At 55.0% G+C, this 68,228-nt stretch overlaps 3 protein-coding genes and 1 long non-coding RNA gene across 5 annotated transcripts; 1 reads left to right on the top strand and 3 right to left on the bottom strand.

Moving 5' to 3' along the window:
• Nucleotides 1-23,506: 23,506 nt before the first annotated feature.
• On the bottom strand, nt 23,507-25,998 carry TMEM270 (transmembrane protein 270). Its single transcript, XM_012742180.3, has 3 exons — nt 25,870-25,998; nt 23,919-24,347; nt 23,507-23,822 (listed from the first exon to the last, which is right to left on the bottom strand). Exons 1-3 carry the CDS (start codon nt 25,939-25,941, stop codon nt 23,550-23,552), a joined length of 774 nt encoding a protein of 257 aa, XP_012597634.2. The 5' UTR covers nt 25,942-25,998; the 3' UTR covers nt 23,507-23,549.
• Nucleotides 25,999-36,164: 10,166 nt separating this feature from the next.
• Nucleotides 36,165-40,636, top strand: METTL27 (methyltransferase like 27). Its single transcript, XM_012742265.3, is given in 7 exon segments — nt 36,165-36,246; nt 36,555-36,681; nt 37,166-37,294; nt 37,499-37,634; nt 37,889-37,981; nt 39,868-39,988; nt 39,990-40,636. Coding segments are annotated over 6 exon segments (867 nt in total). The 5' UTR covers nt 36,165-36,246; nt 36,555-36,558; the 3' UTR covers nt 40,255-40,636.
• A 1,229-nt stretch (nt 40,637-41,865) lies between these two features.
• On the bottom strand, nt 41,866-47,461 carry CLDN4 (claudin 4). Of its 2 annotated transcripts, XM_075995378.1 has the most exons (5): nt 47,187-47,461; nt 46,824-46,873; nt 46,290-46,355; nt 45,803-45,922; nt 41,866-43,607 (listed from the first exon to the last, which is right to left on the bottom strand). In XM_075995378.1, exon 5 carries the CDS (start codon nt 43,364-43,366, stop codon nt 42,737-42,739), a length of 630 nt encoding a protein of 209 aa, XP_075851493.1. In that variant the 5' UTR covers nt 43,367-43,607; nt 45,803-45,922; nt 46,290-46,355; nt 46,824-46,873; nt 47,187-47,461; the 3' UTR covers nt 41,866-42,736. The 2 variants fall into 2 exon arrangements, with proteins under 2 accessions (XP_075851493.1, XP_075851494.1); XM_075995379.1 differs by lacking the exon at nt 45,803-45,922.
• An 11,786-nt stretch (nt 47,462-59,247) lies between these two features.
• LOC105858815 (uncharacterized) lies at nt 59,248-64,133 on the bottom strand. The gene is made up of 2 exons (XR_001148273.2): nt 63,936-64,133; nt 59,248-59,532 (listed from the first exon to the last, which is right to left on the bottom strand). It is a non-coding gene; the product is annotated as an uncharacterized LOC105858815 (long non-coding RNA).
• Between the last annotated feature and the right edge of the window lie 4,095 nt (nt 64,134-68,228).

The raw sequence follows: 68,228 nt of genomic DNA, 5'->3' as shown, positions 1-68,228 counted from the left end.
TTCTCATGGCCCAAAGGGTAACAAGGGGTGGAAGGAAGAGTGACAGCCAAGGAGAGCCCTGGACCAGAGCCCCAAGGCCGGGACTCTCCAACCCAGCTCTGGACCTCGGTTTCCCCATCTGTACAATGGACAGGTTGTCACATGGCTCCATTGATGGGTATTTCAGCTTTCAAGCTCTCTACCGCTGTCCAGGCTTCCCGTGGGTGCAGGGGGGTCTGGAGGCTCTGCCTGCTCAGCCCCTCCACGAAGCCCCTCTCACCACCCCCTTCCATACTCCACATGTCCCATGAGGTGGGTACACGGGGTGCCGCTGGGGGGCCGGAGCTGGGGTTATATCCTGGAAGGACAGGGTGGGGAGGAATTTGGAAATTTTTAGAACCTTGACAGCCCCGTGAGTCAGTGGGGCAGATGGAAGCGATTAGGCGCTGGCAGGAGGCACCACGGGGCGGAGACAGGAACCCAGCGTGGGGAGCTCAGATCCACGTCGAGTGGCTTCCTCCAAGCCCGTGGAGCCGCCAGCAGCCCGGGGCTGCTGTGCGTGTTGGAGGCACCAAGCCAGGCTGCACAGATGGGCTCATGCGTGTGCTGAGGGACCCAGGAGGCTGAGGGTGGGACCCCCAGGCAATGAGAAAGGGACAGGACCCGGGACAGGGGGCCTCCTGCTCTTGCCCAGAGAAAGACAGTCCCATGGCCTGTCACCCCACTCGTATCTACTTCCAGGAAGGTCCTAGGACCTACCCTGCTGATAGTACAAACTCCGCCCCAACAGTCCAAGCCTATCCTCCCCGCCCCCCAGGAGGCGGCCTGTGTCCCTCGGAGACTATTGCATCTCTGGGGAGAGGACAGCAAAGAGTAAGTCACTTTCCAAAGAATTCCATTTTAAAACCTTAGGCCAGGCTGGGTGCTGAGGACTCTAAGAAAGGCCAAGGGGCTGCCTAGGGGAGAACCCCTCGAGGGGTCCCAAGCTAGCCGGGGACAGTGGCTGCTGCACAGGGCCCTTAAGAATCACCACCTTGTGTGCTGCAGAACCTGCGGGGGCCGGCGCCTGTGTGGCAGCGTGCTGGACCGGCGGACTCGGGAGGCAGGAGGAGGAAGGTGTGGGGGAGAGGGAGCCCGAGGGAGCCTAGGAGGAGGCAGGAGTGCTCCACGGTGCTGCTCAGCTGTGCAGAAGGGCCAGCAAGGAGTGTGGGGAGGGAGGCGAAGGGGAGAGAGCAGAGGGGTGAGGGTGGGAGAGGGAGAGGAGGTGATGGGAGGTGAGTGTTAAGGGAAGTATGTCGGGGACACTCACACAGCCTCTCCCAGGGCGCAGGGCTTTCCTGGCACAGCTGGAGCTGCATTGGCCATCCACAGACCCCTCCCTCCCCCCAGACCCACCTGTGACTCCTACCTATGGAGCCATCAGGGGGCCTGTGCCTCAGATCCCCACACGCCCAAATGGGAAGCCCACGTGAGGCTCCGAGCCAGCCTCTCCCCAGAGTCTCTCATGGCTCCATCCCTCCCCCAACCACCCACCCCATCCACTTGGCATTCAGCAAACACTGCTCTGTTCCAGGCCCTGCCAGGCTCTGTGATCCCAGCTAAGGAGAGACACAAACAGGGTGTCCCAGGTGCCATAGTTGACATCCGGAAGGAGGGGTCATCTGCTTGGGCTGGGGGTGGGCACGCCGACACAAAGAGGGGCTCTGGGGGCAAGTCTGCTACAAGCAGCAGGAGTGGCCAGGCAGGCCCCAGGTGAGGACACTGTCATGAGTGTGTACATCCCGGGCTCTGCAGGGTCCTCACAGAGAGTGCAAGGCAGGCCCAAGGAGAGGACGGACAAGGTCAGAACCCCGGCACCCGGGACCTGCCCCCGTATCGAAGGGGGGTTAGGAAAAGGTTTAAAGCAAGGAGGGTCTATGTCATAGAAAGATCACTCCTGCTGTCAGGACAGGATAACCCCTAAACTAAGTGGCAGTGGGTAAGAAAGAAGGCACAGGCGCAAGAGGGGCTTAGGAGGTAAAAATCTATGGGATTTGATACCAGCGTATGGGGAGGTGAGGTGGGAGAAGGAGGATGAAGGTGCTGCAGGTGGAGATGGAGACAGTGTAGGTGGAGCTGGCCTGGGGCAGTCGCTGAGTCTCCGTTGAGCCTGACTTTGCAACACCTGGGACATCTCAGTGGAGAAGGCCCACAAGGGTCATAGGCACAGAGCTGGCAACTGAAGCCTTTAATAAGGCTTAAATACAAGGCCAAAGAGCTCACAATTTTCTCATGGATATGATGCGGAGCCTCTGGGGGCTTTATGTAGGGAAGTGACATAATCAGATGTAGAAGAATTGTTTGGGCAGTAGGGAGGAGCCTGGCTCAGGCAGAGAGACACTGGGGGCAGGGGCACCGAGGATAAGGAATTGAAATGCTCCCCTAGAGGCCAGGACACCAGCAGTGGCCAGGGCAGGAAAGGCGGTCATAGGGCAAGTTCTGGATGGCAACTGACCGAGGCAGGCTCAGTGTCATAGGTGGGTCTCATTTTATGCAAGTGGGGTCTTGACAAGTGGGGTCATAAATAATGTTTATGGTTTGGTTTTTTTTTTCTTTTTGAGACAGAGTCTCGCTTTGTTGCCCAGGCTAGAGTGAGTGCCGTGGCATCAGCCTAGCTCACAGCAATCTCAAACTCCTGGGCTCAAGCAATCCTCCTGCCTCAGCTTCCCGAGTAGCTGGGACTACAGGCATGCGCCACCATGCCCAGCTAATTTTTTCTATATATATTAGTTGGCCAATTAATTTCTTTCTATTTATAGAGTAGAGACGGGATCTCACTCTTGCTTAGGCTGGTTTTGAACTCCCAACCTTGAGCTATCCGCCTGCCTCGGCCTCCCAGAGAGCTAGGATTACAGGCGTGAGCCACCACGCCCGGCCAATAATGTTTATGTTGATGCTTTATCCCCAGTCTTGTTTTAAATGGCCAATCCAAAAAATAAACTTAAAGATTCCATTTATAGTAGCATTGAAAAGAATGAAATACTTAGGAAAAAACTTTTTTTAAAGAAGCACAAGGCTTGTACACTGATAGCTACAAAACATCATTGAAAGAAACTAAAGATCTACATACATGGAAAGACATCCCATGTTCATGGATTGGAAGGCTTAATATTATTAAGATGACAATTCTACCCAAAGTTGATGACAATACTACCAAAAACAGATTCAATGCAATCTCTTATCAAAATCCCAGTGGTGTACTTTGCATAAATGGAAAAACCCATCCTAAAAATCAGATGGAATTCCAAAGAACCCTAGACAGCCAAACAGTCTTTAAAAAGAACAAAATCGGAGGACCCACACTTCCTAATTTCAAAACTTACTACAAAGCTACAGTAATTAAGACAATATGTTTCTGGCATAAGGATAGACATATAGAGTGATAAAATAGAATTGAGAAATAACATTATGTTTATGATCAATTGATTTTTGACAACAGTGCCAAGACCATTTCAATGGGGAAAAAATAGTCTTTTCAACAGATGGTGCTGGGACAACTGGATATCCACATGCAGAAGAATGAAATTGGATCCCTACCTCATACCATATACAAAATTAATTCCAAATGGATTGAAGATCTAAATGTAAAACTATAAAACTCTTAGAAGAAAACATAGTGGTAAATCTTCATGACCTTGGGGTTGGCAATGGTTTCTTAAATATGATGCCAAAGCACAAGCAACAGAAGAAAAAAAATAGATAAATTGGACTACAGCAAAATTAAAAACATTTGCGCTTCAAGGGACACTATGAAGAAAATGAAAAGACGACCCAGAGAATGAGAGAAAATATTCGCAAATCCTATCTTAAATGACTTAAGAGACTATGTTGTGTAAAAGACTCTTGGAAACTTCTCCAAGGTGGGGGCAGAGGGGAAAGACCCTCCCCCAATGTGCAGAGTGCAAGCGTCCTGCCTTGCCCTCCATGGAGTGGTTTGCCCAAAAAGGCTCTGCCCATATGGGATATTAGGGAATGAGATGCAGGAGAGGTGGAAGGAAGGAGGGACACTTGCCCCCAGGACAGTCACAATTATCTGGGAACTTGCTCACGAATTCCCTGAATTCCCCCATATTAATTTTAGAACGAGTCCTCGAAACCCGAGGCGGCCGAGGACGGCCCGGCGCCAGTGCGGGCAGCTCTCAGAAAGGGGACAGCACGAGGGAGGCTGTCTGGCCTGGCCTCATATCCCGGCCAGGCCCTGTCCGTCCATGGGAAGGTCACGAGAGGCGCGAGCCGCGGCCAAGCCCCGTGCAGGGCGCGGACCCAGGCAGCAGGCCAGAAGGTCCCGGGGCTTCGGGCCTCGGTTCCCACTGACATCAGTGCAAGGTGTCAGGGGGCCTGAATCATCGGGGCTGGGGCCAGCCCCCTCCCGGGGGAAGAGCATAGCAGAGGCATGAGGGCAGCCGGGCCAGGCAGGCGGCCCGGTGCTGGGCTGGGCCCGGTGACTGTTTTATAGAATTAGTGAGTGGGACCCGCCACAGGGGGAGGTGGATGTCATCGTCCTGGTTTCCAGCAGGCTGCGCTCCCCCCCCCCTCTGATTCACAAAATTAATTCCAATGGCTCTAGAGAGGAGCCTGTCAGCAAGGCCAAGGGTCATAAACACGGAGAATATTAATAGCTCCAGCCAGGCCGCCTAGGGGGCTGGTGGGCCTTCCAGAAGGACTGATTTATTTAGTCTTCTCATTAATGATGTGGAGAGAGGCGAGTTTGCCCGAGCCTGGGGCGGGTGCTGACCTACATCAGGGCAGGGCTTGCCCACGCTGAGGACAGGCCACAGGGGACCTTCTGGGGCTCTGTCTCCCCCAGAGAGGATTCCTCCTTGCATGACCCTGGTGCGCCTGGCCCCACATCCCAGCCAGGTGGGCCCCAAGTGGCAGGTGTTGTGGGCTAGGTACACTGGGTGTATACACTGGCTGGCTGAGGATGGAGCTCCTTCCAGAACTGGAGGCTCAGGACCACCCTCACATGTGCACCTAAACACACATACACAACCCTTCCACATTTGTGACAGCAAGACCAGTCTCTCTCCAGCCAGGTGGGCCCCAACCTGGGCATGTGGGACCAGGCTGGGGTACAAAGTGCCCAGCCAGCCCAGACAGGATGAGGGAGGGGGCTAGGCACACCAGAGGTGTGTACCGACCAGGTGAGGGTGGGCTCTTTTGGGAACAGGGACCCTAGTCTCCCTAGCCCTTCCCCCAGCCTCAGCCTGCAATCGATCAGCCTTATTTGTCACTCTCAAGTCTAGGGATATTTAAAGCTGGAAGATCAGGAAGAACCCATGCACATGTGCATACCTGCGCCCGCACATACACACGTCTTTCTATGTCTCTGACGCCTGCTGCCCCGCACTTAGCAGGGGCCCTGCTCCGTGCATAGCCTGCCCCACGAAGGGGAATAGAAATCAGGGCAGCTGGCATGCTCTGGCCCTTCCCAAGTCCCCAGGTCCTGAGAACATCATTCCAAACCACTCTCGGGGCCCCAGATCAGGGGTCACAGGCAAAGGAGTCTGAGAAGAGAGACAGCTGGCAGAGGCTTGAGGAGATCCAGCTCGGAAGCATGCCCGGGGCCCACGCAGACGGGCCGGGGGAGCCCCCCCGGGAAGCCCTCCGCTCCCAGCTGCACAGCTCCTGGCTGCCAGCGCTGGGACAGACACAGACGGACGGGCCCTGGCAGTGGCTAGGGCTGGGAGCCTGCCGAGTCCCAAGCTGGAATGAAGGAGAAACCTGTCCAGCGATGAGATCAAGGCGATGGCACCAGTGTCCCCCCCAGGGAGCCGAGCTCCGCGTCCCAGGACATTCCAAACTCTGTGAACAAAACATGGGGGTGGGAGGCTGGCCAGGCTGGGCCACTGCCAGGTGGCCCCCCCACCCCTCCCAGCAGCCTCCTGCGGGGGCTGTCCCGGCCCAGCAGTGGGACCGGCTGGGAACGTAGAGCGCGCTGCCGGGAACGCTGCCCGCACAAGTCGCCTGGGGACGCCGCATCCAGACACCTGCCACGTTCCCTCGGCAGGGCGCCCGGTGTGGTCATCTGCCTGAGCCTGGCGCTGTGTGGGGTGCCCCGGGTGAGTGATTCTGCACATCCACCTGCACGGTGCTGTTCCACTTAGCAAACACCTTCAAAGCCTCGGTCACGTTTAATAACCTGTGGAGGAAGCCAGGTCTGGCCGGTTTCCACCATTTTATAGGAAACCAAGGCCCAGCGTGGAGTTTGCTTGAGGCTACGCAGTTACTGCGAACCGTGCAGGATTCTCACTCAGGGCTGTGCCCTCATTCTTGAGTTCCTCCAGCCACGCTTCGTACTAACAGCAGGCGGTCACCAAGGCCCTGGACTCAGCCCCCAAACAAACCTGATTCCACACCAGTGCCTCTAAAATCAGCAGAGTCAAGGCCTTCGTTCTATAAACAGGTAAATGGGCACAAAGATGCAAGGGCTTGCCGGAGGTCACAGGGCATCGGAGGTGAAAGTGGGGTTCAACGTCAGACCTCTGGCGATGATGGCGTGATGCCAGGACAGCTGGGAAGCAGCCAGTGTCTGCGGCTCGGAGGCCGAGGAGAAGAGGGGCAGTCATGGTGGCTTCCTGGAGGGGGTATTCTCCCCACGGGCAAGTCCTCTGGGAAGCCCACTCAGGTGACCCCAGGTAGAGACAGCGATAGGTCAACAAAAGGAAAATCGCAAAGAAGAATCAGAAGCCACCAGGGTAAGCTGCAACTGCCCCTGTGACCTCTGAACTGTCCCCTCCCCTCTCCAGGCCTCAGAGATCTCATCGATAGAAGGACAAAGGATGCCAGCTCCTGCGAGATCGCAGCGACGGCCACCGGCTCAGACGCTCATGGAGCAGCGGCCCAAGGACCAGCTCAGGGCTGTCCAGATGCCGACCATCCCTTAGGAGACCCCAAGTCCTAGTGGGGTAGGGCGCAGGTTGCTGCCAGCTGAGCTGGGACGTGAGGCCCAGGGAGAAGCCGAGAAAAGACTAGAAACACAAACAGTGGGGCAGGAGCTGGAAGAGCAACAAGTGGACGGGGACAGGAAGCGTGGGCCAGGCGGCCGGTGTCAGCCGCTTGGACCGCATTCCATGCACCATAGGAAACGGAGGGGATTAAGTAGGTCACGGTCAGATTGACATCGCGTGGGAGACACCGGCCCGGGGAGAGAGCATCTGCACGGTCCGGGCAGGCGACGGTGGAGCTGGAGATGGTCGGTGGCCATGAGGTTGCAGCAGGAGCTGAGAAGTCTCCGGTGGGAGGCAGAGACCGAGTCTTTCTTGCCCGTCCGCCCTGGGCTGTGGGCCCCTCGGGGGCGAGCGAGGGGCTCGGGTCCCCAGGGCGGGCATCAGAGGGGGAGCGGCTGGTGACTGTGAGTGCGGGGCTCGCACGACGGCCCACCCTCGGGCTGCACCAGGTCGTGCTGATCAAGGGCACAACTGACAGGCAGCCTCTTCCTCGGAACAGCGCCGTCTGGCTCCCAGAAATGGTTCCCAGAAATCAGTGGTTCAAACACCCACATTGCAGTGGGGACAAAGCATGCCCAAAGACAGAAATTCCAGAAGGAATTCATCCATCCTGACCCCCGGCAGGGGCTCACGGAGCTCTCACTACGGGCCAGGCCTGGGCTGGAGTGGGGGCCGCAGAGGTGGGGGAGTCAGGGCCCGAGACTCCGGAGATGCGTGAGCCTCAAGACAGGGGCCTGGGCAGGGGGGTGCCAGCACAGGGAAGGATCCAGAAGACCTGGGCCTTGGTCAGTGGCGAGCAGAGGGGTCAGGAGCTACGGGAGACTGCGGGCAGAGCTCGGGAGGGCAGCAGAGACCCCGTCCCTGTCTAGGACCAAGGCCCCCAGTGCTCACCTCCGCCAAGCTAGGTTTCAGTGGAGACACAGAAGCAGACCGTGGGCCATTTTCACCTTTTAAAAACCACAGACATCCGCAAGGCGCTGGAGCCAAATTTCTGGGAGAGACAGAGGCCCTGTGGGCGCTTCCCCTGACGTCAATCGGGGTTCTCCTTTGTGTCTGCGGCTTTGACGGCAGGAGGCCCCATCAGGGGCTGAGCTGAGAGGAGGACCCGAGGCCAAGCGTCGCTCTGGTTCCTCCCACCCGCCTTCCCCCCGTGTCGGGGCGGCCTGGGGACCCTGTTGGTGAGCAGGGTGGGTGTCGGTCACTGGACAGGAGCTGGGGGCATCTGGAATCCGGTGCACGATCCAGCCCCAGCCCGGCCCACGCCTGAGCCCGGACGCGAAGGCCACACCCGTGCCGACCGGGAGGCTCCCTGCCAGGGAAGCCCTTTGAATACAGAGGTGGCACCATCAGCCACTAAGGGACGGTAGATGCCTCTCTGGCTAAGACCCTCACCTCAGGGCTCCCAGAAAGGTGTGTCCTACCTGCCTTTCCTCCCTGCCCCCGCCTGGTTCAGCCACCTCCCTCCAGGCCAGCACTGCGGTGGCCCCGACGGCCCTCCTCACGCCATCCTCCTGACACAGCTGCCCACGCTGCCGGGCCAGGGTTCTGGAGCATAGCCCAGCTCTCAAACGCTGAGCTTCTCAGATGGGGAAAGTGAGGCCCAGAGAGGGCCAAGGTGCTGTCTGGTACACCCTGTGTCCCCAGGCCCAGCACAGGCATCACGGCACATTTTGCTGGAGAGAGAACTTGACCTCTCCACCCACCGAGCCCAGTCCCGGCCTCGTTCTGCCTCCAGGCCACTTACAAGGCCGAGTCAGGGACCAGCTGGTTGTGGGGGCTGGGGGCAGAGGGCACAGACCCAGTGGGGAGGGGACAGGGATCGCCCTCCACACATGCCTGCCTCCTTCCACTCCACACGGGGGCCTGTCCCAACACACACCGAGGCCCTAGTCTGACACCAGGACAAGCCTTGACCCCAAAGCCAGAGTGACCCAACACCCCCGGCAGAACCGCAGACTGAGCACCAGCCGTGGCCCGCCGACCCCAGGCTAAAGGCTAACGAACCTCTAACCTGGACGGAACCCTGGCTCCAAAGCCACTCTGAGCCCATCACCTGCCACAGACTGAACTCCAGCCGTGGCCCCAGCCTGCGTGCCGACCCGACCCAGCCTAAGCCCTGACCCCTTCCCCGACTGAACTGTGACCCTTCTCGACCCAGACTGAGCTCTGACTCTGACTCAACCCAGCCCTGATCCCAACCGAGACTGAACCCTGAGCCCAACACCAAGCTGAACCCCAACTCTACCCCTGGCCTGAGCTCCAGCCTGGAAGTACAGTCTGATTCCTGAACCCGGCGCAGACTGAGCTCTGGCCCCAATCCCAGTCCCAGACTAAGCCCTGGTCCTGCCCCGGCCCCACGCAGCCTGACCCCAAGCAGAGCCCTGGCCCAGCACAAGCAGCCCAGGACAGGCTCTGAGGACAGCAGGACACGAGCCCCAGCCCCTTTGCTGCTGGGCAGGGCAGCAGGGTCTCCTGGACCCTGGCGCCACCCAGGCACTAGGGAGGGAGAAAGAATACAGGCCACGGACACACTGTGCCATCCTGGCCAGCACTGTCCCTCTGCCTCTGGGGTATCAAACAGGGAGGCGGGGTTTTATAGCCCTGTGTGGACAAAAGAAGGGTGAGCAGCACTGTCCTGGAGGGGACATGGACCCTTACACCCCCTGCACACAGGTCTCTCAGGGAAGGGAGACTGACCCAGGGGAGTCCGGTCCCAGACGGGACCAAGGAAAGTCTGGACTTGGGCCAGCACCCCCATGAGGAGCAGACCAGGCCCAGAGCCAGCTGGACAGACGCCACGCTCTGCAGGGACGCAGACGACATGGCCATATGTGGGGACAGGGGCTTGGTAGAGCAGGAGCCCCCAGTCTCTGGGCCTCCCCTAATAGCAGGAGATGCAGGATCGGGAAGAACACGGTCCAGGTCCTCAGGGCCGGCTGGCCCTGAGGGAGCCCCAGGCTGCGGGGCTACTCCTCCCTACCCCAGGTGCCCTCTGGTCTCCGGATGCTGCAGGGCCAGGGCCCCAGGAAGGCCGCCTGAGCCCCCCTTCCGTGTGGCCCAGGTCCCTGGCCCCACTTCCCGCCTCACTGTGAGAACGTGCGCTCGCAGCCGCCGGGAAGAGATCAGCACGAAGGAATGTGCTGTCCAGGGGCCAGCGGACGGGATGGGCCGCCGGAGAGGGAGCGAGCGAGGCGAGCTCGGGGAAGATCGGGCTGGGAAGGAAAACAGAGATGTGCCGAGGCAGCGAGCCAGGCCGCGCCGGCCCGGCCATTGTTCCCGGCCCCATGGGTCAGGTGCACTGGGCCCGAGGCCCAGCCCCAGACTTCCCCGGGCCTGCCTGCCTCCCTCTCGTCCCAGACCTGAACCTCTGGGGTCCGGCCCAGCCTGGGATGAAGACAAAGCTTGTCCTCCGTGCCCCCCGAGCAGCCCGATGGGCCTCTGTCTGCTCTTGGCAACACCTCCCCTCTCAGCCCCGAGGCCCAGGTCCTTCCACAAGCCTTCCTCTGCAGACCTCCCTCGCGGGAGGAAGCTGCCGGTTCAGTGGTCTGATCAGCCAGTCCACACACGGTGCTAATAGCTGGTGGCTGCTCAGATCAGCTGCTCTCAGAGTGTGGCCCCCGACCAGTAGCATCAGCATCACCTGGACGCTTGTTAGAGAGCCCTACTGCATCAGGCAGCCTGGGGATGGGACCCAGCGCTCTGGTTTGACAAGCCGTCTCGGGGATTCTGATGCACAGTCAAGTTTGAGAACTAAGGACTTCGAACGTGATTGTGGTCAGCTCAACACGTTGATAGAAATAATAATTGAATGAACAGGTGAGTGAATGAGTTTTAAGAAGGCCCAGTCTTGTCCCAGACTGGAGTAGAATGGTTCCTTCTTGCCCTTCTGGTGGCCAAGCCCTAGGGGTAGGTAAGAGCTGCAGGTGCAGATGGGAGCAGAGAAGGTTGACAGCTGATTGATTCTCTTGGAGATGGAGCAGGTCTCAGACACCTTCACCTACAAGGATCAGCCAGCAGGTGGGGCCTGGGGCCCAGCCAGACTCAAAGATAACTGGCTGATGCTGATGACGGAGGGGGTCCAGTGGGCAAATGGGGTGTCATGACGAGGGCCTGGGACCAGGGAACCAGGCAGGAGGGCAGAGTTGGAGAAGTCTTGCGGCAGGAAGGAGGGCCTCTAGCACACAACTGGGGGGTCCACAGTAACACTTGCACTCAGGAAAAACTGACAAGAGGGCCCTAGGAGCAAAGCTGAACCTCCACTGTTGAAACTGGGATCCCAGCCTGGAGCCCAGTCACCTGAACGTTGAACTTGGCTCCTTCAGAAATGCCCTAACTAAGGCCAGGCTGGGCCCCACAGTCTGGGGCAGAGCTAACAGTCTGGGGCAGAGCCGAGTCTGCTAGTGGGGTCCAGGGACTTCAGCTGTTGGGAGGGGACAGGAAGCTGCAGGGTGAGAACCCATCATGCTCTGAATCTTGTTAACTCATCCCCAAATCCGGGTCGTGGGACCAGATCACTCCTGAAGCTGGGACTGCCCTTTCCAGAACCTCAGACCAACTTGATGACTCAAATCCTCTCCGCCTCCCCAGCTGCCTGGGTCCTGCCCAGCCTTAGCCACAGGTGACCTACTGTGGCTCATGTTTCCAGGACAAGTTAGAGAGAGGGACAAAGTGTACCCTGACCTCCTTGCTCTGTCCACCTGCTGGCTCATGTCCTTTCAGGGCCAAGGAAGAGAGGACAAATCATGTGGCCAGATACCCACACTAGCCCAACACCAGGGGACCTCATGTGGCCAATTCTGTCCAATATTGAAAGGGTAATTTTTCATTCAACATACAAAGAGAAGCATCGTCACCCACAGCTGGGTGACTTGACATTTCAAGTCCAGTCATCCCCAAAGTGTCCTCTTTTTTTTTTTTTTTTTTTTTTTGAGACAGAGTCTCGCTTTGTTGCCCAGGCTAGAGTGAGTGCCATGGCATCAGCCTAGCTCACAGCAACCTCAAACTCCTGGGCTCAGGCAATCCTTCTGCCTCAGCCTCACAAGTATCTGGGACTACAGGCATGTGCCACCATGCCCGGCTAAATTTTTCTATATATATTAGTTGGCCAATTAATTTCTTTCTATTTATAGTAGAGACGGGGTCTCACTCTTGCTCAGGCTGGTTTTGAACTCCTGACATCCAGCAATCCGCCCGCCTCGGCCTCCCAGAGTGCTAGAATTACAGGCGTGAGCCACCGTGCCCGGCCCAAAGTGTCCTCTTGACCTGCATGGCCCAGAATATGTCCCACTTTTTCTGAAAAAGATCCTATGGGGAAAAATGACTCTGATGTCAAATAAATGGGCTCACCATACACCAGGTCCTTCTTAGAAAGTCAAAATCCCTATGAACAAATCAAGGCTCTGAGAAGTTCTGCAAGAGAGAAGCCTGTTGGACTTTGTCCAACCTAGTGTTTCCCAGGCTTATTGGATCCAGAAGATTTTTCCTCTCCCAAAACCACAGCCCATGGAGCATCTTTTGGGAAACTCATTCAAGATACAAAGAGCATCTTTCTAGAGTTCCGGGGAGGGAAGGCAGGAACACCTTGTTAAAAGGCTCGAGGCAGAGAACACAGGGGGCTCTGGAGACCCCCAAAGGCTCAGCATGGACGTCCCTCTCTCAACCTCCAGGGGCCCTCATCTCTGGAGCCACTGTCCCCAGAAAAGCTGTCACTGAGCAGAAGCCTCAGAGGAGGGGTGAGGTTCCTTAGCTGAGACAGGAGGTCGGCTTTCTGCGGCAACATGGAAGAGAGTGACACTGGAGGCTGCGGTGCCCGGCCAGCAGGGAAAGAGGGGCACGTCCCAGCCCAGGTACAGCCACATCCTTTGGCTGGACTTGAATTCTCTGACCAACTCGTGTCTATACCTGCCCAGCCGGACCCCTTCACTCTGTCCTCCCTCAGTTCCTCTGAAGCCACCAGGGTCTGGGATGACCCCCTAACTCCCACGTGTGGGCTCAGAGCCTCCTGTCCTCTTCGGGGTGGAGGGGAAAGTCCTGCCTTGGCTCCCTCCCTCCTGCTCAGACCCTTGGCTGCCTTCTGCCGCTGGACAATACAGGGAAATGTTTGCACCCAAACAACTCCGCTGCTTCAGGAACTGCCTGCCCCTGCCCAGGAAAGCAAACTCCTGGGCTCCACCCTGCTGCTCCCTCGGTCTGTGGAGGGCAGCCCAGCAGCGGGTCAGCAGAGCGAAAGGGTCACAGGCACCCCAGGGTGGGCAAGAGGGGAGCCCAGGGGTCGCCTCTGTCTGGGGATCCGGGCTTGCCTTCCCGGCTGGTTCAGAAAGCGAGTTCTGTCCCTCGCTGTGAAATATGCAAAGCCACATCACTAGTGTTTATCCAAGAGCCACAGCTCGGGACGAAATGTGGCCTACAGATAATGAAAATAGCACTTAGACTTGATTGGGAAAGTGTATTAATTCATTCAGCAAGCATGTGCTGCCCTTGGGTTCCGTGCCAAGCCCAGTGCTGGGCACTGGCGTGAGCCCCCCCCTGCCCTGGAGAGGCCCACAGTCTCTCGGGAGAGATGGACACACGAGTGGATGCTCCCCCGAGAAATGCCAGCCTCGTGTTGACTACACTAAGGGCCCGGGGGAGTGTCACACCCCTGGTGGGAGCAGGCTGGGGGAGCCCATCACCGAATGCACCCACCCCCGTGGCCAGCCTACCACGGAAGCCACAGGGTCAGTGTGCAGTTTGTCACACCGGAGGGCCATCTCCATGTGTGACAGAGACTCGAGTACCCTCGGGGGCTCCCCTCCCAGCATCCCTGCCCATGCTCTCTGACCTTGCCCGTGCCAGCCTCAACACAGCCCTGGGGTGATGGAGACCAGGTGGAAGCCAACAAACGTGAAAAGGGACAAGAAGCAAAAGAAGATTGGCTTTGTCCCGCTGGTTGGCACAAACACGTGCCAACGCTCCCATGGGTGACCTCTGGGCATTCCTGTGCAGAGACCTTTGGGTATGTCAGCTTCCTCTTTCCAGCAGCAGGGGTGGAGAGGAGAGAGCGGTGACCCCTCAGGCTCCCGAGTGGACCCCAGTGGGGCTTGGACGGCCGCCCCTCTTCTTAGCCTTGAGGACAGTGGGGCTGAGGCAGAAGGAGCTGGAAGACGGACAGGGGCTGCCGGGGCGGCTGAGGTCAACGCAGCCAGCCTGCTTGTCACAGCCCCTCACGCCCACCTCGTCCCCGTGCCAGAGACTGCGTGTTTTTGTCTTTCTCTCGGAGGGGGAGGGGTGCGGCTCAGAGCCTTGAGTGATGAGTTAAGTGACAATGAATTTGAACCACATGGAGCCTGGGCTGGAGGGGAAAGTGTTTTGGTGAAACACGGCTGGGATTTCATCAGCCCCCACCCCCCAGACAGTACAAAAATAGTCCGGGCCAGGCAGGCTCTGACCCACAGGCCTGGCCCAGTTTCGCGGCCCCCTGTCCTGGAGAGAGGCTCCGAGTAGCCTCTTTCCCTGGATCTGGGTTGCGTAACCTTTCCTTGTTGTTTTGGTCGCCTGTGCTGTTGACTGGCCTGGTTCGTCTGGGAGAATTCGCTCCCTAACACGCACCCCTCTGCCCGGGCTTGAGGAGGGGGTGAGGCAGGGAGACCCTCACTCTGTTTGTAAGGAGTCTCCTGGGACTCAAGGAGGGACAGGCGCGGTCCTGGGTGCGGCCCAGTCCAGGTGGGGGGCCAGCCGCTGTTGGGGCGTGGGTGGCTCACGGGCACTGGGGCAGGAAGTGGGTGTCACACAAGCGAGAGCCAGAAGGTCCAGCACCATCTCGATCCAACTCCACTCCTGGGGGGAAACTGAGGCAGAGGCAGGACTTGAGCTGATAGCACGGGACTCAACCCCGGGTCTTCTGCCTCCCTGCCACAGCCCAGCAGGAAGGAAGCATCCGGAAGTGTCAGTAGGTTGAGAAAAGGGCCAAAGCCCTCTGCCCCCAGTCCTGCTCAGCTCAGAGGAAGGAAACGGAGGGGGAGCTGCCCCCCAGCCCGGCACACCTAGAAGGCAGACGGGCCCCACCTCACTGAGGCCTGCCACTAACCGTCCCCCCTCTTTCCCGCAGATGCGAGTGGTGCAAGCTGCTCCTGGGGGCACCCCCGGGCCAGGACGGAGGTAGGGGACACTCACAGTGACCCTGGCAGGCCCGCAGCAGCTCTCAGAGGGAAAGAGACGTGTAGACAGTGAAGCCAGGGGCTGTCGGCCCGAGGCAGAGCCCTCAGGCTCGGCTCCCCTCGGACCAGCTGCCTGACACAGGAGCCACCAACGTCACAGTCCAGAGTCATATCCAGAAACTGCAGCCCAGCCTGGAGCCTGAAGCAAGGCTGGCCCCGGGGCCTCCTCTTGGGCGGGTCTGTGAGTGACACCCTGAGTGTGTGGGGCTGCGGGGACACAGGTGTTCAAGGCTGCTTTGACAACCAGTCTCCTGTCCTGGGACTCCAGGCAGGACACACCCTCCAGGTTACCGACCAGCGGCGCATGCGGGGGACCAGGGATGAACACAGAGCTGAGGCCACAGATACCAGTGGACATGTGCTTTGGGACCATGGCAAGGGCAGCAGGCAGGCCCTGGACGCAGACTGCCCTGGCTGGCCCGGCTGCACTCGGGCGTTTGTGAGACCCAGGCATGTCCAAGGACAGTGTCCCAGGGTGGGGGTGAGGGACATAGTGGGGTTAGCCAGGCTGGCTGGGGGGAAGCCAGAGCCTCTGTCCAGACCTAGGCAGGAGCCCCGAGACCCCGACCCGGTCGCTTGCCACTCGAAGCCTGCCCAGGGGCTGAACCGGCAGCTCCCTCCTCTTAGGGAACAGAGCAGCGTGGAGTCAGGTTATCTCGGCCTTCCCAGGCCCCAGGAGGGTCGGACCCTAGGACCCCAGGCCAGGCCCCGCGTGGGTCTCCCCATGCAGTGCCCGGAGGCCAGGACACCTCAAACACACACAGGAAGCCCGGCCTGGGCACCCCTTGCCCCCGCCACTGCCCCAGGGACCCCGGCACCCAGCCTGTCTGGAAAGCCCTACTGGCCTCCTTCTCCACTCCCGCTTCTGAGCGGTTTCCGCTCCTTTCGCCCCATTGTTCTCCCGGCACTGCCCACTCCCTCCCCGTCCTCGGCCCTGGGCCAGCCCATCGGGGCACAGGGGCATGGTGCTGGGCTCTGGGAAGGCTGGCCCGGGCTGGCAGGCCGGGGAGTGGGGAGGCCGCCTCCCAGCCCTCTTGGCAGGAGTGGGGATTAAGGGCTGGGGGACTAGCCCAGACTAGAATCCTGGCTCTGCCACTTGTCAGCTGTGTGGACGACGATCTACCCTCTCTGAGCCTCAGTTTCCTCATCCGTCGAATGGGGATGATCATGGGACCTCTGGCCAAGGGTGTTGTGGGGAGTGAGTGGGCTCTTACAGCATGGGGAAGTCCTCTGTGCTAGAGAGGGGCGGGGCTCCGGGAGGTGGGAGAGTTGCTAGAGGGTACCTGTGGGACGGGAACACAAAGCCCGTCTCTATCTGACTTTGGAAGGCTTGACACGGAGAAAGGCTGCCCTTCCATGCCTAGACACCTCAACTGAAGGCGAGATAGGACAGGATAGCCCCTGTCCCTTCAGGGCTGGGTCCAGTGGCACCACCTCTCGGGGCCTGAGAACCATCCCTCCCCCTTCCGGCCATATCCACCTCTCTCTCTGCCTTCTCTGCCTCCCTCTCCCCACCCCGGCTTGCAGAGAGACAAGGAGCAGCAGTGGTCAGGGACACAGGCTTTGGAGCCAAGCTGGTTTGAATCCCAGCTCTGCCAGCCAAGAGCTGAGAAAACCTTAAGCCTCAGGTTCCCCATCTGTAAAATGGGTTAATGATGACCGCGGTGCCTCCCTCCCGGGGAGATTGGAACGAGTTAAAGCAAGTAAAGCGCTCAGAACGGTATCTGGCCCATGCTGAATATTTAGTAAATGCTAGCTCTCATTATTTTTTATTTGTGTCTCCTTCGTGCATGTTTATTGACTCAAATTTTCCGTGGGTAAGGAGGTACAGAGGAAGGCATGAAGCTCTGTGGTTTGAATCGCCTGTTGCTCCGGGGCCGCAGGCTGGAGGCTACAGCAATAAAGGGTTCCTTTCATTTGGGGCCAGTGATGCTCCGATAAAGCTTGACCACAGGACGTGCAATCGCCAAGCTCTGCAAACACAGCCCAGGCCTCGGAGGCCGGGCCAGCACCAGAGCTGACAACGGTCCGAGCCAGCAGGCGGCAAGGCCTCCAGCCCCGGGCCCCCGGGCTGTGGCATGTCTTCGGGTGCTCAGTGCCACTCTCCCCTGTTTCCCTCCTTCCCCCCAGATCTCTGGCCTCCCCCCCAGGGCTGTTCTCACCTCCTATCATGGGAGGCTCAGTATCTGAGAAGGGGGCATCGCAGAATCCTAGAATCGTGGAGTCACAGGGCTCTAGCATAGTGCTAGGAGGTGGTCTAACACAGCCTTGGGCTCCTTATGAGAATAACCTCATGTTCCTGACAGACAACAGCCCCACCAGCTTGGATCCCTCTGTGACGGGGAGCTCACTACCACAATGGCAGTGACTTAAGACTCCCTCATGCCTAATGAGGGTCACATGTCCCTAATGAGGTCAGGCCTACAGCCCCATAAAAGAGGAAGCAGTCGAGGCCACCACCAGGCAGTTCCCATGATGTGTCTCTGCCAAAGCAGCCCCTGGACCCTGAGATGGTCTTTTGTCCAGGTGCCAGCCCCGGCTCCCTCAGTGACCTGCTTTCCTAGGCTCTCTTCTGAGAGTTTGGGGCCTCTGGGGACACATGCAGCCCCCACCCTTCCTGCCAAGGCGGGTGTTGACAGGGAAGTGGGCAGGAGAAGGGAGCATGCCTGGGAAGCAGCGGCAGGGCTGGTTGTGCAAGGTGGGCTCTGTGACAGGGGCGCAGTGCTGTCACCCCACAGTTGGTGGCACCCCCTGCAGCGCCTGAGGCATCCCAGGAAGGCGAGAGCAAGCAGGCACTCCAGGGGCCCCCAGAGGCTCTTTCAAGTACTGCCAAGGAGCTGCCGGGTGAGTTGGTGCAGAGTGGCAGCTGTCACCACTCCTGGCCGGGGACATGTGTCCAGATTATGTCAAAACTAAGCTATTCCCAAGGCAAACCCCACGAGAAGCCCTGTGAGCCCTCTGCACACAGGACCCCCACCTCAGAGCAGGGACCCCTGGCCCCCCTGGCTCCAGACCCAGCCACGGGCCGAGTTCTGCTGTGGAGACGGGTGGAGCTGCAGCGAGGGGCCCAGATGGGCTGCGTTAACCTGGGAACGGGCTCTTCGGGGCCCAGATGCTCTGTGTCTCGACGGCTAGCTGGTTTTGGGCTCCAGATGTGGGCCTGGAGTGGGGGCGGGACACAGCTCCAGATGTGCGCGCCGAGTGCAGGCGTGGCTGGGGGCCCAGCTGCAGGGCTGGGGGCCCAGCTGCAGCGCTTGGGCCCAGGGGCTCCCGCTCTCGTCCTCTCCAGCACCCCAACCCGGGCCCGCTGGCCTCTGAGCCGAGAGGGGTTCAAGGCTCACAAAACCGCAGTCTTGGAAGCTGGCAGAACCCAGAGGTACTGTCATCTTGGCAGCAGGGACAGAACCCTAGGGCCTGCCCAGGGTCACACAAGGCACAGATAGCAGGACCCCCAATAGGAGCAGAGCATCAGGGGCCCCTCTAGACCACAGGTAGCTCCAGGGTGGGGGCTTTGGGGCCAGATGCCTTCCTATCCCCACACCCTGCTGGACCATCTGGACGGCCCTGGCCACACAATGGGAGGAGACACTGCCCTGACCTTGGGGGGGTCACAGGGGACACAGTCCTGCTCCAGGGGGATCTCAAAGGATACAGCCTTGTCCTGAGGGCCCCCCTCAGCCCCCTCCTGCTCCACTTAGCAAGTACAAGGGCAGGGGCCCCACTCCCGGGGGAGGCCTCAGGGCTGACCCCGACCCCCAATCCCAGGTGCTCAGTGGCCAAGCTGAGGGGCTCAAAGAGGACAACAAGAGGCAGAAGAAGGAAAGGCACTGCCACCCACTGAGTGGGCACCACGAGGGGTTGGGAAGAGCCTCCCAAGGGAGCCAGAGGAGGTGGCTGGCCTGCCTCTCCCCACATGGCACATCTGCCCCAGATGTGGAGGGCTTCAGGGGGAATCCAGAGACCCCTGCATTGGCCCCTGGTGGAGTCCTGAGACCCTGCAGCAGCACCTCCCACCACCCAGAGGGCCTCAGCCTGGACCCGCCCAGGGTCAGCCACGCCCCCCAGCCTGCTCCCCCAGCCCCTAGAAGTGCAGCCCAGAAGGCGGGGGACAAGGACAAAGCGCAGGACTGCAGGGAGGCCCCTGTGCTCTAAGCTTCAGTCCCCACAGCTATACAGTGGCCCGAGCTCTGGGCGCTGAGACAGGAGGGCATGGTGGCCACGGTGGGAAGAAGTCAGAGGTCAACCCCACCAGACCACAGGGCAGCCCCGCAGAGGCCCCTGGGTGGACAGTGGCCCCTAGACCCCACTGAGGGGAGGGGCGGCAGGTACAGCCACCCTGGGGCCACCGTGTGCCGGAGGCTCCTTCTCGCCCTGTCCAGCGGAGCGGCCGCCTGGAGAGGACAGCAGGACGCGCAGTCTGGCCAGGGCGGGGCGTCTGGCTAGGGGAGCCGCGCTGAGGCGAGAATCGCTAATAGGTTATGTCAGGCGAGTGCCCTGGGGAGGGGGCCGCGCCTCAGCCCTGGCAGCCCCACCTGCAGCCCAGCCCAAGAGCGGGGGCCTGGACGCAGCCGCTGGCTTGGTTCTGAGCGCAAGCAGCAGGAGGGCCGGGAGCGGCAGGCAGGCAAGGGTGAGCCCCCCACTCCCTGGCGGGCCTGGGGCAGCGTGGGGGATGGTGGTAAACATGGAGACCCCTCTGGTGGGCTGAGGGGACAGTCCTCTGTAGAAAAGGTGGCCGGGCTTGCTCGGGAGCAGGGCCCCCAGGACACTCCACCCTCAGAAGGACCCTTGCCCACCCCTCACTTCCTCCTCTGCCCAGACCCCCACCAAGGCACCAGAATCCCACCCCCAGATCAGAGCCCCTGCTCCCTTTCCCGCTCTGCTGGGCTCCCAGGTCCTCTCCCGCAGCCTCCCCCCACCCCAGTCTGCACCTTGACAGTCCCCAACACCACCCCCCTGCTTTCCTTGGGTCAGGATGGGGTCTGGAGCTTGGGGGGCAGGGAGAGGCCTGAAAACGAGCCCCTCTCCCAGGGCAGCGGGCTCAGAGCCTGAGCCGGAGACTCGGACCAGGGGGGTCAATGAAGGGCCAGGGACTCGGGCCTGGGCCCACAGGCAGACTGAGGAGGGGGCCCTCGAGATTGTGGAGGGGCAGCCAGGGCCCTGTGTGTCTTGGCGAAGCGGGACCCCTGGGCCGCCAGGTATGTAACAATTCCAGCCATTTCCTGCCCTATTAATGAGAAAGGGTTTGATATAAATACACGCTCAGCATAAATAAATACAGGCCAGGCCCGGGGCTGCATAGCAGACAGATTGCGTGGAGCCGCTGGCCGGCCCTGCAGCCGCTCCCCCCGCCCTGCCCCAGGCCCCCCCACCAGCCCCACTTGTCTTCTCCCAGCAGGCCAGGGCCCCTCCGCACTCTCGGGCCTGAGGGAGAGGGACCAACCGCCCTCACCCCAGACCTCAGAACTGGGTCCTGCAGCCCCTTTTCCCAGGTCCTGGGGAAGCAGCAGGTCTGGACGAGAGAGCTCAGGAGCCAGGGTCCCCAAGCCCCCAGGGCCAGCCCTGAGCAGGTACTACACCCGCACAGTGCAAGCCACAGACCTGCAAGGGTTGGGATGCTGGGATTATGCCCTGTTCCCGGGAGGGGAAACTGAGGCTCGCAGGGTTAAGCAACTTGCCCAGAGTCACACAGCCAAGAGATTGTGGATCCAGGACCCAAATCCCCAGCATCTGCTCTGCCTAGAGTTGTGAGGGAGGTCAAGGGCAGGTTCTGGCCCTTCTCCCTTCCTCCCAAGCCCTGGCCCCAGGTTGTCAGGGTCCTTGGAGAGCATGAAGGACTTTGCATAATCACTCAAGGGACAGAGAGTCCAGGGAGCCCGACCTAAGCTAGTGCAGGGCCCTGTCGACAGGGCCGCACAGCCCCCCAGCCTCCACCACCTCCCACCTGGGCGTTCCAGAACAGTCCTGGCCTAAGGTCCCCCAAATGCTGACTCGCTCACCAGGGTCACCCTGCCCACCCCACATTCCACAGACAAGGAAACTGAGGCCCAGAGCAAGCAGAGCCTCATCCAAAGTCACACCCTGGCCCTGGGCAGGGGCAGAACCGTGGAGTCCAAACATCTGTCCTCTAGCCCAGGCTTAGGCTCGGGTTGAGGATGGCCATCTCCTCCCGATAGGCTGCCCAGCATGGGGTTTCCAGCGATGGGCTCCAGGGGCAGAAGGAAAACCAGCCTGGGCACCTGTCCAGGGCACAGGTCAGCAATGGCTGGGAACCCTGCGTCCAGAGAGGCTGCTGGGAACCTGACCCTCCTACAGCGAGAGTCAGAACATTCCTGTCTTCCTGGCCCAGTGCAGACGCCCCCTCCTCCAGGAAGCCCTCCCAGCCTGCCCTCCCAGCTGACTCCCAGTCTGCTCCCAGCCCATGTGCAAGGCTGTACACAGAAGCAGGGCTGTACTCCATCTTCAAGGCACCGTCATCCTCTATCACCAGTGCGTCTTGCAAGCGGACACGGAGCCCAAAGCATGGGCACACCGGCCACTCCCCCTGCAGAACCCCGGCATGGAAAATAGGGACTAGGCGTTCACAAAGCTGCATTCCCAGCACCGCCAGCTGCCAGTGGTTTGGGAGCCAACTGGTTGGGGGGTCGGGCAGGCAGGTGGGCACTCTCAGGGCAGCAGGCTACAAGCCTCAGCTGGTCTACTAGCTCCACCCTGCCCCAGGTCTAGCACCCAGGTTAGGCCTTCTCCCTCTGGCAGGTGGGGCCGGTGACCTCTGTGTCCCCCAACCCCTGCCCCAGCCTAGAGCCCCACCCAGCCCTGATCCCAGCTCATTCCACCCGTGTGAGGTCTCAGCCCCAGCACCCAGGGATGTGGCAGGAGCTGTGGGAACACAGCGCATGGAGGGTCAGAGAAGAGTTCCCCAGGGCAGGGACCAGCTCCCAGCCTGTGCCCCTAAATCCCCTCCCCTGGCAGCTGCGCATCCCTGCCGTGCGTCAGAGCTCCACTGTGGCACATAGGTGGCAGGACTGGGAGCTGGCCTGATCAGCCCCCATGCAGCTATTAAGGAAGGACAGGACAACCCATGTGGATTGACCTGGTTGAGGGTGGGTGGCATATTGTCAAATGCAAAAAAGCAATTGGCCTGAGGATCCCATCAGAGTTTCACCAGCCTGATCTGCGGGTGTCATGTGAGCATGGGTACAGGTTCGCATACATAGGTACAGGTTCGCATACATGCAGAGAGTCACGTTGGAAAGATAGATACACGGCACACGCTTGACACCGTTTCAGAGTTTACAACCAGAGAAGGGGAGACATTAAGATAACACCTCTGTATTTTGGTGTTTTTTTTTTAAGTTGGTAGATGGGAAAAAATACCAGTCACAGACTCAGTCTCATGTCCAGCCCACCGCCCAGCTCCACTGGGGCTCCCATCCTCCCTCCCCATTCCCCTCTTGGCCTTTGACCCCTTTCTCCACTTGTCCCTTCCCTCTCCCCCTCCCATCACTCCAGTCCTTCTCCTGTCCAACCCCCCCTGGACCCCAGGCCGTGGGGTGCTCAGCCGTCCCGTCCATCCCCACCCCTGCTCTGGGGCTGCCTGCTCTGGGACTGCCTGCCCGTTCTTCCACTCACACGCTCCTGCACTCAGGTTTCCCTGCAGGTTGTGTGAATGTTCTAGAATCCCAGTTGAGTTGCCCCTTTGACCAGGATGGTTCTGTGGGTGGGTGGGTGGGTGGATGGATGGTCCTGTGGATGGATTCGTGGATGGGTGGGTGGGTGAATGGATGACTGGCCGAGTGTGTGATGAATGAGGGGTCTGGCTGCAGCCTGGCTCAGGAGTAGCCACTTCTCAAAGGGAGCGTCTAACTCTCTGAAATGTGGGGCCCTGGCGCCCCCCAGAGGCTAGAGTCTCTAACTGCCCATCTCCCCTACCCTGAGCACCAATAGTCTTGAGAACCCAGGCAGAGACCTAGAGAAAGTTAAAGGTTCTGGGAAATAAAACATCTAGATACCAGTGCTCTGCCCTTGACTGACTCTGTGGCCTTGGGGAAGTTCAACCTTCTGAGGCTCAATCTTCTCACCTGGAAATGGTGCTAATGAGACCTGATTCTGGTTTGCTAAGATTTAAACCAAATTACGTGTAAAGCGTCTGAGATGGTTGCTATCTGGCACATGAAAGGTGCTCACTGAATGTGATTTCCTTCCCAGAGGCAGCCATGGGCACACACACACACACACACACATGCACACACATGCACACTCATACACATACACACACACACACACACTGAACATCCCTGCAGCCCAACAGGGAAGAGGGACAGTGAGACCCTAGGCCAGGCCAGACCAGGAGAGGCAGATGGGGCCATGTTTATTCCCCAGGGGTTCCTTACTCCGGCAGGACTGGCCCAGCTGCAGGGGCTGAGGACTCAGGGAGTTGGGGCTCCAACAAGGGCCCTGAGGGCTCCTGGGGTTCAGCCTCCTGAGCCAGCTGGGCCGTGTGCTCGAAGGCAGCCTGCAGCAGGTGGGAGGCGAGGCAGGTGATCCAGGTGACGAGATAGGCCAGGTGCCAGGAGGTGAGTGCTGTCGTGCTCTCCACCCACCAGTACAGACGCATCAGCAGTGCCAGGAGCCCCTGCACCACACGGTTCTCCTGCAGGGCCTGGAGCAGAGAGGTGGTCAGGCAGGTGGCTCCCCAGAGCTGCCCCAGTGCAACCCTGGCTGTGCCCAGCGCCCCGGGAAACCCCAGGCCACCCACCTTGCTGGGCAGCCAGCCTAGGCTGAAGTGCTGGACCTTCTGGCACAGCCTCCAGGTCAGCAGCAGCAGCAGCAAGGCCACCAGCATCAGGCCATGCAGACACGACAGAAGCAGGTCCGTCCAGATGGCCACAGACAGGCCCAGCCGCTCCCAGGCACCCAGCAGGACCAGGCCCGAGGCCCGGGAGCAGCCCAGCACACCCGCCCACACCAGCCTGGGTCCCCACAGCGCCAGCCACACAGGGGCCTGTATCAGGGCCAGCCCAGCCCCGAGAGCCTGGCGCAGGGGGCAGGCTGCAACTCCCGGGGCTGGGTGGGGCTGCCTGCCGCGGGACCCCCGGGCCTCCTGCGCCAGCCCCAACACCCAGTGGTTGAAGACGATGATCTTGAGGAGCAGGAAATTGTAGAGGTGAACCCGGTTCTGGACCAACTGTTGGAGGAGGGAGAGGCCATCGTCACCTGTGGTCACCTGCCTGGGGCAGGAGTCCCAATTTTGCTATGGAGGTGGAGCTGCTGGGCCACCATGGGCCACCATGGGTCCTCCCCCTCTCAAGGCCTCAGTTCCCCAGTGCACAAGGATGACCTCTGTCCACGTTCGATCTGACGAGGATGCCTTAGAAGATGTTTCATATTATATATGGGTTCCTTTCCATTGGATTTAAATGATTGTTTATAACACTCCAGACTGAAGAAGGTCACATTATTATTATCCTTATTATTATCATCATTATAGAAGGAGTGACCTTCCCCCGCCCCAACCCTGCAGGACTTGAACTGGGGCAGTTGGGCTGGCCTCCGCACCAGTCACCTCCTGGCATCAAGAGGCCAGCTGGGGACGAAGGGCAGTGCCATCAGAGGTCGAGAGGTATGAGAGACGTGGGGAGGGGTGACAAAACCGTCCTACTTGGAGAGGTGAGGGACAAGGGGGGTTCCGGTTTCTGATCTGGTGACAGGTTGAACAAGGGTGTCCACCATGCACTGAGATGGGCACATGGGGGCGGGGTCTGGGCAGGGAGAGAGGCTGTGCTGGAGTCTTGTGGCCCAAAGATCCTGCACCCCCAACCCTTGAGTGACACCAGTCTGCCAGTCTGGACCCCCCATGCCTGTGTCCGCAGGACCAGGAGAGCTTGGGTCCTGAAGAAGGTCACATTATTATTATCCTTATTATTATCATCATCATAGGAGTGACCTTCCCCCGCCCCAACCCTGCAGGACTTGAACTGGGACAGTTGGGCTGGCCTCTGCACCTGGGCGGAGGCAGTCCTCTGCGGTTGGCTGGGTGCCCACCCAGGGGCTGGATCAGCAGAGCTGAGGGGGTGCAGCTATGCCGGGAAAGGAAGATGACCAAGGGGTCCAGCAAGAAGGATCAGGGTGGAGGAAGGAAAGGACCTCCCAGACTATGAAGCTGAGACCAGGGAGGAGGGAAACCTATTATGTCCCACATGGTCCCACAAAATCAGTTTTATAGGAGAGGAAACAGAGGCTCAGAGAGGTGAAGTGACTTGCCCAACGTCACACAGCTAGAGAATGGAATGGCCGAGATTGAAATGTAATGGTGTGTTGCTGTGTGTCTCTCTCTACCACATGGTGTTCTCTGCCCTTTCTAAGCCACAGCAGGAGACCCAGGGGACCCTCTCTGGACAATTGAGCCCACCGAGGGGCTGTGATGTGCAGGTGTGGCCCCAACTGCAAGCATGTGCATGTTTGAAAAAGATGGATGGGAAGGAAGAAGCTTAACATACAGGAGTGACTCCCCACAGGGAAAATTCCGGCACTGGGGTTTAGGGGTGGAGCTTCTGGGAGCTGCCAGGTTGTTCCCAAAGAAAGGCAGTCACCTAGTTCCATGGGGCAGGCCAGATAGGACTTGGGTTCAGCAGCACAGAGGTGGCCGTGAAGGGCTGGGTATGTGCCCACCCCCCGCCAGGCTTTGCCCCCCCCAGCCCCCCACTCACCAGCGACGACAGCCTCACCACCTGCAGCAGAATCTCCCAGAGGCTGGATCTGACGGGAGGGACAGCCTCCATGCCTGGTGTCCCTCCCCTCCTCCAGCCGGGAGAAGCTGCGTGACCTCACAGATGCCACAGGGTGGGGGCCGAGTTACCGTGGGGACCCAGTTGTCACAAGAGATCCCCCCTTTACCTGGCTCCTGCCCTCCACAGCTCCCTCTAAGACCTCAGGCCCAGTCTGGCCACATCGCACTCGGGAGGCTTTTCTGGCCTCTTGAGCAAGGTTTCCTTGGGGTTTGTGTCCCCAGGACACCCTAGAACAAGAAATTGAGTGCAAGCAGTTTACCTGGGGGGTGGTCCCTGCAAGCATCCATAGGAGAGGAAGAACGTGAGGCAGGCTTTGACCTTGGGCAACTGGGAGCTCAGTCTGGCTGCAAACCCCTGGAAAGGGGTGCAGAACCCACCTCAGAGTCAGTCCACTGAAGGATCATGAAAACTAGGGTGTGGGCTGGGCGCCATGGCTCATGCCTATAATCCCAGCACTCTGGGATTCCGAAGCAGGAGGATCACTCGAGGCTAGGAGTTCGAGACCAGCCTGGGCAATAGTGAGACCCCATCTCTACAAAAAAAAAAAAAAAAAAAACCAGAAAAATCAGCCAGGTATGGTGGCGTGTACCTGTATAGTCCCAGCTACTCGGGAGGCTGAGGCAAGAGGATCACTCGAACCCAGGAGTTTGAGGTTGCTGTGAGCTGCAATGACACCCCCACACTCTAGCCTGGGTGACAGAGTGAGACTCTGTCGAAAGAAAGAAAGAGAGAAAGAGAGAAAGAGAGAGAGAGAGAGAATGAAGGACTAGCATGTCTTCCATGTTCTGTCTACTTCCTGTTGGACATTAACTCCCCCCCCAAGCTCCAGCCTGCCCAGCATGAGCACCGGAGAGAGCCCTCAAGAAACTGAGGAGGAGGGGTCTGGGGGAGGAAGGCCAGAAAGGAATCTAGAGCAATAAGCCCCCAGGCATGAGATAGTGGAAGCCCGGACCTCGGATGTGACTCTAGGAATGGGGACAACATAACATATTTTATAACGGGCGGTGAGACACTCTATCTTCCAAGGTTGTTTGATGTGCAGACATCGTTGAAAAGAAAATCCAAGACAATGGACAACCAATGAATGCCTCACTCACAAGACACCCAGAAACACAAAAGATGTGTAGACAGTTGTGTCCCAACAGAGGGAGGAACAGGAAAAGAGGTAAAGTGAGACAGGGGGCAGGGGTCCCCCTCAGAAAGCGGGGTGAAGGGCAGATTGTTGCGCTGCCCATGCAGGAGCAGGTTTGGGGAGAGAGGCAAAGAGATTGCGGGGAGTCAGAAAGTGGTGGCTGGAACTAGGATTCCCTCCTCTCTTTGATTTGCCCCCTACCATCGCCCGGCGTCACTGTCCCCTGAATTCCACTGTCACTGAGGCTGCGCTGACGGTCCTCAGCTCCATATTCCACACTCCACGTGGTCAGGGCAGGAGCTGGGGCTGAAGGGCCCTTGCTTTGCCTCACATCCCCTAAAAGTGGCCCATTGGGACGCCAGGCTCAGGTCCCTGTCCCAGCTCCACTCACCTGCCTTCCCCTCCCCACTGCCCACCATCGGAGCCTTGATCTTGGTCCCCAAGCCGGATTCCAGCAAAGCTTCTCTGTGGCTCCGTGGCTGCCCAGACCACAGAGAGGGAGGGACACAGAGGACCCCACAAAGCCTGGACATCTAGTGACAGAGCTCAGGGTCCTCCCCTGGAGTGTGAAGCCAACTCAGGACCCCCCTCTAACTTATCTCGAGAAGAGCAGGACCAGCCATGTGGGCCCACGAGCCAGAAATCCTGGCGTCACCCCACCGCCTTCCCTGCTTGCCTTCCTTCCAAGCCACCTCTGAAGGCAAAGGCCACAAATCCCACTCACCACTGTGTCCCACGCCTAGAGTAGAGCCGCGTGCACAGCAGCTCTATAATTATTTGAATTAAGAAATGAATGAATTGCTCGACCTGCCAGGTCACACCTGAGGGCGGCAGGACTTGCTGCAGGAGGAGCCTCCAGTTTAGATCCTTCAGCAGGGGACCCTCCACCTTCAGTCCAGGCCTCCCTCCAGTCCTCTCTTCGTCCCTGCTCAGCACTAAGTTCAAGGCCATCTGCTGGGCTATGTGCCTTTTTGAAGGTTCACTTTGCAGGGTAACAGGGAGGGGTGACCCCTTTATCAGTGGCCACTGCGTTGCCCAACACCAGGGGGCGCCATTCCCGCGTCCCTGCCGCACTCTGTCCCAGGACCGGGAGCGAGTGGAGAGGCCGGATGCCCGCCTCCGACCCCGTGCCAGCCCCGTTGCCCCCAGCTCTCCAGCACGCTCCCCCGCGGGTGCAGGACGGCGGCGCGGCCGCGCGGGGGCAGCAGACACCCGGGGCACCGGCCCGTCGCGCACGGGCGCCCGCGCGACTTGGTGGCGTTTCCAGTGGCTGGTTATGCACCCCCGTCCGGTTTCCCCGTGACAACAACGCCCCGCGCGGGTTCCGTCATGCCCAGGGTTGCTGGAGGCGACACCAGCGAGAAATAATCAGAACCATATTCTCCCCTGTTTATTTCATGTTTCAATGTTAAAACTTCATTTTATTTCAAATTTTCACTCTTTTTTCAGAAGTACACAAAAAGGATAAATATGCCTTTGTAAATATTGGAACTTTTTTTTATTTCTCAAGATGGCTTTATCCAAGCCACTGACATGCAAAAATAATGATTAAAAACTGATGAGACTGTCAGGGACCATATCACGGTTAAAGGAAAAGGATTTGGAGAGACTGAAGACTGGGGTTTGAACGAACCTCTTAGGAGTCTCTAACCCTGGACAAACTCCCACTCCAGGTTTCCTCACCTGTAAACCTGGGGCAGACCTAGTAGCACCGCCAGGGAGGTCGTGGGGAGAAGTGAACCAACCCAGCCTGCGGCAGCTTTTGGGCAATGGCTAGGGCTGGTGAGTAATGTGGTCAGCATCTGTGCATGAGAAGGAATTCAAGAATTTTTTAAAATAAAATCTACAAATTGCTTTAAAATAGGTGCAAATTTGTAAAAAGAAATCACCCAGAATGCACAAACTTTATTAATTCACAAACCAATGTGTGGAAATAATCATTTTAACCAAATTGCTTTCAAGCAGTCCACTTGGAGCCCAACACGATTTTGAAATTACAAAACAAAACAAACAAACAAAAAACCTTCCAAATATAAAGAAGGAATACTGCTACCTTAAAATTAATTTTTTAATTTAAAATTTTTTTAACATGAAAATGCTTTAAAAAATGTTTTTCAAGAGATAAGTTGTCAAACCATCCCATTGTTCAAAAATAGTATTCACCCCCAAATAAAAGGTCTGACAAATGGACAAAAATGCATAAATGCAAGCAACAGATTGTGAAGCCATACCTGGGAGGTACAAAAATCATCAACATATGAAAAAGCAGCAATGGGAAATATTTGTAATTTTCCCCAATTTGTTTATGGATCAATTTGTTCAGTACCAAAGTTTTTAGCACACCTGTTTTCTGCCAGCTCCCCTAGACCTTTTTCTCTGGGACATTCTCTTGTCCTCCCACCCCACCCTACTCCTTCTCCCTCTCTACCTGCTCTTTTCTCTATGAAGCCCCTCTGTACTAAAGAAAATGTTCCTCTGTGCCCCTCTGCCCCCACCCCCACCCCACCCCACGCCCCCCGTTTAAACCAATATTGTTGACAGAAGTCCTATTGCCACCTATGGCCCCCACCAGCCACCACCACTGTCTTGGCCCAAGTCACTGATAAACTCCTTGTTGGTGAATCTGAACCATGAGCAAAGCCAAAAAGCAGTGACAACCTGGGAGAAATGTTTGCAACCCACCAAACAGTTCAAGAATCCTGATCTAGAATATACAAAATATCAATAAGATAAAATTAAACAACCATCACAACATCTCCATTAGGAGGAATAAGTTCAAGAGATTTATTGTACATCATTGTTACTACAGTCAATAATAAAATATGGTGCACGATATATTGTATGCTGAAAGAGTAGATTTTAAGTGTTCTCACCACAAAAAAATAAAGATGTGACACAAGGCATATGTTAAATAGCTTGTTTAGCCATTCCACAGTGTGTGTGTGTGTCTCAAAACATTATGTTGTATGCCATAAATATATACAAGTTTTTTGTTTATTTGTTTCACTTTTTGATACAGAGTCTATCTTTGTTGCCCAGGCTAGAGTGCTGTGGTGTCATCATAGCTCACAGCAACCTCAAACTCCTGGACTCAAGCAATCCTCCTGCCTCAGCCTCCCAAGTGACTGGGACTACAGGCATACGACACCACGTCCGGAAAATTTTTCTATTTTTAGTAGAGACGGTGTCTCACTCTTGCTCAGTCTGGTCTTGAACTCCTGAGCTCAAGGGCTCCTCCCTCCTTGGCCTCCCAGAGTGCCAGGATTACAGGCATGAGCCACCACGCCTGGCCAATATAGAGTTTTTATTTTTCAATTAAAAATAAGGAAAGGAAAAAAATGGAAATGACCCAATGGAACACGGGGGCAAAGGCAATTCACAGAAGGGGAAACCAAAAGAACAAATAAACTTAAAAAGATGTTGAAGCTCATTAGTAATCGGGGAGGAATGCAAATTGAAACCACAGTGACATACTATCTCACACTCATTTGCAAAAACAAAAAAAAGTCTACAGTACTCTTCCTGAGCGGCTGTCTCTGGGATAACCCGAGCCTCAGACACTGCGCATATCCTGCCCCACAGGATATATCCCATATCCTGCCCCACATCCTTACCCAGGTTGTCTGGGCGCCACCCAGGGTAAGAAATGCATTAACAAAGCTGCCCATTAACTGCACGTGTGAAACTGAAACAAGAAGTTAATGAAACAATAATTACCCTTACTACGTGCGATGTGCCCTTCTATTTTCTACTCATTCTATTTCACAACCGGCTGGATTATTTTCGTTACCTTCCAGTGGGTTTGCAAAGCCCAGTTTGGAAAGCACTCCTTCAAAAACAGCCACTTGTAAACAAAAAAGATAGGTACTAGGCTGTGGCGCTTTCTTTCCTATCAGCAGGAAAACAGATAAACAAACTGGGTGTGTCCATTTGAGGGATGACTAAGCCGTGGTTAAAATGCACAAGATCTCCATGAATCAACATGAAAGATCTCAAAAACATAACGTTAAGGGGAAAAGGAAAGTTACAGAGTGATAGCTATAGCAGGGCAGCATTTTTATACAAACTTTTTTCAAACCCATTAAGGAATATTATGCGTTATTTTGAACACCTGATCTATGTAGTAAAAATATAAAAACAAGACCTAGAAGGTCTGCTATCCATTCACTGAGGTAGCAGATTCCCTGGGGCAGCAGATAGAGGAGAGAAGTCAAAGGAAGTTCTCTTCCTTTTCCACATTCAAACATTCTGAAGCGTAGGGACAACGTGGTAACATTCGTTCATTCTGGGTAGCGGACACCAGGATATCAGACGTATACGGTGAAGACACCACTCTGGTTGGGCATGTTTGTCCAACCATTGAAACTGAGCGATGAACGCGCATATGCAGGGGGTTGAGCTAGCATTTTCTTTTGTGTGTATTTGAAATTTTTCATAAAATGCTTAAAAACAAGAATCCGTGCTACCTCTGGCTACTGGGAGCAGGGAGAGGCTGGATGGGACCAGAGGGGCAGAGGTGGAGGGGCGAGAAGGTGTCATTTGAGTCCACAGGATTCGCTGATGGACAGAACGTGGGACCGGACAAAAATGACTTGGGCTGAGCCCTGGGACGCAAGGTGGTTCAGGGGTGTTTGCCGAGACAGGGGGATTTGGGGTTTGGGCTCATTGTCAGCAAGAGGCCTGTGGCCTCCAAGGAGAAGATGTCAGGTGTACAGGTGGGTAGACAAGTTCAGAGTTCAGGGGAGAGTCAGCATTAAGAGTTGCCAATTTGGGAGTCACCAGATAGTGACAGTAGTTAAAATCACAAGACTAGATGAGATCACCCAGGAAGTGGGCGTAGAGAGAAGGAAGGTGTCCCAGGACTGAGCCCTGGGCCTCTCCTAAGGGTGGAGGTGGAGAGAAAGGAAGAGGGGACAGCCAAGAGGGCAGGGCAGGAGGAAGGGAGCCGCTGTCTCGTCCCCAGTGACCCCACAGCCCACCAGCACCATGGCTTTCTGTCCTCAGCAGCCCTAACTCTGCTCAGGACGCCGGCTCTTGTCTAAATAATCGCAGCAGTCTCTGAACTTGCAACTCACCAGGTGCGCTCTCCACCTGCCTTCTGGAGCCATCTTTGCAAAATGCAGATGCCACAACTCCACATAGCTCCCACAGGGTTAGAAAGCGAGTCCACAGCCTGGGGCCCACACTCCCCACCGCCTGGGGCCTGCACACGTCGGCAGCGACACCTGCAGTGCTCCGCACGCATCAGACACGGATGCACATGGAAGCACACACGTCTGCACACCCGAGGAGCTGGCATGGTAGCCTGCACCATAGGCCATTCCCCTCTCCCCATTCCCGGAGACAGCGCTTGCCCCCCACACTTGAGCCCAAAAGTGCCAGACAGCGCTTTCCCAGCCCCAGGGCTTCTGGGAAATCTGCTTCCTCCAGAGAAGGGGGGCGGGCGGCAAGGAAAAGCGTCCCCTTCCTAGCTGGCCCTGGGCTTTGTATGTGAGGGTGCAAGGAAGGCCTGAGCTGCTGCCACCATCTGTGACCAGAGGAGCCAACCCCATGCCAAGGCACAGCATGGCAATGGGAGGACAGCACCTGGGGCCTCGTGAGCTCAGCGGGCCGCCGGGCCGGCCTCGGTGCTGCTGACCACCCACCTTCCTGCTGTGAGAGGTGAGCAAACCCCTACTATTGCAACCACCTGGGGTGGCTTTTCCAACACCTGCATTCAGAAGCATCCCAACTGACCCCACGTCCTCACATTGTTGGCCCTGAAAGTCTGGCCTTCCCCACAAAACTGATTCCCCACAAACTCCAAGGAAGAACCCTTTGTCAGCTCTCTGTCTTGCCCAAGCTGCCATCAGGGCCTGACATGCTTCACCCTTGTCTGCCCGCTGTGGCCTTACGACGGCCCCCCCTCACCATCACGGCCATCCGCAGCCCTTGGCCATAGGCCTGTACATCGGCGAGGTCAGGTAATAGTTTTGAAACACAAACAGATGCTTTTAATACCCCTCCCCACCCCCAATGATTTTCTGGTACCCAGCCCTTCCCCAGCCACGCTTTGGCAGCTGCACGGGAGTGTCCACTGCCATGGGGGAAGGGAACTCTCAGCAAAAGACAGAAAAGGCTTTTGGGCTCCAAAAACTTAAGACTTGAGAGGACTGAAGGATGAGAGGGAACAAAACAAAACTTGATGAGTCAGAGAAAGACCTTCCGGCCCCAAGGCTAGAAACAGGTTCCTGGGCCAGGGAGAAGGGATGAGGTAGCTGTGGGGAGAGAAGTCAGGGGGGCCTGGGGCCCGTGCCCCTAGGAGCAGAGCAGTGTCCCAAGACCACCAGGCTCCCCCAGTGCTCCCAGCATGAGCTGTGTCCTCCGCCAGGGCCAAGAGCCATCCCTGCAGGAGCCATGTGGGCACCCAAATTGCACAGCTTCTGGTCAGTGGGCAGCACCCCCGGGACATTGAGAGGCCATAGGGCAGCTATTTGTGCCCCCTAAGGGCCTCTCCTGGAGCACCCAAAGCCACCACCCAATGGTCTAACAGGGCACTCTTACTTGGGGCCACCCACCTCACTTGAAGCGTCTCTCCCGAGGACATGAATCAGCATCACAGGTACCCTCCCGCCAACCCCAGACAAAGGAGTGGGCCTGGCACCTTGGGAGGGAGGTGGCCTAGGAGGAAAACCCGAACATCCATACTGGGGAGCTAGTGTCCCCCACTAGAATGGGGTAGAGCTGCTTCTGACTCATCTCTGCCAGTCCAGTGCCCTGACAGTGCCTGGCCCAAATGGGGTACGAGGCAGTAGAGTCAGGGCCCATAGACCCCCAGCCCCAGCCACCCCCTCCCCGTGACTGTTACTAGCCAGGGCAGCCACGTGCCCCGGGCTGGCCAATAGGATGAAGCAGAAGTCACAGGCTGCACTGAGGCTTCCAACAAAGCTGGGGTTTTTTTAGTGGAAATTGCCTATTTTTCTACTTAAATTCTTTTTTTTCCTCTTAAAATGTTTTTTGCTTTATATTTTAATCTCATAAGTGGCTTTTCACATTTAGCCACTCCAATCCTAGGGCGATTTATTTTTCAAAACTTCTTATACCATCTTTTTTTCCCCAAAATATTAAGGGGGTACAAATTTCTTAGGTTACATGGGTCATTTTTATAATGGTTGAGTCCTGGCTATTGGTGTGCCTGTCACCCAAATAATGATCATAGTCCCCATTAGGTTGGTTTGTCTGCCCCCCCCCCAGCCCTGTTGCTTTCTACTGAGTTTTACTTCCCTCTGTGCACATGTGTGCTCATCAGTTAGTTCCAATTTAATAGTGAGTCCATGCAGTGTTTGTTTAGCATTCTTGCAATAGTTCACTTAGGAGAATGGGCTCCAGTTCCATCCAGATTGTTACAAAAGCTATTATTTCATCTTTTTTTATGGCTGAGTTGTGCCTAACAAAGCTTTTTTTTAAAGGAATAGACTCCACTGGCCTTGCCCTTTGCCTTTCCCCTTCTTTTTTTTTTTTTTTTTTTTTTTTTTTAGATAGATCCTCGCTCTGTCGCCTGGGTAGAGTGCAGTGGCATCATCATAGCTCACTGCAACTTCAAACTCCTGGGCTCAAGTGATCCTCCCACCTCAGCCTCCCAAGTAGCTGGGACTACAGGTATATGTCACCGTGCCCGGCCTCAGCACTCACTTCCTAATCCTCATTTCACACCACCTCTCAGCCTCTCAGCGGCGGCACTGGGCAATGTTGGCCGTCCCCTATGTTTTTGACACACTGTTGTTGGCATGCTCCCCAACTTTCTTGGGTTTTCTCCAACACTCCCAGCTACTCCTCTTCTTCTACCTGTCCTGAGGTGCGGGAAATCCTCGAGCTGGATCCTGAGTCCTCTCCTCGTCCCCCTCTCTCCCCACCCTGCAAAATCTCCCCTCTACCAGCTGCCTCAACCACCACCATTACACTCATGACCCTCAATCAGTCTCCAGCCTGACCTCTCCCTGAGCTCAAGACTCTGGCATCAGACAGCCTCCTGGGCATCTTCACCTAGACATGTCAGACACCTCAAACTCCAAAACCTGTTAGCATCCTCTTCACCCCAAACCTGCTCCTCCTCGGCTTCCTCTGCCTTGAGTGGCACCACCATCAACTCAAGGACTCAAGCAGAAAGTTGGCACCATTCCTGACATCTTGCTTCTCCATCATCAAAGCTTTGCTGCCTCTACCTCCTAATGACTCTGAAATTCATCCACTCCTCTCCCCGGCCGGGACCTCTACCCAGCCCGGCTCATGCTGCCGTCGTCGCCAGCCTGGACACCTGCAACAGCCTCTCCAGTGCTGCCTGCCCTAACCTCCACCCCTACACGGGTCCTCTAGACTAGCGCTTTTGAAACTTCAGCTGCATAAAGATGCCTGGACAGTTTGTTAAAACACAGAAATTCTGGGCCCCATCCCCAGCAATCTGACTCTCATTCAGAAGGTCCGGGGCAGGCTGAGAATTTTTGCATAAGCTCCCCTAGGGGAAATGGCCTGGAGGACCCCAAGTATTGCTGAGGCTGAGGCTGCAAGTCCGCGATCATACTTTGGGCAAGACTCCCTGCGCTGTCCCATCCGGTGGCGACTAGCAACCTATGGCTATTTAAATTATTAAGACAAAATAAATTTTAAAATTCAGTTCCTCAGTCGCACAAGCCACATTTCAAGCGCTCAGCGGCCACGTGCAGCGAGTGGCTACCCTAGGGAACAGGCAGAAAGCTCCGCGGGGCAGCGTCGCCTGGACCTTCGGGAGACGTCTAAATCTGACGGCTGCAGCCGGGTCCCTCTCCCGCCCAGCCTACCAGCACATGCTTTTCGGAGGCGCAAAGGACGTCGGGAGCCTGGAGGGCCGTGGGAGAGGACGGTGAGGTGCGGGACCTGACGGGGGACCCGGAGGTCGGGGCCGGACGCCCCACACCCGGACCCCGCGAGAACGTCTCGGAGCAGCCAGGCCCTCCCCACGCTGGGGCAGGGCCGAGAGCCTTGAGCTCATTGGCTCGTTTTAGGGGGCGGCTGCCAGCGCTTTCCTTTGATTGGTTACTTTATCTTAGCGGAAAGCCAATCATCGAGGGCGGTGGGGGCGCGGCCAGGCAGGCAGCACAGGCCCCGCCCCGAGCTCCGGTGCCCGGCCCCCACGGCAGGTCAGGTTGGCGGTGAGTTCTGACCCCCCACCTCCTTCCAGACCCTTCCGCTCTGGATGTTGTCCCCCCAACCTTCGCATTCTCCCCCGGTCCCCGACTGGGGCCAGGTGGGGGGGAAGGGGCAGGTCCTCCCTCCCGCCGAGGGGCGCGCCCCTCCCCTAGCCCTGCCCCTCCCCCAGCCCTGCAGCCCCGCCCCCTCCGCGCTCAGTGTCCCCGCCTGTGAAATGGGATGGCGCTGGCAGCCTCACTGCCTCCTCTGAGGGGCGAAGGGGCACGGGAGATTGAGGTGGGCCCCGGGACCGGGCGGCCTGTCCCCACAGGAGGATGGCTCAGGAGGAGGGTGGCAGACTGGCCGAGGTGCGGGCGCGGGTCGCGGCCTCGCACGGCATCACAGACCTGGCCCACAAGCTCCACTTCTATGACCGTTGGGCCCCGGACTACGACCAGGTAAACCTGTTGGAGTCCTCACCTCCGCTCGCTGAGCCTCGATTTTCCTGCCTGTAAAGTGGGAATAGTTCGCCTTGCCTCCCGGGCTGTGAGAATGAAGTGAGACCTGATGCGACCCCTACAGCCCTGCCCCTTCCCTACCAGCCCCATACTCTGGATTGACAGCCCCCATCAGGGGCCAGGACCTCCCCCAAGGTGCTGCCTGGAGCAGGTGCCACTGAGGAGTCACTGTGGACTATGCAGAGAGCTTCCAGTAGATGTCCCTGGGTGGCTGAGTCCACCCACCATGGGCTGGGGCTGGCTCTGCAGTCCTGCTCATTGGCAGAGGGAGGCAACTCATGCCTGGGTCTCCTCTCACTGTAGCACAGCCCAAGCCCCCAACACACACTCAGCTTAGTCTGGCGGACTCCTAGACCACCCCATGTGAGAGGTACCCCAAACACTAGGACACCAGGTGGTGTTTGGCTCAGTGCTCTGTCCCTAGGATGTGGCCACCCTACAGTACCGGGCCCCTCGCCTGGCAGTGGACTGTCTGACCCAAGCCCTTCCAGGCCCACCCCACACTGCCCTGATCCTGGATGTGGCCTGTGGCACTGGCCTGGTGGCTGCTGAGGTAAGACACCCTGATCACCTGTTCTCCCTTCAGCCCCTCACTTGCTCAAATCTCCCATCACCCAGAACTCTGCCATGCCCCCGGACTTACCGTCCCAAACATGTGAGCCACATCCACTGCAGGGCCTATTGCCCTCCCAAGATGCAGGGACCCAGCCAGGAAGTAGCAGGGTGTGAACCGTGACTGAGTCCCTCCCTTCCCCAGCTGCAGGCTCGGGGCTTCTTGCAGCTGCATGGGGTGGACGGGAGCCCAGCGATGCTGGGACAGGCCCGGGCCCGAGGCCTCTACCAGCACCTCAGCCTCTGCACCCTGGGCCAGGAGCCTCTGCCCAGCCCGGAAGGTACCTCCCCCCACCCCAGGACCCCAAACCCCACCTGCATAGAGCCCCTTCTCTTGCCAAGTCCTTCACCCCATGATCCAGCTGCAGCCCAGGACTGGACATGCCTGCCACATGCTCCGTGGGATCTGGGTCCTATAGTCATGGTGGCAGACCTTGTCCCTCCCCAATCCCCACCTTGGGACACTGGCCTCTAGGGTGGTCTGAGACTACACTGTAGACAAAGCCCCACACCACATTCCCATACCACCCCACAGGGACCTTCGACGCAGTGCTGATGGTAGGTGCTCTCAGTGATGGCCAGGTGCCCTGCAGTGCCATACCTGAGCTCCTGCGAGTCACCAAGCCAGGTGAGGAGCAGCCCAGCCACCCGCACCTCCACCTTCCCCTCTCCACACCACAGACACAGGCCTCAGAACCCCTCAGGCCAGGCGCAGGGCAGGGTCCTGCCCAGGGTCACACACAGCCTAGCCTAGCATCCCAGCCACCACCTGCCAGCCCAGGGCCTGGCCTCAGCTGCCAGCATCCACACACCCAGGCAAACAGGCAGGACAGACAGCTGGCCAGCTGGCCTCTTACCTGTGGACATCCGGAGCCACTTCACTCCCCTCTCTAGCCTGTTTCCTAGCTTGGGAGCAGGATGGCATAATCCCTGTGATCCCGTCCCCATAGGGTGACAGCCAGAATTGGGTGAAACAGTGTCTCTAAGGCATTATAGTAAGGCCGCAGCTCAGTCCCTTCATCTGCCAGCTTCCTCACAGTCATGGACTGGCTCAGGTGAGTCTCTTTCTCTTTCCTGGCCTCTGTTTCCTCATCATGTAAATGGGGCCACTCAGGTGAGATGAGAGTTGTGAGCACTTTCTGTAAACTCTGCACCTTGAGCTGGTGTGCATGCAGTTGTGTTTCCTGTGCCCGTACCACGCACCTGCCCTGGACTTGCCTCTGCACTGGGTGGAAAGCACAAACCCTGTCTTCTGGGGCTCCATCACCAACCCACCAGGGCCCAGGAAGGGGCCAGAGAGCACAGGGCCAGGCCAGAGGTGGCCCCACGAGGGCTATGACTGCTCAATGCTCCTAGAACTCAGAGAAGAGAGGCATTATGGAGGCTAGGATGAGATATCTATGTGACATGGCCTAAGTGAAGTTGCAGGGCAGAGAGGAGAAGGGCTGAGTGTGCGGACCAGGGGCAGTGGCTGGCTGCAAGGCAAGACCAGCAAGTGAGAGGAGAAAATGCTTCCTCTCCCTCCCCCATTCTCACACCCCACCCCTCCCACAACCCTCCCCAGGCCCAGCAGGGGCTGCGGCTAAGCCTGGACAGGTCTGGGCAGGCTTTGACCTCAGGGAGCCCTGGAGACTGACAAATGCAGGGCTGTCATGGGGTCAGCCGGAGAGGTAGAAGGTGGGCCCAGAAAGCCCAGAAATTCCTACTGCATGAACCAGCAAGGACCGGACTTCCCAGCCCAACCCACGCTTACCAGGGCACTCGGCTGGCAGAGCCCTGTCTCCCTGCCCACAGGTGACAGGCTCCTCTGCTCCCCTGCTCCGGAGCCTTCCCTTTCACCGCACCTGCTCCGCCAGCAGCATTCTGCTTCTCCTTGCCCCTTCCTCCAGGAAGCCTTCCCAGGCCAGTCACTGGATCTCCCTTCTCTCCTTCTAAGTGCGTCTGAGGCCACACTGGGCACACTGCAGGTGCCTGGACCTGAGGGGCCAAGGCGATTCCTCCATTCAGCCAGCGCTCACGGCTGTACTGGCCATTTTACACACACAGCCTTCCCATGAGAGAGGATAATCACCCCTGTCTGCCCACTGGGAAACTGAGGCTTAGCTGGGAAACTGAGGCTCAGAGAGGCTAAGGGACTTGCCCAAGGTCCAAAGCCCACGTGCTTCCCTCCGGTACATCTGGACGCAGCCACACCCTCCAGCAGAGGCCTGGGCGAGCAGTGAGGAGGGAGCCCTCTGAGTCCAGATTAAGTCAGGAATTCCCAGCTTAAAAGATGCTGGGGCCTTGAAGGGTGCCTAGGAGGCCACAAGCTGAGGAAGAGAAGGGGCTTCCGGGGGAGGGGACAGTGGGCGCCAAAGCCGTGGAGGTGGGAAAATGCTGACCTAGGGACAAAGCTCGAAGAAATTTTTGGCCTTGAAGACACAAACAGGAAGGGACAACGCTCCCCAACAGGAACAGGCCTGGGACTACGGCTCCTGCCCCTCCCCCACCTCACCCACCCCTTCCCCTCCGCAGGTGGGCTGGTGTGTCTGACCACCAGGACCAACCCGTCCAACCTTCCGTACAAGGAAGCACTGGAGGCCACCCTGGACAGGCTGGAGCAGGCTGGAGTGTGGGAACGCCTGGTGGCCTGGCCCGTGGACCGCTGGGAGCTGGCCACCTCTGAGCTCGAGGTGGCGCCCGGCACCTCTGCCAGGGACGGCTTCATCTCCGGCATCGTCTACCTGTACCGAAAGCAGCAGGCGACCCAAGTTGAGGGATAAGGCCCAGTCAGCAGCCCCCAGTTGGCCTCTGACCCTCCGTGTGACCTTAGGCAGGCCTATCTGCAGGGCTCCCGAGGCCCCGGCTGTAAAATGGGGCCACTGTGCCAACCCTGCCCCTCAGGAACACGCTGCCTATTAAATGAGCTCCCAGGCCGGGCGCGGTGGCTCACGCCTGTAATCCTAGCACTCTGGGAGGCTGAGGCAGGCGGATTGCTCGAGCTCAGGAGTTCAAAACCAGCTGAGCAAGAGCAAGACCCTATCTCTACTATAAATAGAAAGAAATTAATTGGCCAACTAAAAATATATAGAAAAAATTAGCCAGGCATGGTGGTGCATGCCTGTAGTCCCAGCTACTCGGGAGGCTGAGGCAGGAGGATTGCTTGAGCCCAGGAGTTTGAGGTTGCTGTAAGCTAGACTGACGCCACGGCACTCACTCCAACCTGGGCAACAAAGTGAGACTCTGTCTCAAAAAAATAATAATAAATAAATAAATAAATAAATAAATAAGCTCCCAGAAGGAACAGGAGGCCTCTTGGTTCTGCAGTTCTCTCACCCCAGGAGAGAGGAGTGGCATCTATCCTGTGGGTTCAACAAGAAATGTGACAGAGAAGGTCCTCACCTCCAACTCATTGACAAGGAAACAGAGGCTGAGCAACCCGGAACATACTCACACTGCACAACCATGGCAGAGCAGGGTCCATGCTCCATCCTGGACAGCCCTAAGATTTGAAGCCAGAAGCCCCGAGCTGTGGGCCTGAGCCACACACTTTCACCCATCCAGGACTCGGTTTCCTCATCTAGAAAGGGATCAGGCCAGCTTGGTGGCTCACGCCTATAATCCTAGCACTCTGGGAAGTGCTAGGAAGCGAGGCAGGCAGATTGCTCAAGGTTAGGAGTTCAAAACCAGCCTGAGCAAGAGTGAGACCCCGTCTCTACTAAAAATAGAAAGAAATTAATTGGCCAACTCAAAATATATTAAAAAAATTAGCCGGGCATGGTGTCACATGCCTGTGGTCCCAGCTACTCGGGAGGCTGAGGCAGGAGGATTGCTTGAGCCCAGGAGTTTGAGGTTGCTGTGAGCTAAGCTGACACCACTGCACTCCAGCCAGGGCAACAGAGAGAAACTCTGTTTTTTTAAAAAAAAAAAAAAAAGGGATCAGAATGCAGAGCTCCAGGTGTGGAATGAGCTGCTGTCAGCTAAGGAAGGTGAAAGGGCTTTGGTGACTGTCACTTTGGGGAAATGAACGGGAGCGTGGGAAGGCTGCGTGGGGAGGAGGCTCAGAGCTGGGCCTTCAAGACAGGCAGGATCCAGAAGGGTGGGGAAACAGAAAAAGACATTCCAGGCTGAGGGCAGGGACAGCCTGACCAAGGGCCAGGAAGTGAGACCTGTAGGGTGACCCAGCCAAGCCCTGCTGCCCATACAAAGTTGGGGGAGGACAGGGCAGGTGATCCATGCCCCAGGGCTAGATGCTCCCAGCTGTCCTCCCTCCTGGGGTCCCCAACCCTTCACCAGGGTCCTGGGCATGGGCTGTTTCCTGTATATGGGGTTTACCCTCCAACAAATGAAGGGCTTGGACAAGGTGATTGCAAAGGTTGGGGCCAGTTCCAATTTCTCACTGTTTGCTGGAACCAGTTCTTCAAGCGCTCATGTCCTGGCCACAAGCCAGTGTTCTTGGCCCTCACCGACCCCTGCCCAGGCCTCTATCCCTGCCCCACCCACCTCCACCTGAAACCAGAGACAATATGAGTCTTCCTGTGCACAGGTCCTCTTTATTGTAGAAAATAATAATTACAGTGATGAACAGATCTTCTCAAATTATAAAACAGAAACCATATACAAGGCAGGGAAAACCCCGGGACTGTCCGGGGTGAGGCCATTCCCACCCTCCCTAAGCTCGCCAGTGTCCTTGGTGGGGCAGAGGATTCAGAAGGGGGACGATGTCAAGGACCCAGGGTCCTCCTGCTGAAGTGGGTGAGGCCGCAGAGCAGGGGCAGGAAGGGGTAGGGGTGCCAGTGCCAGGCTGGCTGTCTGGCCCCCTCCCCCACCACCACCCAAACCAGTTTGGACCACCTTCACCCCTCCCCCCAAACCTGTCCATCCACTCTGCACTCCACCGCAGGTGGGCGGGTGAGGCCCCAGCCGGTCTCATGGCCACAGATTTCCACGGGCAGTGCACAGCCCAAGCGGCACTCATTGTCCCACCCAGTCACACCAAGGCCTCAGCAGGGTCACAGGAGTGCCCGGGAATGGGGCAGCAGGAGAAGAGCTGGAGTCACAGAAAATGTGTGCAGAGGGGGTGGGGAAGATCAAATAGGGGACAGTAGCCAAAAGTGGTGTGGGTAGGACACCCACTCAGAGGCAGAGCCCAAGGTCAGAGTCAAGCTGTCCTGGCCAGCAGGAGCCAGCTCCCCACTCCACCGCCTCCTCTCCTGTACCACGGGCCATTCAGAGGAGGGTAGCATCCATCCTTGCTCACAGGGGCTGAGGGCTGCTGGCCAATGGCCTGGCTCAGTCCCTGCTTGCCCAGCCCCCAGCAGCCAGGCTGTCCTGGGTCACAGGCTGCACTGAGCTCAGTCCAGGCAAAAACAAAGCCAGAGGAGCAGAGTGGAGCAGCAGCACCTTACACGTAGTTGCTGGCTGGGCCGGAGCGGGCAGCAGAGTACTTGGCCGAGTAGGGCTTGTCGGTGCGGGGTGGGCAGTTGCAGCAGAGCAGGGCCCCCCCGAGGAGCAGCAGGCCCGAGGCGGCCCAGCCAACGTAGAGCGAGGCACCCATCTCCCGCTTCTGCCCAGAGGCCACCAGCGGGTTGTAGAAGTCGCGGATGATGTTGTTGGCCGTCCAGGACACGGGCACCATCACCAGCAGGCCAGCCAACAGGAACACCACGCCGGCCACAATCATGGTCTTGGCCTTGGCGCTCTCATCCTCCACGCAGTTGGTGCACTTGCCCCCGACCACGGACAGCAGCACGCCCAGCGCGGCCACGATGATGCAGATGACGATGAGGGCGCGGGCTGCCTGCAGGTCCTGCGGCAGCGCCAGCAGCGAGTCGTACACCTTGCACTGCATCTGGCCGGTGCTCTGCACCACGCAGTTCATCCACAGGCCCTCCCAGATGGTCTGCGACGTGACGATGTTGCTGCCGATGAAGGCCGTCACGCGCCACATGGGCAGCGCGCAGCTCAGCATGGCGCCCAGCCAGCCCAGCACGGCCAGCGCGATGCCGGTCACCTGCAGCCCCATGGAGGCCATCGCTCAGCGTCGGCTGGGGTCGAGGACCTGGAAGGCTAAGGGCAGCTGGCTCTGGGGCTGTAGGAGTCCAAGCGTAAGGACAGACCTGGTTTGTGGAAGCCTTTTCCTGTGAGTCAGGAGACTGAAGCCAAAGCCCGTCCTGGAGTCAGACGCACAACCCCGACAAGTGTGATCAGACCAGTTCCTTCCTGCCGAGAGCTGCACGCTCCTGCTGTCAGGTACCGGTGGAGCAGTTATAGGGCTGTGGAGGAGGGGCGGGGGCAGAGGGAGGGGTTTCAGTCCCTGGGGCCTCCCCCTGACTAGTTTCTCTGGATTCCTGAGCTCTGGCCAACAAAGGGACTTTAAGGCCCAGCCCTGGGCCCCTGAGTCACTGTCAAGTCTCAGAAGAAACTGCACTCTCTCCCGGCTGGCCTGCCTGCACTGAGGTCAGCCTGGAGACAGACACACACTGAGTCATGGCCGGGGACACCTGGATGTTCACAGGGCCCGGGCCGGGAGAGCAGCCAGGCCCAGCCAGGTTGAGGACCCCACACCCAGGGCTCCCTCATCCCAGGCTCGGGTGGGAGGCCAGGGTGGGGACCCTCGGGGACAGGTCTGAGGAAGAAGTCCTGGGAATGCCCAGGAGAAACCCTGTTGATTATTGTTGTCCTCAGTCTTATCATCACTTCCACCGCTGGCATTATCGCTACTGCTATTACTGTCATCACGAGTGCACAGGGCCTCGCCAGCAGTCTTGGCCGATGAGCCATGAAGGACTGGGGGCAGGGACTCCTGGGTCCACCCCTGCCTCCCCCATCTCTCCCACCCGCTTCCCTGCCCGGCCAGAGGAGGGGTGCTTGGAGGTGATACACTCTCACCTCCAAGGCAGAGAGAGACAGAAGCCTGTCCCCTCTCCACCAGTGTTTAGGCTGATGGGCTCTGTCCCCACCCAGGCTGAGCCTGCTTGGCCAGAACTGGGTGGGGGAGCTCACCAGGAGCTCGCCAGGGACATCAACGGGCCAGGAAATGGGTGTTTACTCTGTGAAGACACACACAGAGCCCTCAGATGGAGCCGATAAAGCCAGCACAGGTGCAAAGTCCAAAACTCCAGCCAGGGTGGGAGTGGGGAGCCGGACAGTGAGGGGTGCCGCATGCTCGGATCGTGCCACAGAAGGCAGCAAATAACACTTAAGTCACCGTGTGAGTGGGCCCCCCCGAGGAGTTCTTCACGGCCATGGGACTGGCTGGAGGACTCTAGGGTAGGAGGACACTGGGGTAGGATGGGGAAATGCAGCTCGTTCTGGGAACAGGTCCCCGGGAAGTTGAGCAAGACAAGGGGACTAGGTGAAGGAGAACACTGGTTGGTGTACAGGGAGCAGCAAGGTGCCCGTGCCAGGTGGGGAATCCCGGAGGAATCCACTTCAACCAGAGATGGGGCTGGTGGGGGAGGGGCAGAGTAGAAATTGTGGCCTGGAACGTCACAGGCCCTGAAAGGGGGAGGCAGGGCAGGGGTGTCCAGGATTAGGAAGGTTCTGAGTAGGGGCTGAGGGGACCTAGAGAAAGGGGTCATCGTGAGCCAGGGTGGGTGAGGGCACATCACACCTGGACCAGGGAACCCCTCGCCCTCCACCCGGTCATGTTGTGTCTCTCTCCCCCCCACGCTGGAGAGCTCCTGGGGGGCCAGGGCTCCAGTGTATTCGTGAGTCCCCACCGTCATCCAGCACCGGGGGGGCAGTGTCTCCAGTTTGGGCCCAGACATTCATAGTCCTTGAGCTCCCGAGGGCAGTCGTGAAGTGGGCCAGGATTCGGGCTGGAGCTATCTGGGAGTGCTCAGCCCGTGGGGGGCATTGGAGATGGGTCTGTTGGCCACCTAACACACCAGGGGGCTGGCCGGGACAATCTAGCGTGATCCACCCGTGTTACAGATGGGAAAGTTGAGGCCTGGTATTGTGGTTGACTCTACACACATCCGTCTCCCCTGCTGGGCTGGGGTTGCCTGGTGGACAGAAGTAAAGCCTCATTCAACCTCAGTGCCCGATGCAGGGCTCCACACATCACAGGTGCTCAAGAAATGTTTGATGATGGAAGGGAGGAGGCATTCTCCAGTTTCCAGCTACTCTCCCACACTTTCACACACGCCCCCCCCCCATAGGCACAGCGACACAAACAGGAGCGGTTTCTGCCTGGGCCATGCCTCCCTGGGACTTTCTTGCAAGGTTCCAAGGAATTGCACACAAGGCCTGTGGGCTGAGCAACAACAGAGAGAACCACCCTTGGTGATTGACAATAAGTGCTTTCCCGCCAATGACCTCATCACAGCCTCCCGCCAGTAGGCAGGGCAGGGACTCTTAATGCCTGGGCTCAGATGAGTAAACTGAGGCTCCAAGAGGGCTAGGGACTTGCCCAGGATGGGGGAGCACGCCAACGTGGAAGCCTCCTTACCCAGGTGCCCTTTACCTGTCGTCCCAGCCAGGCAGCACCTTAGCAAGCTGAGTAGAGGAGTCAGTCAGCCAGATATCCAGCCCTCTCCCTGCAATACTGCCTGCCCTTGTTTTCCTGGGACACAGCCAACAGGGACTTGGGGAAGCAGAGGTAGGGGAGGGGAAACATGTAAGCCCCAGAACGTTGCACTTGTGGCCCAACAGAAGTGACTAAGAAGCTGTCCTTCTCTGTAGGGCCCGGCCAAGCACATTAGGAACGGGGGGGGGGGGGGGGGGGGGGAGAGGGGGTGGCTGGGGGAGTGGGGGAGGGCAAAGGAGGGGCCCCAGACACAGGCAGGGAGGTCCACAGGCAGCTCAGGAGGGGCTGGGAGACCCAGATGTGAAGGAGGGGCAGGAGGGGTGTCCCTGGGGCACAGCGAGCAGCTCAGCACAAGAGTGGAGCTGGAGAGATATTTGTTGATGCTTGGTTTATGCCAAGAGAGGGCTGGCTTGGTCCCACCCACCTGCTGCAGGAAAAACACCAGCAAAGCAAAGACACGTTTCTCCACTCTGCTCTGGTTCCCTGAGCCCTAAAGTGGAGGAAGACAAGGAAATTCACCTCCAGGCCTGTGCCTGGTCTTCTCCCAAAAGCTAAAACAATCTTTTACTAGGACACCCTATAATGAATGTGTCTGCCATTTATCACCTTTGTTTTGGGGTCAGGGAGTATAGGGTTGGCACTTACTTTCTTTTCCTTCTTCACAGCATCCACTGTATAATTCCATTCCAATAGAATCGGGTCATGTGTGCTGGTTTTTATCGACCATGGTCTCCTCCCCACCAGCCCCCCCGTCCCTGCTCAGCCCATAAACCCGCCATCTCCCAACAACCCTGTGGCCTCGTCTGAGCCGCAGCTTGCTCCTTTGTAAAATGAGGACATCTGCACCCCTTCCCCTATCAAAAACAGATGTGCAAGGAAACGAGGATACGCAAACACTTCGTGAGCCGACAAGTTTAGGAGCAAAGCTGGGAAGTGTAGTATCCATAAACCAGCTTACCAGTCACAACCCCGGGAAAGCCAATTCCGTCTCTGAGCTCCGACTTCCTCCTTTGTAAAATGAGAACATTAGCACCAACTCCCCAATCCAAGACAGATGTGAAGTGGGATGAGCACATGGAAACCTTCTGTGAGCTAGATAGTTTAGTACCAAGAGGAGGGAGAAGAGCTCCTAACACAGGTCGGCCGCTGCTCAGCCCCGGCCCTGCCCACACCGGGCAGCAGCTGGGATCTCAGGCCCCTGTCTCCAGAGCTCCCGGGGCTCAGCCAAGCCCTCGGTCACAACACACACATGCGCCTTGCCCTGAGCCCAGCTCCCCTGGAGTCCCCAGCAAAGGGGCAAAGACATAGTTTCCCTCCTGACCTTGAGTTCCTGCTGCCTTCTGGGCCCAAGCCCTGTGCCTTCCTAGCACCTGTCGCAGGCCCCCAAGCTCCTCTTTGACAGTCCGAAGGATTTCAGTGGGCCGAGCGGGTCCAGCCTCACGCCACGTCTTCTGGAAACAGGAAGGCCAGGTAAACCAATGTCAACTTAAAATCATTCCTCCCCACCAAACACTAGGTGTTGATCCTTAGCAAATCAAGCAGGTTTTTTGAAGAAAAAAAGGAAACGGCCTCATTCTGAGCTCAAGAAAGTCATCTAGCGTGGAAATTGGTTCAAAGCTGTTTATTTTTGCAGGAACTCACTAAGTGCTCAACTGGCAGACCTCCAGCCCACAGGGAGAAGTTAAGATTGTGAAACAAAAAACAAAAAAAAATATTGTGAAACAAAGTAGTAAACATAAGAAGCCATGTCCCACTGCTGGGCATCTACCCAAAGGAAGAGAAGTCATTTTATCCAAACGACACCTGCACTCAAATGTTTATTGCAGCACAATTCACAATCGCAAAGATGTGAAATCAACGCAAGTGCCCATCAATTCATGAGTGGATTAACAAAATGTGGTGTATGTATATCATGGAGTACTACTTGGCCATAAAAAAGGATGAATTAATGCCTTTTGCAGCAATTTGGATGAAACTGGAAACCATTATCCTAAGTGAAGTATTTCAAGAATGGAAAAACAAACAGTACATGTACTCTTTATTAAATTGGAACTAACGGATGAGCACACATGGGCACAGAAGGAAGTAAAACTCAGTGGAAATCAACCAGGGGGGTGGGGCAGGGGAGGATGGGAGAGGCAAAAACCTACCTAACGGGTACAATGAACACTATTTGGGTGATGGGCACACTTAGAATCTGGATTTCAAAAGCCATCCATGTAGCAAAAACATTTGTACTCCCTTAATACTTTGAAATAAAATATAAAAAACATTTTTTAAAAAAAGAAGCCACGTTTGCTCATTGCTGCTTGCCGAATAATCTCACAAAGCCACCGACTGTGAGACGTGCAGCCCTCTGGAGAGGGGCTTTGAAGGCAAACAAGACAGAGGACAAGGTCCCCCACACCTCTTTCCCCAGCCATTATGTTCCTTAAGAGATAAATGACCGCAGTCCTTGACTTTCCTTGTACCTAAGATAAAGGCCAATGGGTTAGTGATTATGTCTCTGTGATCTATAATCAGATATGTTCTTGCAACCAAACTGGTGTGATTCTGCTAAACTGTCACTTCTGAGCAAGTCTGGTGTGATTCTGCACATACTAAACCCCTGCCACCCGTATATTAGCAGTGGCCTGAAATGCTGTGTCCTTAGTCCTCCTTCTAAATAAAACTAACTTTAATTCTTTAAAAGCTTGATTTTTTTTTCTTTGGTCGACAAGATCCTCTTTCTTTTTGATGTCCCTGGGTTCAGAAGCAGAGGTCTGGCCCCAGGCTGAGTGGGAGCCCCTGGTCCTCAGCCTGGCAGCCCACACCAGGCGGCCCACCCACCTCCTCAGCCAGGGAGTGGAGAAGGACAGGCCTGGCTGCCCAGCCTGGCCAGACCGGCTGAGCAGGTGCTGCCCCGGGCTGGGCCCCATGTGAGCTGAGGGGGCCGGTGGCCACGTCTGGGGGTGCCTCTGAGGAAGGGAAGAAAGACCACACTCTGCCTCCTGGCTGGTTTCCCAGGGCCCAGCAGGAAGGGCACTGGGGTGGGGGTGCTGAGCGAGGGGAGGGGGCGTGAGGAGCGGGCTTAGTTGGGCTGAAGGGAGAAGGCTGCGTGAAGGGAGGGAGTCTTCCAGAAAGGACAGCTGTGGAATTATTTCCCCCAAGTCAGTGCCCCCAAGTTCAGCTTCTGTCGGTTTCAAAATGCCCCATATTTGTGTGTGACCTTGCCATTCCCACCATCCCACCCAGCTGTCCAGCTGTCCAGCCCTTCACAGGCCACTGTTCCCCTTCTGAGAGAGGTCCATCCTAGGCCCCAGACACAAGCTCTCCCTGCCACCCTCCTCTGTCCCTTCCTCCCTCCAGCTCCCCCCACACCCTAACTCTCACTTCAGGGCAGCCCTGTCTCTGCTGGTCATATTTTTCCTTCCTGCAGTGGAGGGAGATGACCTAAGAGTCATCAAATCCCTGAAGAACCTCTAATATGATGGAGGAGCCAACCCTGCCCAGCCCAGCCCTGCCCCCAACCAGGGCCGCCTCCTCTTGGCCTCCCAGTGCTGTGTTTAAGCACCTGCAACAGGCCAGGCACCAGGCCAGTGCCTTCCAATAACAGGAAATCATGTGATCTTACTGCAGAAGATGCAGGCCTTCCTTATCATTCACTGTAGAGACGAGAGAACCAAGGCTCTGGGAACTGATGTGACAGTCCAGGGTCACCAGAATAATGGCACAACCAGGAGTCACACCCAGCCCAATGCCCAATTGTGGGGCTTATCCTCTGCCCCTATTCTCCCGCTTATTACTTTCACTGTGTTATTCCTTCGGGAAGGACATAGGGAGCCGGCCAGGGAATCTCGCATCTAAGGGGAGAGCTCCCCCAGCCCCCACCTCGAGAAAGCGGCCCCGTGTGAACTCTGGGGAGGGACACAGGGCAGGCTTCCTGGAGGAGGTGGCAGGTAGAGAGGAGACTGAAGAGGACAGAGCTTTCCAAAAAGGTGAGTGGCAGGGCCAAAGGCGGAGCCTCTGGGGAAAGTGGGCCAAGAGGTCTGGAGCCTGGGGGGGGGGGGCATGGAACAGGGCGGAAGCAAGGCAGGCTCATCAGAAGGGCCTCAAGGGCCCAACCCAGGAGCTTGGGGACTTGGGGATGGGCAGGGAGGTCACTGGGCCAGTGTGTTGGGTTGGTTGGAGGGGGAGAGTCGGGAGGGCTGCCCTGCTCTGGGGTGGGTGATAGAATCTCAGGACAGGGGAGGCAGGGCTTGGGGGGGGGGTGTCCCTAGCCCAGGACCAGCCCAGATCCCCAGAAAAGCCCCCGGCCCCAGGCCAGGACAGGCCTTATCTCCAGTGCGCAGAACGAGGGTCCAGGACCACCCCATCCTGCTTCCTCTTGGAAGATCAGAGGAGGCTGGAACCCAGCGCTCTGGGCAGGGCACACACCTGATGACAACGTACAGAGAAGCTGTATGCTTCTGTGACACACCAAGAGGCTGAGAGAAACCAGCAGGCAGACCGGAGAGGACTCCCAGGTAGGCAGCCAGTGAGTCAGCGGTGACATGGCCAGAGACAAGATCCAGGAGTCCGGGATCGCAAGCACCACCTCGCCCCAGCCCCAGGTGACTCAGAGAGCCTATTACCCCTCCCTCTGGGTGCGGAGGCCCCATGATCCCCCCTGCCACCCTCTCTCTCCCACGTCTCCCGTCTCCCAGCACAGATGAGTGGACACCACCCATGCCTTTTCCTGCCACGCACAGATACTAATCGCTTGCCTTCTAGGGGCCCAGGAAGTCCAGCTGCCAGATCTCTGCGCTACTGCCAGGTGCACCTAGTGACCCCGGCAGCAGCTGTCATTCCCTGCCGGCTCTGGACTGTCCCATCCGTCCAGGCCCAAGGAAGGGCACACCCGCTCCTCACTGCCCCATCCCCTGGGGAGCAGGAGGTGGGGCAGGGCAGGAACAGCCATGCTGGTGGTTAGGCTTGAGCTTTGAAATTTTTCTTTTTATATCAGGGCTTAACCCATGTGGCTTGAACTTTTGAAGTGTGCCCGGGAGCTCGCCTACAGCTCCTCCCCTCCCGCCCTCCTGCCTCTCCCCAGCTGGTCTGGGGGAGTGTGGATGCCCAGGGGCTTGCCAGCTGCCACCCAGCTTGTGTCACTACCCTCAGCACACCTCTCCACCCACTCCCCCAGCCCCACCCAGGCCGGGCCGCATGGAGCTCCCACACACCTTTAGTGTGCGACAAACATACGTGTTTCTTCGTTTTCTTTCAATCACTTTCATTCCATCTCACCTTCATTTGCCATCTCAGCAGGCTATCAGGGAGCTCAGTGTCAGTCCTTCCTGCAGTTCCCTCTTTGACCAGGGAGACACGCAGTCCTAGGACCTCAGGAAGGCCCCCTTGTCCCATCAGCCATCACCAAGCTCTGGCTGCCATGGAAACTTCTAGGCTCCATGTGGCCCCTTCTGGGCCTGGGGCTCGGTGGCCTGGCAGCCACACCGAGGAATCAGAAATCACTGGTGGGCCAAGCCCTGGCCAGAAGCCACATAGCCACCCACTAAGGCGTCACCTCCCAAGCACCCCCAGTTTACTCATTTGTTAGTTAACTGCCTATTGTCTGTCTCCCCTGGTCAGATGTCAGTTCCAGGAAGGCAGGTATCCTTGTTTTGTTCATGTGACTGGTGCCTGGTGTGTAGGAGGAACACACAGTAGGAGCTTTCTCTGACACCACATGCGCTCAAAGCCTGGCCTATCCCTGCTCGACACTGAGCAAGGGAAGAGAACAAACACCAATTGGCCAGGCAGGACCTCCCTGGACACACACACCAGCCATTGCTTGCTCAGCCTCCAGGCTGGCCAGACTAACCCTGGCCGTCACCTGCACACCAGAGCCACGTGACCTTGCAGCATTCAACTCACCCTCTCTGCTCCCCCACAGAGACCTCTCAAGCACCCCTCTGAGTGAGCAAGATGAAGCCTGGTTCCGACTCCCAGACATGGACTCTGAAGCCTACCCTGGTCCGGCTCTGCCTTCCTCTCCGTTTTTTGTTTTTTTTTTGTTGTTTTTTTTTTGAGACAGGGTCTCACTCTGTTGCCCAGGCTAGAGTGCAGTGACATCAGCCTAGCTCACAGCAACCTCAAATCCCTGGACTCAAGTGATCCTCCTGCCTCAGCCTCCTGAGTAGCTGGGACTACAGGGCATGCCCCCATGACTGGCTAATTTTTTTGTTTCTATTTTAGTTGCCCAGCTAATTTTTTTCTATTTTTAGTAGAGACAGGGTCTGGCTCTTGCTCAGGCTAGTCTCGAACTCCTGATCTAAAGCGATCTTCCATACTCAGCCTCCAATAGTCCTAGGATTACAGGCATGAGCCACCCTTCCTGGCCTGCCTTCCTTTCTTGCTGCATATCCTAAGGTTCTGCCTGGACATCACATCCTGAGTCACTTGTCCCTTATCACCAAGCTCTCAGCACTCCATGCTCTCTCTTAAGCCCCCGGGCCTTTGCACATGCCAAGGCCTCTGCCAAACATGCCCGTTCATCATTTTGCCACATGGAAAACCCCTCCCCATTCTCTGAACCCCAGCTCCAAGGTCATTGCATACTGCATATGGGCTCTCCCAAATGCTTCCAATCACCCCATCAGAGCACTTGTCACACTATCACACTGTGTGTAGGTGTGCCCCTACACAACTAAGCTGTGAGTTCCTCAAGGACAGGGACAGCAATTTATTTTTCTGACCTCCCTGTGAATAGCTTGCATGGATCACAGAATAGGCATCAGTGATCAGCTATTGAATTTGGTCTTTGGAATTATTAGTATTAATAAGACTGAACAAGAGTAAAAAAGGAAACAGATATTGATATAAATAAATGACTGATTGCATAAAATTAAATAAATGGAGGGGAAACAAATTTTTCACGCAGAAAATGTATGTAGATACTCCACCCTCCTGCAGGAGAGAAAAACTTCCCAGGCCTTAAGTGTGGGCTGTGCATGGCGGCTCCCTTCCCCGGAGAAAGGGAGGCACGGTATGGGAAGGGGGGAAGAGTAACTGAACAGTGGAGACACCTGACAGCCACTCCCCCAGCCAGGTGATCAGCATCAAGTCCAAAGTCACGTCAATAATCTGTGTTCTTGATAGGATGTGAAGAAAACGGCCCTTCACCTGTGATGTTTCTCCTAAAAACCCATAATCCCAGTTTAACCATGAGAAAACCACCTGACAATCCCGATAGAGGGCATCCTACAGCATCCTGCCCTGCTCTGCTCAAAGCTGTGACGACAGCAAAACCAGGGAAGTCTGAGAAATTGTCGCAGCCAAGAGCCATCATTTTGTGATGACTACCTGTCACATGATGTCCTGGGTGGGGTCCTGGGACAGAGTAGGCCATTAGGAAAAAGCTCTGGAAATTGATATATGTAAATAAATACGTAAATACATGTGCTGTGGTGTCCCTGATGGAACAGCAAAGGCCATTAGATAAAAGTGGTGGAGATCACTATATAGACTTTAGTAAATAACATCGTTATCAATGTTGATATCAACATTGGTTCATTAATTGAAACAAACATGCAACGTTAATATAAAATGTTAATAGTGGGGAGAAAGGGTGTGGGGATATGTGAGAATGCTCTGCACCACCTTGTCAATTTTTCTGTAAATCTAAAACTGTTTGTTCTTACAGATAAAGAAAGGAGGAGGAGGCAGGGAGGGAGGGAAAGTTGAGCCAAGCCCACCTCCTCCAGGGAGGCTTCCTGGTTCCTGCCTGGTCCAGGAAGAGACTCTGAGGTGCCAGCAGGCAGGACCCAGTACTCAACCCTGCCCAAGTTCAAGAACCTCTGACAACAGTGTCTCATTCAAAGGAGAGGTGTACCAAAGTATTAAGCCTCCGACTATCATGGTGTATTCATCTAACTCTCAGATGGTTCCAGAAAAAGCAAAGTGAGGACTGGAGAGAGAGCACAAACGTAACAAAATGTTAACAAGTGGCAAGACTGAATGAAGGGTATGTGAAAGTTCATTGGACTCGTCTTGCAACTTTTCTGTAGGTTTTGGATTTTTCAAAATAAAAAGCAGAGAGAAAAATTAAGAAGAGACCAGTCAGGTGAGTGGGGAGGAGGAACCCGCCTTGCAGGCGGAGAAACCATCTGTGCAAAGGCCCTGAGGCCCGGGAGAGCCGGTGTAGGTCTGGAGGCCTGGGAGGTGGGGGCAAGAAGGTGGGCAAGGTGGGACGGAGGGGCCGCAGAGGCTGGAATCCTTGGAGTGAGATGCTGAGAAGAGCTGAGGTGTGGCTGAGCTGGCCCAGGGACAGCAGGAGGACAGGAGGAGGACAGCGGCAGCAGCGGACAAGCAGCAAATCAGGATGGAAGCCCCTTGAGCCTGGCTTCCTCATCCAGCCCATCCCACCACCCTACAAGCCGGCCCATCCTTGCCCAGGCCTCAGAGACACCCAAGGGCTGGGTCACATGGCTTCCCGCCCCTCCCCACAGGCACACCCAGAAGCTCTCCTGGCCCCGTGTCCCCAGCCCCAGATCCACCGCAACTTCAATTCCCTGCTCTCTCTCCTGATCTGACCCTTGTACCTTGCCTCGTGCCCTGGGCTTCCCTGCTTGTGGGGAAGTGGCTCCCCCTGTCGCTTCTAACACCACTTTGGATGAGTCTGGCACAAAACGAGCCTCCCAACTCCCTTTCCCTCCTCTGTGCTCTGGATGGGCTGGGGAGCTCAGACTTCCTTACCTTGGAGGGCAAGGGCAGTGACAACAATGGTAACTACCCGAATGTTCATAGCAGCACCATTCCCGACAGCCAAAGGGACAACAACCCAAATGCAAGTGTCCGTCGCCAGATAAACAGAATGAGCTATATCCACACAATGGACTGCCATTCAGCCCCAGGAATAAAGGGCTGACACACACCACATGAACCTCTAAACGCTGTGCTCCATGAAAGAAGCCGGACACAAACGTCGCATATCACATGATTCCATTTCTATGAAGTGTCCAAGCAGGCAAACGCAGAGACAGAAATGGGACTCGTGGCTTAGGGACATAAGACACACGTGGCATGAGGGTGAAGGGTTTGGAATTCCTCTTTGCAGTGAGGAAAATGTTCTAAAATTGACGGTGGCGATGGTTGCAAAACTCTGAATATACTAAAAGCCATTCAATTGTGCACTTTATTTTTTGAAATTTTTAAATGAAGTTTTTCAAGAGACGGGATCTTGCTATGTTGCCCAGGCTGGAGCACAGTGGCTCTTCACGGGCAGGATCCACTACTGATCAGCGCAGGAGTTTTGACATGCTTCGTTTCCAGCCTGGTGGGTTCGCCCCTCCTTAGGTAACCTGGTGGTCCCCTGCTCCTGGGAGGTCACTACATTGATGCCTAACGCCTATTGTCAGAAAGCGCTACAGCCCAGAATTCCTGGGCTCAAGCCATCCTCCCACCCCAGCCTCCCGAGTAACTGGGACTACAGATGTCCGGCCGCCGCACGTGGCAAAGTGTGCACTTTAAAGGGGGGGGGTTGTATTGTATGTGCATTCCACTTCAGTAAAGCTGCTTCAAAAATAATAATTAGCATTTCCTGAACAGGCAGGCCCCACAGACAGCCTCTGTTAACCCTCAGGACACCAGAGCTTGGTGCACTGAAGCGACACACCCAGGGTCACACAGCTGCTGGAGCCAGGACTGAGCCCAGAACTGTTGGTGACTAGAGCCCGGTGTGTAGCCATGCCAAGCATGGGGTCTACTCAAGCTGGTTTCCAAGACATTACGGAGCCCCAAGCTCGCGGGTTCTGGGGAGCAGCTCAGAAGCCCACGGGTGGGGTCCGCAGGGGCTCGGGTGGCCACGCAGGGGCTCGGGTGGCCACGCAGGGTCGGGCACAGCTGCGGGAGACGGTGCAGGGCTGCGGGGGAAGGGTGTGGGTACACAGCAGGGGAGTGGAAACTCAGGGTGCCTGCGACCAGTGCGACCAAAAACAAAACCTCGGTGGCCTCCGCCCAACCCCAAGCCCTTGCACGGCGGGGGTGCGACCCAGGCAGGAGGCGCCCCCGCATTGCTGCTGGAAGCGCTGGGTCCACCTCTCCCGCCAAGGCTGAGCGGGCCGGGCCACGGCGGCTGTCCCTGGAGTCGCCCCCGCCTGTTTGTCTGCGGGACTGCGGCCTCGGGGATGTCCCATGCCGTGCGACAGAAATGTTGAAAATCGCGCGGTCGCCGACGGCAGGCGGAGGGTGGGGACCGAGCGTTGTGACCCGCTGCCCGAGGCGCCTGCGCGTTGGCTGCTTAAGTGGCGAGCCATGGGTGGGATTTACAAATTGTTCACCATGATGACAAGTAAAAGCTGTCCCCCAGGGCCAGGTGCGCGGCCGAGGCTGGGGTCCGTCCTCCCGGGGTCTGGCGGGACGGTCTGGACGGGCCGCGCGTGGCGTGCCCTCGCGTAACTGCGCAGGGCACAGCGAGTGGGCCGAGGCCCCACGGAGAGGCCAGCGAGGCGGCCACTGGGGGGCGGGACTGCCCTGTCCCTGGGAAGGTCGGATGGGGAGGTGGCAGCTGCGGCCCGGGAGTATGGGGCGCCCCCCAGTGGAGGCGGGCGTCACTGCAGCGCCCGGCCGCCCGGCCGGGAGGGCTGGGAGCGGGGAGGCGAGGCGCGCGGGAGGAAGCAGCAGGGGGCGGTGAGGCGGCAGCTGCTCAGAGCTCCTGGGAGATGTGATTCCAGACTCGCAGCCCCCTCCTCTTCCCCCTCCTAGGCCTGGGAGGATGGCAGGACCCCCGCCCGTGTTCCCGACAGAATGGAGGGCTCAGCCAGGCCAGGACAAGCTGGCAGGTCCCAGTCACGTCCCAGCCCTGTCCCGAGCCCCCTCCCCTCTCTTAGTCCCCCACCAACTCCCTGCTTCTCCATCCCCGCCCACACCCTTCCACGGCCCCCCAGGGAGAGAAAGCTCAATGAGGAGTGACGGGGATGGGAGGGGACTCAGAGAGGGAGGCTCAGTGAGGGGAGGTTGGGGGAGGGGCCTGTAAGAGGGGGTCAGTACGCGGGGCTCTTGGGGGAGGGGGGAGGGGTGGGCAGCGGAGACCAGGGACAGCCTGAGATGTGGGCTCAGCTCCTGGCCCCAGTGGGGGCTGGGCCCCCTCCCGGCAGCGCCCTTGGCACAGCTTCCAGGCAGCCCCGGGCTCGGTTTCAGCAGGTCTGACTGAAAACGGAAGAAAACTGAGCTTGGGCAGGGCCTCTTTATGGCTCCAGATGAAACCTGACCCTGGGGACAGGGAAGAAATTTCTCCAAGGGGAGGAAGGGGTGACTCACTCCTCATTTCCTGGCTCTGTGACACCTAAGAGCCTGGGAATTACCCGAAAGCAGCCAACCAGGTCAGGCCGAGAGAAAACAGTCCCACCTGCCCTGGCCACTCTCAACTCACCTTCCCACGTCACCCACACGGAGGAACAGGCCACACCTGGAACTGGGGACGGGCAGCATGAGAAACATACACCCTCTCACACAAGCACAAACCCACCTCTTGAACCAAACATGCCAGTCCATCTGCAGAAGAGGCGCACACACGCTGAACCCCAAACCAGTTCTGGTTCTCAGCTGGCCAGTTTAAGAGGTCCCTTATGGGTTCCAGAAAGCTGGAAAGAGGTGGAGGGCTGGGAGGGGACGCACACCAGCAGCCCCACTGCAGGAGAAGGAAAGCACAAATTGAGTTTTTTGTTTGTTTATTTGGTTTGAGACAGGGTCTCACTCTGTCGCCCAGGCTGGAGTGCAGTGGCATCATCATAGCTCACTGCAACCTCAAACTCCTGAGCTCAAGTGATCCTCCTGCCTCAGCCTCCCAGGTAGCTAAGACTACAGGTGCACACTATCATACCTGGCTAATTTTTCTGGGTTTTGTAAAGACAGGGTCTCTACTAAAAGCAGAAAATCTACCCAGGCTGGTCTCAAACTCCTGGCCTCAAGCAATCTTCCTGCCTCAGCCTCCAAAAATGCTAGGATTACAGGCGTGAGCCATTGCACCCCACTGTAAATTGAGTTTTAATTGACCCAGGGCCAGGCACTCTGTGGTCACAAGGATCTGAGATAGGGATGATTATTCTCATTCTTCAGAAACTCTAAGAGGACATTTTCTGCCCAGGAGCACCTAGCTGTCCCTGCCTTGCCTACGCTGACGGCTGCCCCCGGCGCTGTTTCCCCATCTTAGGTTGCTGTTCCAAGATTACACATAAATCTTGGCATCCCAGCCCAGATGTCTGTGTAACAAAAGCTGGTTGGAAAATCACCTCTCAGGATGTGCCTGGAATCCATAGCACCTGCCCACAGTGGCCATTGCTGTCAGAGCAGCGCTGCACCTGTGTACACAGCTGGAGCTCCCAAGATGGACGTGCTGGTTTGCTTGGTAGCTTCCTCTCTGTGTGATACTTCTTATTTTCCCCCTTGGGCTGAGGCTTCCCAGGGCAGGACCTCTCTCTCCTAACTTAAGCCACAAAAAAGTGTGGGAATTGAAAGGAATAGGATGGATGTGTATATGAAATAAACTAATGTTAAAGAAAAAATGTTCAACATTTGTATGAATTTTATTTGTATATCTTTTTATTTGTATAAATTTATGGGGTACAAGTACAATTGTTTTTTTCTAGAGAGAGGGTCTTCCTCTGCTGCCCAGGCTGGCATGCAGTGGTGCAATCATAGCTCACTGTAGCCTCAAATTCCCAGGCTCAGGTGATCCTCTTGCTTCAGCCTCCTGGGTAGCAAGGATTACAAGCACACACCACCACACCCAGCTTTTTAAAATTTTTGTAGAGACGGGGTTTTGCTATGTTGCCCAGGCTGGTCTCCAACTCCTGGCCTGGTGCTGGGATTCCAGGCATGAGCCACCCTGTGTGGCGGAAGTACAATTTTGTTACATGCCTAGATTACATAGTGGTGAAGTCAGGGCTTTTAAGGTATCCATCACTCAAACACTGTACATTGCACCCATAAATTTCTCATCATCCACCCCCACACACATGCACACTCCTTCCAAGTCTCCACTGTTTAATCGGCACTTGTTAAAGCGCAGTAAGGAAGACTTCAGTCAGGACCATCCCAATAGGCACAGACACCACTGACTGCATCAGGGTCCTGCAGCGGGGGAGAGAGATTGGGCTCAACTCTGAATACACAATGGGCAAGTGGGAATTGACAACCAAGGAGCCGTGGGGGAGGTCAGTAGGCAGAAAATTACTCGGAAGAAACACATCAGGGGTGAGGGATTCTGGCTAAGCCGACCTAACAGGATTCTTGCTGAAGATAGGACAGGGTGATCAGACATCACCCAGGGGACCCAGGAGGATGAGATGAGGAACTTGATCAGATATGGAAGGTGATCACATGTTGAAGATGGGAGAGAGGGTTCTTGCTAAACTGACTTAGCAGGATTCTTTGTTCAAACAGGATTTTATAAGGAAGTGTGGAGAGGGGTCTAGCAGAAGATTCAGAAGCCTGATTGAAGTTTGGCCAAGCAAAGAATTTTTGTCAGTCTCCCCTCTTGTTCAAGGAAATAAGAGACAGTCTTCTTTCCTTTGAACAATGTAAGTCCTCTTTTTTTTTGTTCCATCTCCTTTTGTTCATCAAAGACCAGCTGAATCATCCGCTGGCTTGGGAGTAGAGGACATCTCCTAGAAAGTGTGAGCCATCAGGCCTTTAACAAGGAAGTTTTGTTTCTGTGAAAATAAAAGAAAAACAAAGGTTAATAGTGGGAACAAACTATAAACTTGGTTTCTGAGTCCAGAGGGCAGCTGGTCAAGATTCCAGATTTGGGAATCTGAAGCATGTTAGTTGCACTGAGGACAGGCAGTGGCCATCTGACAGATTTCCCTGCTTTGTGGTTTGGGTGTCATAAAGGTTTCTATACATAAGCTGTTGTGAGAGTTTCTCTGACATTTCTATCAAGTTGTCCAGCTCTAGCTTGCAGGGCTTCAGGAAAAGAGCAATTTTCTTTTGTTATTATTATTTTTGGAGACAGAGTCTCGCTCTGTTGCCTGGGCTAGAGTGCCCTGGCATCAGCCTAGTTTGAAAGAACCTCAGACTCCTAGGCTGAAGCGATGCTTCTGCCTCAGCCTCCCAAGTAGCTGGGACTACAGGTGCTTGCCACCACACCCAGGTAATTTTTTGTTTCTATTTTTAGTTGCCTGGCTAATTTTTTCTATTTTTAGTAAAGATGGGGTCTCGCTCTTGCTGGTCTCAAACTCCTGACCTTAAGGAATCCTCCTGTTTGGCCTCCCAGAGTGCTAGGATTTCAGGCATGAGCCACTGCGCCTGGCCAGGAGCAGTTTTCATGTCAGTGATTCCATACCAGAAGGGCAGGACGAAATTGGAAATATTAATTTGCAGAGTTATAACCAGATAATGGAAGAAACTAGAATTCAGGATCCGGTCCAGATTGCAGGTAGATGGTAAAACCTCAAAAAAATGATCAGCTGCAAGCTCATCACATTCTCAAAGAAAAAAAAAAAAAATGATCAGAGCTAGAATCTAATATTAGGTGCACTACAGTTTTCTTCTGAAAGATAATTTGTCTCTCTCCAGTCACCCCCATTTCTAACAAAAATAATCCAAATTGAGACTGGTTTGCTTGGAAAACAAGTTGAGTGTCATTTAATTTACCTTGATTATTTACCTAAGTGCAGCAAGAATAGTGTTTGACCATATAAGAGTTTTTAAAGTTTGGTTTGCTGGAACTTCTGATAAGGAATCTCAGATTAGACTTTTTGAAACCTCTTGAGGCTAGGAAGCCAAGCCAAGAACTCACTACGAAACTTAGCCTGCAGTACTGATAGATTTGATTGAATTCCTGTCTTCTCAAGCTCTCAAAATATCCTGAAGTTCCTGGACCTGCCAGGAAGTGACACTCTGTACCCACCTTTAAGGCAACCATGTGACCCCTGTATTCAAGGCACCAGGCCAGTTTTTCCACAGTGGAATTTATTGGCTCCATAAAGTTAACCTTAGTTCCTTGAAGCCATCCGTTCATAACTGAAAATATGACATGCTAGTCAAAAATCTTAGTAATATAACAGTTGTTTCCAATTGTGTCCCATTCCAAGGAGAACAGATTCTTATTACACTTATGCAAATAACTATATTGCCATAAAAATAAGAATACTCACGAATAGTTTCTGAATTCTGAAGGGATTATGTAGGGAGAAAAAGTAAATGTTTCCATTTTTGTTCACTAGAGTAAACTTTACCAAGTTGCTGTGAGTGATAGCTTAAAAGGAAAAAGAAAAGCTTTCTTAAATCTAGAAAATAAAACATCCAAAGAACCAGCAATGTTTCAGAAAAAAAGGTCATTAAAAAATTATCCTTATCAGTTGATTCAGTCCCATGTAATTAATTCTTATTCTGCTTGATCTTGGGATAACAGTTTCATGAACCCATTGGTTTCATTAGTGTTCTAGAAATTCTCACCCAGTCCAATGGTATGATTTTAAAGTTATCAGAAACCTGTATTCTGGGGTATTTGTCAGAGTTTTTTCTGAGTCTCCTTGATGAAGAAGCAATTTTGGACTGTAACTGATTGCAAATGCTATTAGAGAAGAGTTAAAGGAAAACAATAACTGTCTATAGATGACAGACTTAAAATGGCCATGGTTAAAGATCTGATGAGAATTCATTACAATAATGACACAACTGGCAAGTAAATTTAGTTATTTCTGTGGCATACAACCTTTTAACATCATCATCAAAATTGTGACTGATAACATATCAGATTTTTAGAAATTTCATATGATTTCTGGAACACATACTAATAACATATCCATAAAAATGTAACTCCAGGAAGGTTACATACCATTTCTTATTTGGCAATGCTGCCCACATAATTTAACATATTAAATAAGCCTAAGTAGTTTATTATCTTTCTTTCACAAGGTGAAAAACACATCCTTTGAGCTTTCCAGCAGCCCAATTAGAAAATCCCAATGTTAATTTGAGGTCAAAAATATTTAATTTAGAATTTGATTTTGAGAAGTTTGTTAGAAATATAAAAAGATTTAGAGCACTTAAAATCTTGGTTATCTATTCAATCAAAGTGACAATGAAAGGTTTTAAAGGCAAATACAGAAGGTTACATAATTGTGAACAAAAGCATAGCTCTTTTAATTTTGAGAAGACTTAAGTTTCTTTGGTAACCAAAAACCTAATAAAAGACAACATCAAGCACAAGAAATTATTTTGATAAAACACAAAAGCTTCATTTCCTGGGCCAATTACTTAAAACAACCCTTCACATTCTCAGACCAATAAATAGTCCAAGAAAATTTTGTCATTATAACAGAGAAACCCAAATTCTACTTTTGCATCGATGTACTACTAGAACTAATTTTTAATAAAACTTTATAAATAAATTCATTCAATATTAGCCAGCTTTGACCACACAAGACTTCTTTTCCATGGTTGGGTCTAGATTTTTAATAAATATCTATTATTCAATTTAACTCAGGACAACTTTAAGGTTGGAATTTATAAAACAAGATTTTTGAAATTATTTTTAAGTAGACATAATTTAAAGCCTAATTATTTTTGAAAATTTTACTTACAAACTTTTATTCTACTTATATTCATCTAATTTATTCATTCTTAACAATTATGTTTGAATTGCTGGTGAAAATTTTCATGAACATTAAGCAAATCTAGCCATTATCTTAAAATATTTTTCCTATTGACAAATCAGACAAATATCAGAAATATCACAAAAGCACAGAAACTAAAAAGTTAAACAAGATTTCTCTCTCTCTCTTTTTTTTTTACTTCCATGACTGACATGCATCAAACAATTAAGCAATTCATTTTTACTATGCCTTCTGCTGTTGGACTAGATTTATAGTTTTATGTCCTTAAACATCAAGCAGAGACAACACAAACCTGTGTAACCAGAAAATCCAGGCAAAAATTTATGTCTGCATTTAATGCTGACAATTCTGGAGACATTCCTATTTTTATTTTACCGACAATTTTTTTTTTTTTTTTGAGACAGAGTCTCACTTTGTTGCCTGGGCTAGAGTGCTGTGGCCTCAGCCTAGCTCACAGCAACCTCAAACTCCTGGACTTAAGCAATCCTCCTGCCTCAGCCTCCCAAACAGCTGGGACTACAAGCATGCACCACCACACCAGGCTAATTTTTCCATTTTTAGTAGAGATGGGATCTTGCTCTTGCTCAGGCTGGTCTCGAACTCCTGATCTCAAGCAATCTTCCCACCTTGGCCTCCCAGAGCCACCACACCCAGCCTTATTTTACCAACAATTTAAAAACCAGTTTTATCTACCAAAGATTACCCTAGATCATATGAACTTAAAAAAAAAAAAACTGGATCAGTTTTCATTTTCCTGAGAATTTTAGGAGTACTTCATTTATTTGAGCACTCATTTAATCTCTAAGACAACTTGGGTATTTTAGTTTGATAATACCATTGGAGGTAGAAAAATATCATGTATACATAAGCATACAGACATATGTAACCAGATCTTATGGCTTATCCTCTTAAAAATTTTAGTCATGAGGCAGTAAAATAGGAGAATACAAACTCATTGGTTTATCTCCACTTTATATATTTATCCAAATTGTGTTTCTAATGAAAATAGAACAAGCCAAGATTACCTACCCAGCAAGGGCTAAAGGTTTTTACCAATATGTGTGAAGAAGGCTTTTAAGAGTTTTCATCTGCCCAGTATACAAATAGTTCCTTCTCTCCCTTGTCCCTCTGTCCCTCTGTCCCTCTCTCCAGCCTTAGGTGCCTGCTGCTTGCGTGGGGATAGCTGAGTCCCTTGAGAGCCTCCAATGAAGGGTGGGGGCCCTAAAGCTCAAGTGACTGAGGGGCTGGAGTGGGGAGGGAAGGGGTCTGGCAGAGCACAGAGTCCGCAGGGGTTGGAGAAGAGGGGTTTCAGGTGACAGAGAAGTTGTCATGGAAGAAGCAGGACCCAACAGAGAGAAGGGAGAGACCCACAGAGAACCAGGAAGAGGGACTTCCAGCCCAGGAGGCACCTTTCCGAAGAAGCCTCGGACTCTAACCCAGCTTCAGAGAGTGTGCTTGTAAGAATCAAAACCTGTCCTTAAGTCTGTCCTTACCAGCTTCATTGGATGTTTGGATCAATGGCTCAGGAGGAGTCTGACTCCCTGATCTATCAGTCAGGAGTGAAGACAAAGGTGTGCACTTAGGTCCCAGGTGAGAGGCCAGGGGTCCAAGAGATGAGTATCATCCTATACAACAAGTCAAGGCAGCATAACTGTTAAAGAAAAAAGTTATTCAATGACACTTGTTAAAGCATGGTGAGGATGACCCTTCAGGACCATTGTGACAGGTATAGCAACCACTGCAAACAGGGTTTCACAGTAGGGGAGAGAGATTGGGCTCAACTCCAAATACAGCATAGGCAAGTGGGAATTTATAGCCAAGGAGTAGGATGAGGGTGAGTGGATGGAAAATTACTAAAAAGCAAGGGTAAGGGGGATTCTGGCTAAACTGGCTTAACAGGATTCTTGCTGAAGGCAGGCCAGGGTGACCAGACACCACCTGGAGAATGGTGGCAGGTGAAGAACCTGGTCAGATCTCAAGGATGATCGGATATATAGGATGGATATAGGATATATAGTTGCAAAACTCCCTTAGCAGGGTGCTTGCTAAAACACGATTTTACAAAGAAGTACACAGACAGGCCTAGGAGAAGGTTCAGGAGTCTGACTACAGTTTGACCAAAGACTCTTTGTCACTAAACATCTAAATGAAAAGAAAAGAACTGTAAAACATTTAGAAGAAAATATAGGAGATTATCTCTATTCCTTGGGTCTAGGAAAGTATTTCTTAAATAAAAGACACAAAAGATATATGAAAAAGAGAAAAAAATTGATAAAGTTGGGTACTTTAAAAAACTGGCATGACAAAAGATACAATAAAAAAAAAAGTTTAAAAGGCTATGTGTGTCGGTAATCCTAGCATTCTGGGAGGCTGAGGCAGGAGGACTGCTTGAGCTTAGGAGTTTGAGACCAGCCTGAGTAAGAGTGAGACCCATCTCTACTAAAAATAGAAAAAAATTAAGCCGGGCATGGTGGTGCATGCCTATAGTCCCAGCTACTTGGGAGGCTGAGGCAGGAGGATCGCTTGAGCCCTGGAGTTTGAGGTTGCTGTGAGCTAGGCTGATGCCACGGCACTCTAGCTTGGGTGACAGAGTGAGACACTGTCTCGGAAAAAAAAAAAAAAAAAAAGGATTAATGCATTTTAAGGAACTTACTGAATGTATTTTATGTTTCCAAAATGAAACTGGGTAGCAGAAGACACCATAAAAATGGTCACAGATAAGCTATAGTCTGGGAGAAAATATTTCCAACCCTTATAACCAATAAGTGATTAGTACTCTGAATACATAAAAAAAAATTCTATAAATCAATGAGAAAAAGACAAATGACCCAATAGAAAACTAGTCAAACTCTATCAATAAGCAGCCCGTAGAAAGAACATTGAAATGAACAATAAACATAGAAAAGATGCATCATCTGGGGGATGGTCATGATGGAGACTCAGACTTGTGGGGGGAGGGGGGAAATGGGCATTTATTGAAACCTTAAAATCTGTACCCCCATAATATGCCAATATAATAAAAAAAAAAGATGATTAAAAAAAAAAGACATCTGCACTAGAATGTTTACAGGAGCACAATTCACAATTGCAAAGATATGGAAACAACCCAAGTACCCATCAATACATGAGTGGATTAATAAAATGTGGTATATGTATACCATGGTGTTCTACTCAGCCACAAAAAACAATGGTGATCTAGCACCTCTTGTATTATTCTGGATAGAGCTGGAGCCCATTCTACTAAGTGAAGTATCATAAGAATGGAAAAACAAGCACCACAGGTACTCACCATCAAATTGGTTTTAACTGATCAACCCTTAAGTGTACATATGCTAATAATATTCATCAGATGTCGGGCAGAAGGGAGGGAGAAGGAGGGGATGGGTATATACACACCTAATGGATGTGGTGTGCACCATCTGGGGGATGGACATGCTTAAAGCTCTGACTTGGGTGGGGCAAAGGCAATATATGTAACCTAAACATTTGTACCCACATAATACACTGAAAATTTTTTTTTAATTAAAAAAATAAAATTTTTTAAAAATTAAATTAAATTTAAAAATGTTTAAATAAAAATTTGTGGACAAAAAACACTTATTAAATCTGAGTGATGGGTCCCTTGGGTGTTCCTTATATTATTCTTTGTACTTCCCTGTTGAAGGAGCCCACGCCACAGGACGCTCCCTCCCTCCCAGGGTTGTGTCCCTGTTGTCACGCAGTCCCCCAAGGGAGCATCTGTTCTTTGGCAGAGCTCACAGAAACAGGAAACAAAGCCCTCATGAGTGGCTCATGGGGTATTCTACCCCATTTTTGCCTGTCAGGTCCTGGATCCGCTAGTAACCTGTCTGATCCCAGAGCCCTAATTCATGCTCAATGTCACATTCACAGAGCATGGTCCAGTGGTGAACGTGCAAGGAAAAGGGACTCCCTACCACCCCTGCACCTTTTGAAAGCTGTCAAGGAAATCCACATATGTGATGCATGGCAACACGAATGACAGCCTCCTCTCCTCGCCTCTCTTCTCACCTCACACCTGGTTCTAAACTGTTGTTCTAGAAGCTGCCTCCAAAACCTCTCTCCCATGCCCTGTCTAAAGAGCTCTGTTCCTCCTCCCCTATCCCCCCACCCCATCTCAACACTGCTCAGATCCTTGTGTGCTCAGCAGTTAGGACAGAGGAAATCCGGCGCAATGAGAGGATCCTCCATCCCAGACCAGGGAAGGAGGAAGCCTTTTGAATGCCCCTGTGTCCCAGCTCTGGCAGAAACAGCACTACCTATAAACGCATCTGCAAGGCAGCAGCCAACCTCCCACGCCAGTGTCTCCCGGGTAGAGCCACAGCTGTCTTCAAAAGGACATTTCATCATCTTGGAAGGCCAGGTGCTTCCAAAGGGTGGGGTTCACCAGAACAGCAGGGACTCGAAAGACAACACCACACCCTTCTGTTGCTGGAAGGCAGCTTGCAGAACAGCCTGTGGGGCAACAGTGGGTTCACAAATGGTGGCCCCGGCAGAGGCGTGAGAGGCAAGTAAAAGAAAATCCAACCCTCCAATAAGCATCTATCTGTGTATGGAGAAACTGGGGACCTGCTCACAGCAGAAGGAGTGGGGTCACAGTAGGCTGGCTGGTCCCTAGGAAGGAGGGTGTCATACTGGATTCAGAACTGGAACTGTTTTGTCCTGAGTAGATTCTGGTGTCAGCGATGGTGAGAAAAAGTCCCACGTGGCCTCCCACCCTGCCACCATGGCCTCTGTGGTCACAGCCCATAGAGCTGGGGAAGAAGGTGGCTGCCTGACACACACAGGGCTGCTCACTGCCCACAGAGTCGTCTGAGCCCCTTCAGCAGCGAGAGGCTCCTGCGCTCCTCCAGGTTGGAGCTCAGGGCTCGCAGTGGCCGTGCTGCCCTGCCAAGGGAGCGTGGCCTTTGTCAGCGATAAGGCAGGAGCCACAAACGGTTGAGTAACCGCTGATAGAGCCCTATCTTAAATCAACTTCTCTCTCCTTGGGCCTCAAAAGCTGCTTTGTTTAACTTTGTGTTGTTTGGATGAAGATATGATAAGGTGCCCAAGGTTTACGTAAACTCAGAAGTCCACAGAGTCTGTTACCCTGGAAAGGAAGCTTAGGGAGACGAGGACATGCCCCACAGTGGCTGGAAACGGGGGTGTCTTATCCCCCTCCAGTGTCCCCTCCAGCCAAGCCTCAAACCAAACTGAGCTTCCCTTGGGTTTCTTCCTTTTCCTTTTCCTTTTCCTTTTTCTCATTTTCATTGTCAGTAAGGGGCCCAGAACCAAAATATTGAATTGCAAAGGCTAAGCCAGTGGTCTCAAACGCAAACAGTTACAGGAGCTGAGCAGGTAACTTAAATGTGTACAGTGAGCCAGGCGAGAGGCAACAGGTGGGTACGACATCGTGATATAATAAGAAATACGGATGTGGTCTCTGGCCCTGGTTCCCGAGACAGAGCTAACACCCTTGTAGACAGGGGTGCTAGGAACATCTTTCCCTCTAATGAGGCAACTCTTGGGGGGCTCCTGGCAGCCTCAGGATGGAGGCTGGTTGCCAAGGGAACCAACCTTGTGATTAGAAGGTTGGAACTTTCAGCCTCACCCCTTCAACCACTGGGGAGAGGAGCAAGGCTGAAGGTTGACTTGATCACCACTGGCCAGTGACATGATCAATCACGCCTATGTAACGAAGCCTCCATAAAAACCCAAAAGTCAGGTTTGGGGAGTCTCTGGACTGCAAAACACAGATAGCTGCCTGGAGGGCTGTATGCCCGGGGAGG

The sequence above is a fragment of the Microcebus murinus genome, chromosome 19 (assembly GCF_040939455.1).
Source record: "Microcebus murinus isolate Inina chromosome 19, M.murinus_Inina_mat1.0, whole genome shotgun sequence".
Classification (NCBI taxonomy): domain Eukaryota; kingdom Metazoa; phylum Chordata; class Mammalia; order Primates; family Cheirogaleidae; genus Microcebus; species Microcebus murinus.
Note: the sequence above shows the minus strand (reverse complement) of the source record. Positions and strands in the feature narration are given on the sequence as shown.

Coding starts and splice junctions, on each gene's coding strand:
- CLDN4 (XM_075995378.1), bottom strand. CDS start 43,366: ATGGCCTCCATGGGGCTGCAGGTGACCGGCATCGCGCTGGCCGTGCTG.
- TMEM270 (XM_012742180.3), bottom strand. CDS start 25,941: ATGGAGGCTGTCCCTCCCGTCAGATCCAGCCTCTGGGAGATTCTGCTG. Junction 24,348..25,869: donor TGGTGAGGCTGTCGTCGCTG/GTGAGTGGGGGG, acceptor CTCCTCCAACAG/TTGGTCCAGAACCGGGTTCA. Junction 23,823..23,918: donor TAGGCTGGCTGCCCAGCAAG/GTGGGTGGCCTG, acceptor TCTCTGCTCCAG/GCCCTGCAGGAGAACCGTGT.